This window comes from Amblyomma maculatum, chromosome 5 (genome assembly GCF_055883805.1).
Source record: "Amblyomma maculatum isolate TAMU_Amacu chromosome 5, ASM5588380v1, whole genome shotgun sequence".
NCBI lineage: Eukaryota > Metazoa > Arthropoda > Arachnida > Ixodida > Ixodidae > Amblyomma > Amblyomma maculatum.
In genome coordinates this window covers 49,184,312-49,256,400 of record NC_139348.1, presented here as the reverse complement: position 1 = coordinate 49,256,400, position 72,089 = coordinate 49,184,312, and positions in this window count along the sequence as shown.

Genomic DNA, 72,089 nt, shown 5'->3' with positions numbered 1-72,089 from the left:
ATTTTGGTCACATTCTGATGAAGTCAAATTATCGGTGTCCACGAGGCCAAACTTTGGGAGTGAGCAATTCCGATTTGGCGATCCCCACTGAATTGGCCATACTCGAAATAGTTTAGACATCAATTTTGATCACATTCTGATGAGGTCAAATTTTTGGTGTCCATGGGGCCAAATTTTGGGAGTGAGCAATCCCAATTTAGAGATCCCCACTGAATTCGCCATACTCCAATTAGTTCAGACATCAATTTTGGTCACATTCTGATGAGGTCAAATTTTCGGTGTCTACAGTGCCAAATTTTGGGAGTGAGCAATCCCGATTTAGAGATCCCCACTGAATTCGCCATACTCGAAGTAGTTTAGACCTCAATTTTGGCCACATTCTGATAAGGTCAAATTTTCGGTGTCCACGGTGCCAAATTTTGGGAGTGAGCAATCCCAATTTAGAGATTCCCACTCAATTGGCCATACTCGAATTAGTTTAGACCTCAAATAGTGGTCACATTCTGATGAGGTCAAATTTTTGGTGTCCATGGGGCCAAATTTTGGGAGTGAGCAATCCCAATTTAGAGATCCCCACTGAATTCGCCATACTCCAATTAGTTTAGACATCAATTTTGGTCCCATTCTGATGAGGTCAAATTTTCGGTGTCTACAGTGCCAAATTTTGGGAGTGAGCAATCCCGATTTAGAGATCCCCACTGAATTCGCCATACTCGAAGTAGTTTAGACCTCAATTTTGGCCACATTCTGATGACGTCAAATTTTTGGTGTCCACGGTGCCAAATTTTGGGAGTGAGCAATCCCAATTTAGAGATTCCCACTCAATTGGCCATACTCGAATTAGTTTAGACCTCAAATAGTGGTCACAATCTGATGAGGTCAAATTTTCGGTGTCCACGAGGCCAATTTTTGGGAGTGAGCAATTCCGATTTAGAGATCCCCACTGAATTGGCCATACTCGAATTAGTTTAGACATCAATTTTGGTCACAGTCTGATAAGGTCAAATTTTCGGTGTCCATGGGGCCAAATTTTGGAAGTGAGCAATCCCAATTTAGAGATCCCCACTGAATTGGCCATACTCGAATTAGTTTAGACATCAATTTTGGTCACAGTCTGATAAGGTCAAATTTTCGGTGTCCATGGGGCCAAATTTTGGAAGTGAGCAATCCCAATTTAGAGATCCCCACTGAATTCGCCATACTCGAATTAGTTTAGACCTCAATTTTGGCCACATTCTGATGAGGTCATATTTTCGGTGTCCACGGGGCCAAATTTTCGGAATGAGCAAACCCGATTTAGAGGTCCCCACTGAATTGGCCATACTCGAAATAGTTTAGACACCAATTTTGGTCACATTCTGATGAGGTAAAATTTTCGGTGTCCAATGGGCCAAATTATGGGAGAGAGCAATCCAAATTTAGAGATCCCCACAGAATTAGCCATACACGAATTAGTTTAGACCTCAAATAGTGTTCACATTCTGATGAGGTCAAATTTTCGGTGTCCACGAGGCCAAAATTTGGTAGTGAGCAATTCCGATTTAGAGATCCCCACTGAATTGGTCATACTCGAATTAGTTTAGACATCAATTTTGGTCACAATCTGTTAAGGTCAAATTTTCTGTGTCCAAGGGGCCAAATTTTCGGAGTGAGCAATCCCGACTTAGAGATCCCCACTCAGTTGGCCATACTCGAATGAGTTTACACATGAATTTTGGTCGCATTCTGATGAGGTCAAATTTTCGGCGTCCACGGGGCCAAATTTTGGGAGCGAGCAATCCCAATTTAGAGATCCCCACTGAATGGGCCATACTCGAATTAGTTTAAACCTCAATTTTGGTCACATTCTGATGAGGTCAAATTTTCGGTGTCCACGAGGCCAAATTTTGGGGTGAACAATTCAGATTTAGAGATCCCCACTGAATTGGCCATACTCGAATTAGTTTAGACAACAATTTTCGTCACATTCTGATGACGTCAAATTTTCGGTGTACAAGGGGCCACATTTTGGGAACGAGCAATCCCGATTTAGAGATCCCCACTGGATTGGCCATACTCGAAATAGTATAGACATCAATTTTGGTCACATTCTGATGAGGTCAAATTTTCGGTGTCCAAGGGGCCAAATTATGGAGAGAGCGATCCCAATTTAGAGATCCCCACTGAATTGGCCTTACTCGAATTAGATTAGACATCAATTTTGGTCGCATTCTGATAAGGTCAAATTTTCGGTGTCCACGGTGCCAAATTTTGGGAGTGAGCAATCCCAATTTAAAGATTCCCACTCAATTGGCCATACTCGAATTAGTTTAGACCTCAAATAGTGGTCTATTCTGATGAGGTCAAATTATCGGTGTCCACGAGGCCGAACTTTGGGAGTGAGCAATTCCGATTTAGCGATCCCCACTGAATTGGCCATACTCGAAATAGTTTAGACATCAATTTTGATCACATTCTGATGAGGTCAAATTTTTGGTGTCCATGGGGCCAAATTTTGGGAGTGAGCAATCCCAATTTAGAGATCCCCACTGAATTCGCCATATTCCAATTAGTTTAGACATCAATTTTGGTCACATTCTGATGAGGTCAAATTTTCGGTGTCTACAGTGCCAAATTTTGGGAGTGAGCAATCCCGATCTAGAGATCCCCACTGAATTGGCCATTCTCGAAATAGTTTAGACATCAATTTTGGTCACATTCTGATGAGGTCAAATTTTCGGTGTCCAAGGGGCCAAATTATGAGAGAGAGCAATCCCAATTTAGAGATCCCCACTGAATTGGCCATACTCGAATTAGTTTAGACCTCAAATAGTGGTCACATTCTGATGAGGTCAAATTTTCGGTGTCCACGAGGCCAAAATTTGGGAGCAATTCCGATTTAGAGACCCCCACTGAATTGGCCATACTCGAACTAGTTTAGACATCAATTTTGGCCACACTGTGATGAGGTCAAATTTTCGGTGTCCACGGGGCCAAATTTTCGGAGTGAGCAATCCCGATTTAGAGATCCCCACTGAATTGGCCATACTCGAAATAGTATAGACATCAATTTTGGTCACATTCTGATGAGGTCAAATTTTCGGTGTCCAAGGGGCCAAATTATGGAGAGAGCGATCCCAATTTAGAGATCCCCACTGAATTGGCCTTACTCGAATTAGATTAGACATCAATTTTGGTCGCATTCTGATAAGGTCAAATTTTCGGTGTCCACGGTGCCAAATTTTGGGAGTGAGCAATCCCAATTTAGAGATTCCCACTCAATTGGCCATACTCGAATTAGTTTAGACATCAATTTTGGTCACAGTCTGATAAGGTCAAATTTACGGTGTCCATGGGGCCAAATTTTGGAAGTGAGCAATCCCAATTTAGAGATCCCCACTGAATTCACCATACTCGAATTAGTTTAGACATCAATTTTGGTCACATTCTGATGAGGTCAAATTTTCGGTGTCCAAGGGGCCAAATTATGGAGAGAGCGATCCCAATTTAGAGATCCCCACTGAATTGGCCTTACTCGAATTAGATTAGACATCAATTTTGGTCACATTCTGATGAGGTCAAATTTTCGGTGTCCAAGGGGCCAAATTATGGAGAGAGCGATCCCAATTTAGAGATCCCCACTGAATTGGCCTTACTCGAATTAGATTAGACATCAATTTTGGTCGCATTCTGATAAGGTCAAATTTTCGGTGTCCACGGTGCCAAATTTTGGGAGTGAGCAATCCCAATTTAGAGATTCCCACTCAATTGGCCATACTCGAATTAGTTTAGACCTCAAATAGTGGTCACATTCTGATGAGGTCAAATTTTTGCTCTCCATGGGGCCAAATTTTGGGAGTGAGCAATCCCAATTTAGAGATCCCCACTGAATTCGCCATACTCCAATTAGTTTAGACATCAATTTTGGTCACATTCTGATGAGGTCAAATTTTCGGTGTCTACAGTGCCAAATTTTGGGAGTGAGCAATCCCGATTTAGAGATCCCCACTGAATTCGCCATACTCGAAGTAGTTTAGACCTCAATTTTGGCCACAATGTGATGAGGTCAAATTATCGGTGTCCACGAGGCCAAACTTTGGGAGTGAGCAATTCCGATTTAGCGATCCCCACTGAATTTGCCATACTCGAACTAATTTAGACATCAATTTTGTTCACAGTCTGATAAGGTCAAATTTTCGGTGTCCATGGGGCCAAATTTTGGGAGTGAGCAATCCCAATTTAGAGATCCCCACTGAATTTACCATACTCGAATTAGTTTAGACCTCAATTTTGGCCACACTGTGATGAGGTCAAATTTTCGGTGTCCACGGGGCCAAATTTTCGGAGTGAGCAATCCCGATTTAGAGATCCCCACTGAATTGGCCATACTCGAAATAGTATAGACATCAATTTTGGTCACATTCTGATGAGGTCAAATTTTCGGTGTCCAAGGGGCCAAATTATGGAGAGAGCGATCCCAATTTAGAGATCCCCACTGAATTGGCCTTACTCGAATTAGATTAGACATCAATTTTGGTCGCATTCTGATAAGGTCAAATTTTCGGTGTCCATGGTGCCAAATTTTGGGAGTGAGCAATCCCAATTTAGAGATTCCTACTCAATTGGCCATACTCGAATTAGTTTAGACCTCAAATAGTGGTCACATTCTGATGAGGTCAAATTTTCGGTGTCCACGAGGCCAAGTTTTGGGAGTGAGCAATTCCGATTTAGAGATCCCCACTGAATTGGCCATACTCGAATTAGTTTAGACATCAATTTTGGTCACAGTCTGATAAGGTCAAATTTTCGGTGTCCATGGGGCCAAATTTTGGAAGTGAGCAATCCCAATTTAGAGATCCCCACTGAATTCGCCACACTCGAATTAGTTTAGACATCAATTTTGGTCACATTCTGATGAGGTCAAATTTTCAGTGTCCACGGTGCCAAATTTTGGGAGTGAGCAATCCCGATTTAGAGATCCCCACTGAATTCGCCATACTCGAATTAGTTTAGACCTCAATTTTGGCCACATTCTGATGAGGTCATATTTTCGGTGTCCACGGGGCCAAATTTTCGAAGTGAGCAAACCCGATTTAGAGGTCCCCACTGAATTGGCCATACTCGAAAAACTTTAGACACCAATTTTGGTCACATTCTGATGAGGTAAAAATATCGGTGTCCAAGGGGCCAAATTATTGGAGAGAGCAATCCAAATTTCGAGATCCCCACTGAATTGGCCATACACGAATTAGTTTAGACCTCAAATAGTGGTTACATTCTGACGAGGTCAAATTTTCGGTGTCCACGAGGCCAAAATTTGGTAGTGAGCAATTCCGATTTAAAGATCCCCACTGAATTGGTCATACTCGAATTAGTTTAGACATCAATTTTGGTCACAGTCTGATAAAGTCAAATTTTCTGTGTCCAAGGGGCCAAATTTTCGGAGTGAGCAATCCCGACTTAGAGATCCCCACTCAATTGGCCATACTCGAATTAGTTTACACATGAATTTTGGTCGCATTCTGATGAGGTCAAATTTTCGGCGTCCACGGGCCAAATTTTGGGAGCGAGCAATCCCAATTTAGAGATATCCACTGAATGGGCCATACTCGAATTAGTTTAAACCTCAATTTTGGTCACATTCTGCGAGGTCAAATTTTCGGTGTCCACGAGGCCAAATTTTGGGGTGAGCAATTCAGATTTAGAGATCCCCACTGAATTGGCCATACTCGAATTAGTTTAGACAACAATTTTCGTCACATTCTGATGACGTCAAATTTTCGGTGTCCAAGGGGCCACATTTTGGGAATGAGCAATCCCGATTTAGAGATCCCCACTGGATTAGCCATACTCGAATTTTTTTTGACATCACTTTTACTTTCATTCTGACGAGCTCAAATTTTGGGTGGCCGAGGGGCCAAATTTTGGAAGTCAGCAATCCCGATTTTGAGGTCCCCACTGAATTGGCCATATTTGAATTAGTTTAGACATCAATTTTGGTCACATTCTGATGTCATCAAATTTTCGGTGTCCAAGGGGCCAAATTTTGGGAGTGAGCAATCCCGACTTAGAGATCCCCACTGAATTGGCCATACTCGAAATAGTTTAGACATCAATTTTAGTCATATTTCAATGACGTCAAACTTTTGGTTTCCACGGGGCCAAATTTTCGGAGTTAGCAATCCCGACTTAGAGATCCCCACTGAATTGGCCATACTCAAAATAGTTTAGACATCAATTTTGGTCACATTCTGATGAGGTCAAATTATCGGTGTCCACGAGGCCAAACTTTGGGAGTGAGCAATTCCGATTTAGCAATCCCCACTGAATTGGCCATACTCGAAATAGTTTAGACATCAATTTTGATCACATTCTGATGAGGTCAAATTTTTGGTGTCCATGGGGCCAAATTTTGGGAGTGAGCAATCCCAATTTAGAGATCCCCACTGAATTGGCCACTCTCGAAATAGTTTAGACATCAATTTTGGTCACATTCTGATGAGGTTAAATTTTCGGTGTCCAAGCGGCCAAATTATGGGAGAGAGCAATCCCGATTTAGAGATCCCCACTGAATTCGCCATACTCGAAGTAGTTTAGACCTCAATTTTGGCCACATTCTGATGACGTCAAATTTTTGGTGTCCACGGGGCCAAATTTTCGGAGTGAGCAATCCCGATTTAGAGATCCCCACTGAATTGGCCACTCTCGAAATAGTTTAGACATCAATTTTGGTCACATTCTGATGAGGTTAAATCGTCAAATTTTTGGTGTCCACGGGGCCAAATTTTCGGAGTGAGCAATCCCGATTTAGAGATCCCCACTGAATTGGCCACTCTCGAAATAGCTTAGACATCAATTTTGGTCACATTCTGATGAGGTCAAATTTTCGGTGTCCAAGGGGCCAAACTATGGGAGAGAGCAATCCCAATTTAGAGATCCCCACTGTATTGGCCATACTCGAATTAGTTTAGACCTCAAATAGTGGTCACATTCTGATGAGGTCAAATTTTCGGTGTCCACGAGGCCAAAATTTGGGAACAATTCCGATTTAGAGATCCCCACTGAATTGGCCATACTCGAACTAGTTTAGACATCAATTTTGTTCACAGTCTAATAAGGTCAAATTTTCGGTGTCCATGGGGCCAAATTTTGGGAGTGAGCAATCGCAATTTACAGATCCCCACTGATTTTACCATACTCGAATTAGTTTAGACCTCAATTTTGGCCACAATGTGATGAGGTCAAATTATCGGTGTCCACGAGGCCAAACTTTGGGAGTGAGCAATTCCGATTTAGCGATCCCCACTGAATTGGCCATACTCGAAATAGTTTAGACATCAATTTTGGTCACAATCTGATGAGGTCAAATTTTCGGTGTCCAAGGGGCCAAATTATGGAGAGAGCGATCCCAATTTAGAGATCCCCACTGAATTGGCCTTACTCGAATTAGATTAGACATCAATTTTGGTCGCATTCTGATAAGGTCAAATTATCGGTGTCCACGGTGCCAAATTTTGGGAGTGAGCAATCCCAATTTAGAGATTCCCACTCAATTGGCCATACTCGAATTAGTTTAGACCTCAAATAGTGGTCACACTCTGATGAGGTCAAATTTTTGGTGTCCATGGGGCCAAATTTTGGGAGTGAGCAATCCCAATTTAGAGATCCCCACTGAATTCGCCATACTCCAATTAGTTTAGACATCAATTTTGGTCACATTCTGATGAGGTCAAATTTTCGGTGTCTACAGTGCCAAATTTTGGGAGTGAGCAATCCCGATTTAGAGATCCCCACTGAATTCGCCATACTCGAAGTAGTTTAGACCTCAATTTTGGCCACATTCTGATGACGTCAAATTTTTGGTGTCCACGGGGCCAAATTTTCGGAGTGAGCAATCCCGATTTAGAGATCCCCACTGAATTGGCCACTCTCGAAATAGCTTAGACATCAATTTTGGTCACATTCTGATGAGGTCAAATTTTCGGTGTCCAAGGGGCCAAATTATGGGAGAGAGCAATCCCAATTTAGACATCCCCACTGAATTGGCCATACTCGAATTAGTTTAGACCTCAAATAGTGGTCACATTCTGATGAGGTCAAATTTTCGGTGTCCAAGGGGCCAAATTATGGAGAGAGCGATCCCAATTTAGAGATCCCCACTGAATTGGCCTTACTCGAATTAGATTAGACATCAATTTTGGTCGCATTCTGATAAGGTCAAATTTTCGGTGTCCACGGTGCCAAATTTTGGAAGTGAGCAATCCCAATTTAGAGATTCCCACTCAATTGGCCATACTCGAATTAGTTTAGACCTCAAATAGTGGTCACAATCTGATGAGGTCAAATTTTCGGTGTCCACGAGGCCAATTTTTGGGAGTGAGCAATTCCGATTTAGAGATCCCCACTGAATTGGCCATACTCGAATTAGTTTAGACATCAATTTTGGTCACAGTCTGATAAGGTCAAATTTTCGGTGTCCATGGGGCCAAATTTTGGAAGTGAGCAATCCCAATTTAGAGATCCCCACTGAATTCGCCATACTCGAATTAGTTTAGACATCAATTTTGGTCACATTCTGATGAGGTCAATGTTTCAGTGTCCACGGTGCCAAATTTTGGGAGTGAGCAATCCCGATTTAGAGATCCCCACTGAATTCGCCATACTCGAATTAGTTTAGACCTCAATTTTGGCCACATTCTGATGAGGTCATATTTTCGGTGTCCACGGGGCCAAATTTTCGAAGTGAGCAAACCCGATTTAGAGGTCCCCACTGAATTGGCCATACTCGAAATAGTTTAGACACCAATTTTGGTCACATTCTGATGAGGTAAAAATTTCGGTGTCCAAGGGGCCAAATTATTGGAGAGAGCAATCCAAATTTAGAGATCCCCACTGAATTGGCCATACACGAATTAGTTTAGACCTCAAATAGTGGTTACATTCTGATGAGGTCAAATTTTCGGTGTCCACGAGGCCAAAATTTGGTAGTGAGCAATTCCGATTTAAATATCCCCACTGAATTGGTCATACTCGAATTAGTTTAGACATCAATTTTGGTCACATTCTGATGAGGTCAAATTTTCGGTGTCCAAGGGGCCAAACTATGGGAGAGAGCAATCCCAATTTAGAGATCCCCACTGAATTGGCCATACTCGAATTAGTTTATTCCTCAAATAGTGGTCACATTCTGATGAGGTCAAATTTTCGGTGTCCACGAGGCCAAAATTTGGGAGCAATTCCGATTTAGAGATCCCCACTGAATTGGCCATACTCGAACTAGTTTAGACATCAATTTTGTTCACAGTCTAATAAGGTCAAATTTTCGGTGTCCATGGGGCCAAATTTTGGGAGTGAGCAATCCCAATTTACAGATCCCCACTGATTTTACCATACTCGAATTAGTTTAGACCTCAATTTTGGCCACAATGTGATGAGGTCAAATTATCGGTGTCCACGAGGCCAAACTTTGGGAGTGAGCAATTCCGATTTAGCGATCCCCACTGAATTGGCCATACTCGAAATAGTTTAGACATCAATTTTGGTCACATTCTGATGAGGTCAAATTTTCGGTGTCCAAGGGGCCAAATTATGGAGAGAGCGATCCCAATTTAGAGATCCCCACTGAATTGGCCTTACTCGAATTAGATTAGACATCAATTTTGGTCGCATTCTGATAAGGTCAAATTTTCGTTGTCCACGGTGCCAAATTTTGGGAGTGAGCAATCTCAATTTAGAGATTCCCACTCAATTGGCCATACTCGAATTAGTTTAGACCTCAAATAGTGGTCACATTCTGATGAGGTCAAATTTTTGGTGTCCATGGGGCCAAATTTTGGGAGTGAGCAATCCCAATTTAGAGATCCCCACTGAATTCGCCATACTCCAATTAGTTTAGACATCAATTTTGGTCACATTCTGATGAGGTCAAATTTTCGGTGTCTACAGTGCCAAATTTTGGGAGTGAGCAATCCCGATTTAGAGATCCCCACTGAATTCGTCATACTCGAAGTAGTTTAGACCTCAATTTTGGCCACATTCTGATGACGTCAAATTTTTGGTGTCCACGGGGCCAAATTTTGGGAGTGAGCAATCCCAATTTAGAGATTCCCACTCAATTGGCCATACTCGAATTAGTTTAGACATCAATTTTGGTCACATTCTGATGAAGTCAAATTATCGGTGTCCACGAGGCCAAACTTTGGGAGTGAGCAATTCCGATTTGGCGATCCCCACTGAATTGGCCATACTCGAAATAGTTTAGACATCAATTTTGATCACATTCTGATGAGGTCAAATTTTTGGTGTCCATGGGGCCAAATTTTGGGAGTGAGCAATCCCAATTTAGAGATCCCCACTGAATTCGCCATACTCCAATTAGTTTAGACATCAATTTTGGTCACATTCTGATGAGGTCAAATTTTCGGTGTCTACAGTGCCAAATTTTGGGAGTGAGCAATCCCGATTTAGAGATCCCCACTGAATTCGCCATACTCGAAGTAGTTTAGACCTCAATTTTGGCCACATTCTGATGACATCAAATTTTTGGTGTCCACGGGGCCAAATTTTCGGAGTGAGCAATCCCGATTTAGAGATCCCCACTGAATTGGCCACTCTCGAAATAGTTTAGACATCAATTTTGGTCACATTCTGATGAGGTCAAATTTTCGGTGTCCAAGGGGCCAAATTATGTGAGAGAGCAATCCCAATTTAGAGATCCCCACTGAATTGGCCATACTCGAATTAGTTTAGACCTCAAATAGTGGTCACATTCTGATGAGGTCAAATTTTTGGTGTCCACGAGGCCAAAATTTGGGAGCAATTCCGATTTAGAGATCCCCACTGAATTGGCCATACTCGAATTAGTTTACACATGAATTTTGGTCGCATTCTGATAAGGTCAAATTTTTGTTGTCCACGGTGCCAAATTTTGGGAGTGAGCAATCCCAATTTAGAGATTCCCACTCAATTGGCCATACTCGAATTAGTTTAGACCTCAAATAGTGGTCACATTCTGATGAGGTCAAATTTTTGGTGTCCATGGGGCCAAATTTTGGGAGTGAGCAATCCCAATTTAGAGATCCCCACTGAATTCGCCATACTCCAATTAGTTTAGACATCAATTTTGGTCACATTCTGATGAGGTCAAATTTTCGGTGTCTACAGTGCCAAATTTTGGGAGTGAGCAATCCCGATTTAGAGATCCCCACTGAATTCGCCATACTCGAAGTAGTTTAGACCTCAATTTTGGCCACATTCTGATGACGTCAAATTTTTGGTGTCCACGGGGCCAAATTTTCGGAGTGAGCAATCCCGATTTAGAGATCCCCACTGAATTGGCCACTCTCGAAATAGCTTAGACATCAATTTTGGTCACATTCTGATGAGGTCAAATTTTCGGTGTCCAAGGGGCCAAATTATGGGAGAGAGCAATCCCAATTTAGACATCCCCACTGAATTGGCCATACTCGAATTAGTTTAGACCTCAAATAGTGGTCACATTCTGATGAGGTCAAATTTTCGGTGTCCAAGGGGCCAAATTATGGAGAGAGCGATCCCAATTTAGAGATCCCCACTGAATTGGCCTTACTCGAATTAGATTAGACATCAATTTTGGTCGCATTCTGATAAAGTCAAATTTTCGGTGTCCACGGTGCCAAATTTTGGGAGTGAGCAATCCCAATTTAGAGATTCCCACTCAATTGGCCATACTCGAATTAGTTTAGACCTCAAATAGTGGTCACAATCTGATGAGGTCAAATTTTCGGTGTCCACGAGGCCAATTTTTGGGAGTGAGCAATTCCGATTTAGAGATCCCCACTGAATTGGCCATACTCGAATTAGTTTAGACATCAATTTTGGTCACAGTCTGATAAGGTCAAATTTTCGGTGTCCATGGGGCCAAATTTTGGAAGTGAGCAATCCCAATTTAGAGATCCCCACTGAATTCGCCATACTCGAATTAGTTTAGACATCAATTTTGGTCACATTCTGATGAGGTCAAATTTTCAGTGTCCACGGTGCCAAATTTTGGGAGTGAGCAATCCCGATTTAGAGATCCCCACTGAATTCGCCATACTCGAATTAGTTTAGACCTCAATTTTGGCCACATTCTGATGAGGTCATATTTTCGGTGTCCACGGGGCCAAATTTTCGAAGTGAGCAAACCCGATTTAGAGGTCCCCACTGAATTGGCCATACTCGAAATAGTTTAGACACCAATTTTGGTCACATTCTGATGAGGTAAAAATTTCGGTGTCCAAGGGGCCAAATTATTGGAGAGAGCAATCCAAATTTAGAGATCCCCACTGAATTGGCCATACACGAATTAGTTTAGACCTCAAATAGTGGTTACATTCTGATGATGTCAAATTTTCGGTGTCCACGAGGCCAAAATTTGGTAGTGAGCAATTCCGATTTAAATATCCCCACTGAATTGGTCATACTCGAATTAGTTTATTCCTCAAATAGTGGTCACATTCTGATGAGGTCAAATTTTCGGTGTCCACGAGGCCAAAATTTGGGAGCAATTCCGATTTAGAGATCCCCACTGAATTGGCCATACTCGAACTAGTTTAGACATCAATTTTGTTCACAGTCTAATAAGGTCAAATTTTCGGTGTCCATGGGGCCAAATTTTGGGAGTGAGCAATCCCAATTTACAGATCCCCACTGATTTTACCATACTCGAATTAGTTTAGACCTCAATTTTGGCCACAATGTGATGAGGTCAAATTATCGGTGTCCACGAGGCCAAACTTTGGGAGTGAGCAATTCCGATTTAGCGATCCCCACTGAATTGGCCATACTCGAAATAGTTTAGACATCAATTTTGGTCACATTCTGATGAGGTCAAATTTTCGGTGTCCAAGGGGCCAAATTATGGAGAGAGCGATCCCAATTTAGAGATCCCCACTGAATTGGCCTTACTCGAATTAGATTAGACATCAATTTTGGTCGCATTCTGATAAGGTCAAATTTTCGTTGTCCACGGTGCCAAATTTTGGGAGTGAGCAATCTCAATTTAGAGATTCCCACTCAATTGGCCATACTCGAATTAGTTTAGACCTCAAATAGTGGTCACATTCTGATGAGGTCAAATTTTTGGTGTCCATGGGGCCAAATTTTGGGAGTGAGCAATCCCAATTTAGAGATCCCCACTGAATTCGCCATACTCCAATTAGTTTAGACATCAATTTTGGTCACATTCTGATGAGGTCAAATTTTCGGTGTCTACAGTGCCAAATTTTGGGAGTGAGCAATCCCGATTTAGAGATCCCCACTGAATTCGTCATACTCGAAGTAGTTTAGACCTCAATTTTGGCCACATTCTGATGACGTCAAATTTTTGGTGTCCACGGGGCCAAATTTTGGGAGTGAGCAATCCCAATTTAGAGATTCCCACTCAATTGGCCATACTCGAATTAGTTTAGACATCAATTTTGGTCACATTCTGATGAAGTCAAATTATCGGTGTCCACGAGGCCAAACTTTGGGAGTGAGCAATTCCGATTTGGCGATCCCCACTGAATTGGCCATACTCGAAATAGTTTAGACATCAATTTTGATCACATTCTGATGAGGTCAAATTTTTGGTGTCCATGGGGCCAAATTTTGGGAGTGAGCAATCCCAATTTAGAGATCCCCACTGAATTCGCCATACTCCAATTAGTTTAGACATCAATTTTGGTCACATTCTGATGAGGTCAAATTTTCGGTGTCTACAGTGCCAAATTTTGGGAGTGAGCAATCCCGATTTAGAGATCCCCACTGAATTCGCCATACTCGAAGTAGTTTAGACCTCAATTTTGGCCACATTCTGATGACATCAAATTTTTGGTGTCCACGGGGCCAAATTTTCGGAGTGAGCAATCCCGATTTAGAGATCCCCACTGAATTGGCCACTCTCGAAATAGTTTAGACATCAATTTTGGTCACATTCTGATGAGGTCAAATTTTCGGTGTCCAAGGGGCCAAATTATGTGAGAGAGCAATCCCAATTTAGAGATCCCCACTGAATTGGCCATACTCGAATTAGTTTAGACCTCAAATAGTGGTCACATTCTGATGAGGTCAAATTTTTGGTGTCCACGAGGCCAAAATTTGGGAGCAATTCCGATTTAGAGATCCCCACTGAATTGGCCATACTCGAATTAGTTTACACATGAATTTTGGTCGCATTCTGATAAGGTCAAATTTTTGTTGTCCACGGTGCCAAATTTTGGGAGTGAGCAATCCCAATTTAGAGATTCCCACTCAATTGGCCATACTCGAATTAGTTTAGACCTCAAATAGTGGTCACATTCTGATGAGGTCAAATTTTTGGTGTCCATGGGGCCAAATTTTGGGAGTGAGCAATCCCAATTTAGAGATCCCCACTGAATTCGCCATACTCCAATTAGTTTAGACATCAATTTTGGTCACATTCTGATGAGGTCAAATTTTCGGTGTCTACAGTGCCAAATTTTGGGAGTGAGCAATCCCGATTTAGAGATCCCCACTGAATTCGCCATACTCGAAGTAGTTTAGACCTCAATTTTGGCCACATTCTGATGACGTCAAATTTTTGGTGTCCACGGGGCCAAATTTTCGGAGTGAGCAATCCCGATTTAGAGATCCCCACTGAATTGGCCACTCTCGAAATAGCTTAGACATCAATTTTGGTCACATTCTGATGAGGTCAAATTTTCGGTGTCCAAGGGGCCAAATTATGGGAGAGAGCAATCCCAATTTAGACATCCCCACTGAATTGGCCATACTCGAATTAGTTTAGACCTCAAATAGTGGTCACATTCTGATGAGGTCAAATTTTCGGTGTCCAAGGGGCCAAATTATGGAGAGAGCGATCCCAATTTAGAGATCCCCACTGAATTGGCCTTACTCGAATTAGATTAGACATCAATTTTGGTCGCATTCTGATAAAGTCAAATTTTCGGTGTCCACGGTGCCAAATTTTGGGAGTGAGCAATCCCAATTTAGAGATTCCCACTCAATTGGCCATACTCGAATTAGTTTAGACCTCAAATAGTGGTCACAATCTGATGAGGTCAAATTTTCGGTGTCCACGAGGCCAATTTTTGGGAGTGAGCAATTCCGATTTAGAGATCCCCACTGAATTGGCCATACTCGAATTAGTTTAGACATCAATTTTGGTCACAGTCTGATAAGGTCAAATTTTCGGTGTCCATGGGGCCAAATTTTGGAAGTGAGCAATCCCAATTTAGAGATCCCCACTGAATTCGCCATACTCGAATTAGTTTAGACATCAATTTTGGTCACATTCTGATGAGGTCAAATTTTCAGTGTCCACGGTGCCAAATTTTGGGAGTGAGCAATCCCGATTTAGAGATCCCCACTGAATTCGCCATACTCGAATTAGTTTAGACCTCAATTTTGGCCACATTCTGATGAGGTCATATTTTCGGTGTCCACGGGGCCAAATTTTCGAAGTGAGCAAACCCGATTTAGAGGTCCCCACTGAATTGGCCATACTCGAAATAGTTTAGACACCAATTTTGGTCACATTCTGATGAGGTAAAAATTTCGGTGTCCAAGGGGCCAAATTATTGGAGAGAGCAATCCAAATTTAGAGATCCCCACTGAATTGGCCATACACGAATTAGTTTAGACCTCAAATAGTGGTTACATTCTGATGATGTCAAATTTTCGGTGTCCACGAGGCCAAAATTTGGTAGTGAGCAATTCCGATTTAAATATCCCCACTGAATTGGTCATACTCGAATTAGTTTAGACATCAATTTTGGTCACAGTCTGATAAAGTCAAATTTTCTGTGTCCAAGGGGCCAAATTTTCGGAGTGAGCAATCCCGACTTAGAGATCCCCACTCAATTGGCCATACTCGAATTAGTTTACACATGAATTTTGGTCGCATTCTGATGAGGTCAAATTTTTGGCGTCCACGGGCCAAATTTTGGGAGCGAGCAATCCCAATTTAGAGATCCCCACTGAATGGGCCATACTCGAATTAGTTTAAACCTCAATTTTGGTCACATTCTGCGAGGTCAAATTTTCGGTGTCCACGAGGCCAAATTTTGGGGTGAGCAATTCAGATTTAGAGATCCCCACTGAATTGGCCATACTCGAATTAGTTTAGACAACAATTTTCGTCACATTCTGATGACGTCAAATTTTCGGTGTCCAAGGGGCCACATTTTGGGAATGAGCAATCCCGATTTAGAGATCCCCACTGGATTAGCCATACTCGAATTTTTTTGACATCACTTTTACTTTCATTCTGACGAGCTCAAATTTTGGGTGGCCGAGGGGCCAAATTTTGGAAGTCAGCAATCCCGATTTTGAGGTCCCCACTGAATTGGCCATATTTGAATTAGTTTAGACATCAATTTTGGTCACATTCTGATGTCATCAAATTTTCGGTGTCCAAGGGGCCAAATGTTGGCAGTCAGCAATCCCGACTTAGAGATCCCCACTGAATTGGCCATACTCGAAATAGTTTAGACATCAATTTTAGTCATATTTCAATGACGTCAAACTTTTGGTTTCCACGGGGCCAAATTTTCGGAGTGAGCAATCCCGACTTAGAGATCCCCACTGAATTGGCCATACTCAAAATAGTTTAGACATCAATTTTGGTCACATTCTGATGAGGTCAAATTATCGGTGTCCACGAGGCCAAACTTTGGGAGTGAGCAATTCCGATTTAGCAATCCCCACTGAATTGGCCATACTCGAAATAGTTTAGACATCAATTTTGATCACATTCTGATGAGGTAAAATTTTTGGTGTCCATGGGGCCAAATTTTGGGAGTGAGCAATCCCAATTTAGAGATCCCCACTGAATTGGCCACTCTCGAAATAGTTTAGACATCAATTTTGGTCACATTCTGATGAGGTTAAATTTTCGGTGTCCAAGCGGCCAAATTATGGGAGAGAGCAATCCCGATTTAGAGATCCCCACTGAATTCGCCATACTCGAAGTAGTTTAGACCTCAATTTTGGCCACATTCTGATGACGTCAAATTTTTGGTGTCCACGGGGCCAAATTTTCGGAGTGAGCAATCCCGATTTAGAGATCCCCACTGAATTGGCCACTCTCGAAATAGTTTAGACATCAATTTTGGTCACATTCTGATGAGGTTAAATTTTCGGTGTCCAAGCGGCCAAATTATGGGAGAGAGCAATCCCAATTTAGAGATCCCCACTGAATTGGCCATACTCGAACTAGTTTAGACATCAATTTTGTTCACAGTCTGATAAGGTCAAATTTTCGGTGTCCATGGGGCCAAATTTTGGGAGTGAGCAATCCCAATTTTGAGATCCCCACTGAATTTACCATACTCGAATTAGTTTAGACCTCAATTTTGGCCACAATGTGATGAGGTCAAATTTTTGGGGTCCAAGGGGCCAAATTATGGAGAGAGCGATCCCAATTTAGAGATCCCCACTGAATTGGCCTTACTCGAATTAGATTAGACATCAATTTTGGTCGCATTCTGATAAGGGCAAAATTTTCGATGTCCACGGTGCCAAATTTTGGGAGTGAGCAATCCTAATTTAGAGATTCCCACTCAATTGGACATACTCGAATTAGTTTAGACATCAATTTTGGTCACATTCTGATGAGGTCAAATTTTCGGTGTCTACAGTGCCAAATTTTGGGAGTGAGCAATCCCGACTTAGAGATCCCCACTGAATTGGCCATACTCGAAATAGTTTAGACATCAATTTTAGTCATATTTCAATGACGTCAAACTTTTGGTTTCCACGGGGCCAAATTTTCGGAGTGAGCAATCCCGACTTAGAGATCCCCACTGAATTGGCCATACTCAAAATAGTTTAGACATCAATTTTGGTCACATTCTGATGAGGTCAAATTATCGGTGTCCACGAGGCCAAACTTTGGGAGTGAGCAATTCCGATTTAGCAATCCCCACTGAATTGGCCATACTCGAAATAGTTTAGACATCAATTTTGATCACATTCTGATAAAGTCAAATTTTTGGTGTCCATGGGGCCAAATTTTGGGAGTGAGCAATCCCAATTTAGAGATCCCCACTGAATTGGCCACTCTCGAAATAGTTTAGACATCAATTTTGGTCACATTCTGATGAGGTTAAATTTTCGGTGTCCAAGCGGCCAAATTATGGGAGAGAGCAATCCCGATTTAGAGATCCCCACTGAATTCGCCATACTCGAAGTAGTTTAGACCTCAATTTTGGCCACATTCTGATGACGTGAAATTTTTGGTGTCCACGGGGCAATTTTCGGAGTGAGCAATCTCGATTTAGAGATCCCCACTGAATTGGCCACTCTCGAAATAGTTTAGACATCAATTTTGGTCACATTCTGATGGTGTTAAATTTTCGGTGTCCAAGCGGCCAAATTATGGGAGAGAGCAATCCCAATTTAGAGATCCCCACTGAATTGGTCATACTCGAACTAGTTTAGACATCAATTTTGTTCACAGTCTGATAAGGTCAAATTTTCGGTGTCCATGGGGCCAAATTTTGGGAGTGAGCAATCCCAATTTTGAGATCCCCACTGAATTTACCATACTCGAATTAGTTTAGACCTCAATTTTGGCCACAATGTGATGAGGTCAAATTTTTGGGGTCCAAGGGGCCAAATTATGGAGAGAGCGATCCCAATTTAGAGATCCCCACTGAATTGGCCTTACTCGAATTAGATTAGACATCAATTTTGGTCGCATTCTGATAAGGGCAAAATTTTCTATGTCCACGGTGCCAAATTTTGGGAGTGAGCAATCCTAATTTAGAGATTCCCACTCAATTGGACATACTCGAATTAGTTTAGACATCAATTTTGGTCACATTCTGATGAGGTCAAATTTTCGGTGTCTACAGTGCCAAATTTTGGGAGTGAGCAATCCCGATTTAGAGATCCCCACTGAATTCGCCATACTCGAAGTTGTTTAGACCTCAATTTTGGCCACATTCTGATGACGTCAAATTTTTGGTGTCCACGGGGCCAAATTTTCGGAGTGAGCAATCCCGATTTAGAGATCCCCACTGAATTGGCCACTCTCGAAATAGCTTAGACATCAATTTTGGTCACATTCTGATGAGGTCAAATTTTCGGTGTCCAAGGGGCCAAACTATGGGAGAGAGCAATCCCAATTTAGAGATCCCCACTGAATTGGCCATACTCGAATTAGTTTAGACCTCAAATAGTGGTCACATTCTGATGAGGTCAAATTTTCGGTGTCCACGAGGCCAAAATTTGGGAGCAATTCCGATTTAGAGATCCCCACTGAATTGGCCATACTCGAACTAGTTTAGACATCAATTTTGTTCACAGTCTAATAAGGTCAAATTTTCGGTGTCCATGGGGCCAAATTTTGGGAGTGAGCAATCCCAATTTACAGATCCCCACTGATTTTACCATACTCGAATTAGTTTAGACCTCAATTTTGGCCACAATGTGATGAGGTCAAATTATCGGTGTCCACGAGGCCAAACTTTGGGAGTGAGCAATTCCGATTTAGCGATCCCCACTGAATTGGCCATACTCGAAATAGTTTAGACATCAACTTTGGTCACATTCTGATGAGGTCAAATTTTCGGTGTCCAAGGGGCCAAATTATGGAGAGAGCGATCCCAATTTAGAGATCCCCACTGAATTGGCCTTACTCGAATTAGATTAGACATCAATTTTGGTCGCATTCTGATAAGGTCAAATTTTCGTTGTCCACGGTGCCAAATTTTGGGAGTGAGCAATCTCAATTTAGAGATTCCCACTCAATTGGCCATACTCGAATTAGCTTAGACCTCAAATAGTGGTCACATTCTGATGAGGTCAAATTTTTGGTGTCCATGGGGCCAAATTTTGGGAGTGAGCAATCCCAATTTAGAGATCCCCACTGAATTCGCCATACTCCAATTAGTTTAGACATCAATTTTGGTCACATTCTGATGAGGTCAAATTTTCGGTGTCTACAGTGCCAAATTTTGGGAGTGAGCAATCCCGATTTAGAGATCCCCACTGAATTCGCCATACTCGAAGTAGTTTAGACCTCAATTTTGGCCACATTCTGATGACGTCAAAATTTTGGTGTCCACGGGGCCAAATTTTCGGTGTGAGCAATCCCGATTTAGAGATCCCCACTGAATTGGCCACTCTCGAAATAGCTTAGACATCAATTTTGGTCACATTCTGATGAGGTCAAATTTTCGGTGTCCAAGGGGCCAAATTATGGGAGAGAGCAATCCCAATTTCGAGATCCCCACTGAATTGCCCATACTCGAAATAGTTTAGACATCAATTTTGGTCACATTCTGATGAAGTCAAATTATCGGTGTCCACGAGGCCAAACTTTGGGAGTGAGCAATTCCGATTTGGCGATCCCCACTGAATTGGCCATACTCGAAATAGTTTAGACATCAATTTTGATCACATTCTGATGAGGTCAAATTTTTGGTGTCCATGGGGCAATATTTTGGGAGTGAGCAATCCCAATTTAGAGATCCCCACTGAATTCGCCATACTCCAATTAGTTTAGACATCAATTTTGGTCACATTCTGATGAGGTCAAATTTTCGGTGTCTACAGTGCCAAATTTTGGGAGTGAGCAATCCCGATTTAGAGATCCCCACTGAATTCGCCATACTCGAAGTAGTTTAGACCTCAATTTTGGCCACATTCTGATGACGTCAAATTTTTGGTGTCCACGGGGCCAAATTTTCGGAGTGAGCAATCCCGATTTAGAGATCCCCACTGAATTGGCCACTCTCGAAATAGTTAGGCATCAATTTTGGTCACATTCTGATGAGGTCAAATTTTCGGTGTCCAAGGGGCCAAATTATGGGAGAGAGCAATCCCAATTTAGAGATCCCCACTGAATTGGCCATACTCGAATTAGTTTAGACCTCAAATAGTGGTCACATTCTGATGAGGTCAAATTTTCGGTGTCCACGAGGCCAAAATTTGGGAGCAATTCCGATTTAGAGATCCCCACTGAATTGGCCATACTCGAACTAGTTTAGACATCAATTTTGTTCACAGTCTGATAAGATCAAATTTTCGGTGTCCACGGTGCCAAATTTTGGGAGTGAGCAATCCCAATTTAGAGATTCCCACTCAATTGGCCATACTCGAATTAGTTTAGACCTCAAATAGTGGTCACATTCTGATGAGGTCAAATTTTTGGTGTCCATGGGGCCAAATTTTGGGAGTGAGCAATCCCAATTTAGAGATCCCCACTGAATTCGCCATACTCCAATTAGTTTAGACATCAATTTTGGTCACAATCTGATGAGGTCAAATTTTCGGTGTCTACAGTGCCAAATTTTGGGAGTGAGCAATCCCGATTTAGAGATCCCCACTGAATTCGCCATACTCGAAGTAGTTTAGACCTCAATTTTGGCCACATTCTGATGACGTCAAATTTTTGGTGTCCACGAAGCCAAAATTTGGGAGCAATTCCGATTTAGAGATCCCCACTGAATTGGCCATACTCGAATTAGTTTACACATGAATTTTGGTCGCATTCTGATAAGGTCAAATTTTTGTTGTCCACGGTGCCAAATTTTGGGAGTGAGCAATCCCAATTTAGAGATTCCCACTCAATTGGCCATACTCGAATTAGTTTAGACCTCAAATAGTGGTCACATTCTGATGAGGTCAAATTTTTGGTGTCCATGGGGCCAAATTTTGGGAGTGAGCAATCCCAATTTAGAGATCCCCACTGAATTCGCCATACTCGAAGTAGTTTAGACCTCAATTTTGGTCACATTCTGATGAGGTCAAATTTTCGGTGTCTACAGTGCCAAATTTTGGGAGTGAGCAATCCCGATTTAGAGATCCCCACTGAATTCGCCATACTCGAAGTAGTTTAGACCTCAATTTTGGCCACATTCTGATGACGTCAAATTTTTGGTGTCCACGGGTCCAAATTTTCGGAGTGAGCAATCCCGATTTAGAGATCCCCACTGAATTGGCCACTCTCGAAATAGCTTAGACATCAATTTTGGTCACATTCTGATGAGGTCAAATTTTCGGTGTCCAAGGGGCGAAATTATGGGAGAGAGCAATCCAAATTTAGAGATCCCCACTGAATTGGCCATACACGAATTAGTTTAGACCTCAATTTTGGCCACATTCTGATGACGTCAAATTTTTGGTGTCCACGGGGCCAAATTTTCGGAGTGAGCAATCCCGATTTAGAGATCCCCACTGAATTGGCCACTCTCGAAATAGCTTAGACATCAATTTTGGTCACATTCTGATGAGGTCAAATTTTCGGTGTCCAAGGGGCCAAATTATGGGAGAGAGCAATCCCAATTTAGAGATCCCCACTGAATTGGCCATACTCGAATTAGTTTAGACCTCAAATAGTGGTCACATTCTGATGAGGTCAAATTTTCGGTGTCCAAGGGGCCAAATTATGGAGAGAGCGATCCCAATTTAGAGATCCCCACTGAATTGGCCTTACTCGAATTAGATTAGACATCAATTTTGGTCGCATTCTGATAAGGTCAAATTTTCGGTGTCCACGGTGCCAAATTTTGGGAGTGAGCAATCCCAATTTAGAGATTCCCACTCAATTGGCCATACTCGAATTAGTTTAGACCTCAAATAGTGGTCACATTCTGATGAGGTCAAATTTTTGGTGTCCATGGGGCCAAATTTTGGGAGTGAGCAATCCCAATTTAGAGATCCCCACTGAATTCGCCATACTCCAAATAGTTTAGAGATCAATTTTGGTCCCATTCTGATGAGGTCAAATTTTCGGTGTCTACAGTGCCAAATTTTGGGAGTGAGCAATCCCGATTTAGAGATTCCCACTGAATTCGCCATACTCGAAGTAGTTTAGACCTCAATTTTGGCCACATTCTGATGACGTCAAAATTTTGGTGTCCACGGGGCCAAATTTTCGGTGTGAGCAATCCCGATTTAGAGATCCCCACTGAATTGGCCACTCTCGAAATAGCTTAGACATCAATTTTGGTCACATTCTGATGAGGTCAAATTTTCGGTGTCCAAGGGGCCAAATTATGGGAGAGAGCAATCCCAATTTCGAGATCCCCACTGAATTGCCCATACTCGAAATAGTTTAGACATCAATTTTGGTCACATTCTGATGAAGTCAAATTATCGGTGTCCACGAGGCCAAACTTTGGGAGTGAGCAATTCCGATTTGGCGATCCCCACTGAATTGGCCATACTCGAAATAGTTTAGACATCAATTTTGATCACATTCTGATGAGGTCAAATTTTTGGTGTCCATGGGGCAATATTTTGGGAGTGAGCAATCCCAATTTAGAGATCCCCACTGAATTCGCCATACTCCAATTAGTTTAGACATCAATTTTGGTCACATTCTGATGAGGTCAAATTTTCGGTGTCTACAGTGCCAAATTTTGGGAGTGAGCAATCCCGATTTAGAGATCCCCACTGAATTCGCCATACTCGAAGTAGTTTAGACCTCAATTTTGGCCACATTCTGATGACGTCAAATTTTTGGTGTCCACGGGGCCAAATTTTCGGAGTGAGCAATCCCGATTTAGAGATCCCCACTGAATTGGCCACTCTCGAAATAGTTAGGCATCAATTTTGGTCACATTCTGATGAGGTCAAATTTTCGGTGTCCAAGGGGCCAAATTATGGGAGAGAGCAATCCCAATTTAGAGATCCCCACTGAATTGGCCATACTCGAATTAGTTTAGACCTCAAATAGTGGTCACATTCTGATGAGGTCAAATTTTCGGTGTCCACGAGGCCAAAATTTGGGAGCAATTCCGATTTAGAGATCCCCACTGAATTGGCCATACTCGAACTAGTTTAGACATCAATTTTGTTCACAGTCTGATAAGATCAAATTTTCGGTGTCCACGGTGCCAAATTTTGGGAGTGAGCAATCCCAATTTAGAGATTCCCACTCAATTGGCCATACTCGAATTAGTTTAGACCTCAAATAGTGGTCACATTCTGATGAGGTCAAATTTTTGGTGTCCATGGGGCCAAATTTTGGGAGTGAGCAATCCCAATTTAGAGATCCCCACTGAATTCGCCATACTCCAATTAGTTTAGACATCAATTTTGGTCACAATCTGATGAGGTCAAATTTTCGGTGTCTACAGTGCCAAATTTTGGGAGTGAGCAATCCCGATTTAGAGATCCCCACTGAATTCGCCATACTCGAAGTAGTTTAGACCTCAATTTTGGCCACATTCTGATGACGTCAAATTTTTGGTGTCCACGAAGCCAAAATTTGGGAGCAATTCCGATTTAGAGATCCCCACTGAATTGGCCATACTCGAATTAGTTTACACATGAATTTTGGTCGCATTCTGATAAGGTCAAATTTTTGTTGTCCACGGTGCCAAATTTTGGGAGTGAGCAATCCCAATTTAGAGATTCCCACTCAATTGGCCATACTCGAATTAGTTTAGACCTCAAATAGTGGTCACATTCTGATGAGGTCAAATTTTTGGTGTCCATGGGGCCAAATTTTGGGAGTGAGCAATCCCAATTTAGAGATCCCCACTGAATTCGCCATACTCGAAGTAGTTTAGACCTCAATTTTGGTCACATTCTGATGAGGTCAAATTTTCGGTGTCTACAGTGCCAAATTTTGGGAGTGAGCAATCCCGATTTAGAGATCCCCACTGAATTCGCCATACTCGAAGTAGTTTAGACCTCAATTTTGGCCACATTCTGATGACGTCAAATTTTTGGTGTCCACGGGTCCAAATTTTCGGAGTGAGCAATCCCGATTTAGAGATCCCCACTGAATTGGCCACTCTCGAAATAGCTTAGACATCAATTTTGGTCACATTCTGATGAGGTCAAATTTTCGGTGTCCAAGGGGCGAAATTATGGGAGAGAGCAATCCAAATTTAGAGATCCCCACTGAATTGGCCATACACGAATTAGTTTAGACCTCAATTTTGGCCACATTCTGATGACGTCAAATTTTTGGTGTCCACGGGGCCAAATTTTCGGAGTGAGCAATCCCGATTTAGAGATCCCCACTGAATTGGCCACTCTCGAAATAGCTTAGACATCAATTTTGGTCACATTCTGATGAGGTCAAATTTTCGGTGTCCAAGGGGCCAAATTATGGGAGAGAGCAATCCCAATTTAGAGATCCCCACTGAATTGGCCATACTCGAATTAGTTTAGACCTCAAATAGTGGTCACATTCTGATGAGGTCAAATTTTCGGTGTCCAAGGGGCCAAATTATGGAGAGAGCGATCCCAATTTAGAGATCCCCACTGAATTGGCCTTACTCGAATTAGATTAGACATCAATTTTGGTCGCATTCTGATAAGGTCAAATTTTCGGTGTCCACGGTGCCAAATTTTGGGAGTGAGCAATCCCAATTTAGAGATTCCCACTCAATTGGCCATACTCGAATTAGTTTAGACCTCAAATAGTGGTCACATTCTGATGAGGTCAAATTTTTGGTGTCCATGGGGCCAAATTTTGGGAGTGAGCAATCCCAATTTAGAGATCCCCACTGAATTCGCCATACTCCAAATAGTTTAGAGATCAATTTTGGTCCCATTCTGATGAGGTCAAATTTTCGGTGTCTACAGTGCCAAATTTTGGGAGTGAGCAATCCCGATTTAGAGATTCCCACTGAATTCGCCATACTCGAAGTAGTTTAGACCTCAATTTTGGCCACATTCTGATGACGTCAAATTTTTGGTGTCCACGGGGCCAAATTTTCGGAGTGAGCAATCCCGATTTAGAGATCCCCACTGAATTGGCCACTCTCGAAATAGCTTAGACATCAATTTTGGTCACATTCTGATGAGGTCAAATTTTCGGTGTCCACGGTGCCAAATTTTGGGAGTGAGCAATCCCAATTTAGAGATTCCCACTCAATTGGCCATACTCGAATTAGTTTAGACCTCAAATAGTGGTCACAATCTGATGAGGTCAAATTTTCGGTGTCCACGAGGCCAATTTTTGGGAGTGAGCAATTCCGATTTAGAGATCCCCACTGAATTGGCCATACTCGAATTAGTTTAGACCTCAATTTTGGCCACATTCTGATGAGGTGATATTTTCGGTGTCCACGGGGCCAAATTTTCGGAATGAGCAAACCCGATTTAGAGGTCCCCACTGAATTGGCCATACTCGAAATAGTTTAGACACCAATTTTGGTCACATTCTGATGAGGTAAAATTTTCGGTGTCCAATGGGCCAAATTATGGGAGAGAGCAATCCAAATTTAGAGATCCCCACTGAATTAGCCATACACGAATTAGTTTAGACCTCAAATAGTGTTCACATTCTGATGAGGTCAAATTTTCGGTGTCCACGAGGCCAAAATTTGGTAGTGAGCAATTCCGATTTAGAGATCCCCACTGAATTGGTCATACTCGAATTAGTTTAGACATCAATTTTGGTCACAATCTGTTAAGGTCAAATTTTCTGTGTCCAAGGGGCCAAATTTTCGGAGTGAGCAATCCCGACTTAGAGATCCCCACTCAGTTGGCCATACGCGAATTAGTTTACACATGAATTTTGGTCGCATTCTGATGAGGTCAAATTTTCGGCGTCCACGGGGCCAAATTTTGGGAGCGAGCAATCCCAATTTAGAGATCCCCACTGAATGGGCCATACTCGAATTAGTTTAAACCTCAATTTTGGTCACATTCTGATGAGGTCAAATTTTCGGTGTCCACGAGGCCAAATTTTGGGGTGAACAATTCAGATTTAGAGATCCCCACTGAATTGGCCATACTCGAATTAGTTTAGACAACAATTTTCGTCACATTCTGATGACGTCAAATTTTCGGTGTACAAGGGGCCACATTTTGGGAACGAGCAATCCCGATTTAGAGATCCCCACTGGATTGGCCATACTCGAAATAGTATAGACATCAATTTTGGTCACATTCTGATGAGGTCAAATTTTCGGTGTCCAAGGGGCCAAATTATGGAGAGAGCGATCCCAATTTAGAGATCCCCACTGAATTGGCCTTACTCGAATTAGATTAGACGTCAATTTTGGTCGCATTCTGATAAGGTCAAATTTTCGGTGTCCACGGTGCCAAATTTTGGGAGTGAGCAATCCCAATTTAAAGATTCCCACTCAATTGGCCATACTCGAATTAGTTTAGACCTCAAATAGTGGTCTATTCTGATGAGGTCAAATTATCGGTGTCCACGAGGCCAAACTTTGGGAGTGAGCAATTCCGATTTAGCGATCCCCACTGAATTGGCCATACTCGAAATAGTTTAGACATCAATTTTGATCACATTCTGATGAGGTCAAATTTTTGGTGTCCATGGGGCCAAATTTTGGGAGTGAGCAATCCCAATTTAGAGATCCCCACTGAATTCGCCATATTCCAATTAGTTTAGACATCAATTTTGGTCACATTCTGATGAGGTCAAATTTTCGGTGTCTACAGTGCCAAATTTTGGGAGTGAGCAATCCCGATCTAGAGATCCCCACTGAATTGGCCACTCTCGAAATAGTTTAGACATCAATTTTGGTCACATTCTGATGAGGTCAAATTTTCGGTGTTCAAGGGGCCAAATTATGAGAGAGAGCAATCCCAATTTAGAGATCCCCACTGAATTGGCCATACTCGAATTAGTTTAGACCTCAAATAGTGGTCACATTCTGATGAGGTCAAATTTTCGGTGTCCACGAGGCCAAAATTTGGGAGCAATTCCGATTTAGAGACCCCCACTGAATTGACCATACTCGAACTAGTTTAGACATCAATTTTGGCCGCACTGTGATGAGGTCAAATTTTCGGTGTCCACGGGGCCAAATTTTCGGAGTGAGCAATCCCGATTTAGAGATCCCCACTGAATTGGCCATACTCGAAATAGTATAGACATCAATTTTGGTCACATTCTGATGAGGTCAAATTTTCGGTGTCCAAGGGGCCAAATTATGGAGAGAGCGATCCCAATTTAGAGATCCCCACTGAATTGGCCTTACTCGAATTAGATTAGACATCAATTTTGGTCGCATTCTGATAAGGTCAAATTTTCGGTGTCCACGGTGCCAAATTTTGGGAGTGAGCAATCCCAATTTAGAGATTCCCACTCAATTGGCCATACTCGAATTAGTTTAGACATCAATTTTGGTCACAGTCTGATAAGGTCAAATTTACGGTGTCCATGGGGCCAAATTTTGGAAGTGAGCAATCCCAATTTAGAGATCCCCACTGAATTCGCCATACTCGAATTAGTTTAGACATCAATTTTGGTCACATTCTGATGAGGTCAAATTTTTGGTGTCCATGGGGCCAAATTTTGGGAGTGAGCAATCCCAATTTAGAGATCCCCACTGAATTCGCCATATTCCAATTAGTTTAGACATCAATTTTGGTCACATTCTGATGAGGGCAAATTTTCGGTGTCCAAGGGGCCAAATTATGAGAGAGAGCAATCCCAATTTAGAGATCCCCACTGAATTGGCCATACTCGAATTAGTTTAGACCTCAAATAGTGGTCACATTCTGATGAGGTCAAATTTTCGGTGTCCACGAGGCCAAAATTTGGGAGCAATTCCGATTTAGAGACCCCCACTGAATTGGCCATACTCGAACTAGTTTAGACATCAATTTTGGCCACACTGTGATGAGGTCAAATTTTCGGTGTCCACGGGGCCAAATTTTCGGAGTGAGCAATCCCGATTTAGAGATCCCCACTGAATTGGCCATACTCGAAATAGTATAGACATCAATTTTGGTCACATTCTGATGAGGTCAAATTTTCGGTGTCCAAGGGGCCAAATTATGGAGAGAGCGATCCCAATTTAGAGATCCCCACTGAATTGGCCTTACTCGAATTAGATTAGACATCAATTTTGGTCGCATTCTGATAAGGTCAAATTTTCGGTGTCCACGGTGCCAAATTTTGGGAGTGAGCAATCCCAATTTAGAGATTCCCACTCAATTGGCCATACTCGAATTAGTTTAGACATCAATTTTGGTCACAGTCTGATAAGGTCAAATTTACGGTGTCCATGGGGCCAAATTTTGGAAGTGAGCAATCCCAATTTAGAGATCCCCACTGAATTCGCCATACTCGAATTAGTTTAGACATCAATTTTGGTCACATTCTGATGAGGTCAAATTTTCAGTGTCCACGGTGCCAAATTTTGGGAGTGAGCAATCCCGATTTAGAGATCCCCACTGAATTCGCCATACTCGAATTAGTTTAGACCTCAATTTTGGCCACATTCTTATGAGGTCATATTTTCGGTGTCCACGGGGCCAAATTTTCGGAGTGAGCAAACCCGATTTAGAGGTCCCCACTGAATTGGCCATACTCGAAATAGTTTAGACATCAATTTTGATCACATTCTGACGAGGTCAAATTTTTGGTGTCCATGGGGCCAAATTTTGGGAGTGAGCAATCCCAATTTAGAGATCCCCACTGAATTCGCCATACTCCAATTAGTTTAGACATCAATTTTGGTCACATTCTGATGAGGTCAAATTTTCGGTGTCTACAGTGCCAAATTTTGGGAGTGAGCAATCCCGATTTAGAGATCCCCACTGAATTCGCCTTACTCGAAGTAGTTTTGACCTCAATTTTGGCCACATTCTGATGACGTCAAATTTTTGGTGTCCACGGGGCCAAATTTTCGGAGTGAGCAATCCCGATTTAGAGATCCCCACTGAATTGGCCACTCTCGAAATAGTTTAGACAGCAATTTTGGTCACATTCTGATGAGGCCAAATTTTCGGTGTCCAAGGGGTCAAATTATGGGAGAGAGCAATCCCAATTTAGAGATCCCCACTGAATTGGCCATACTCGAATTAGTTTAGACCTCAAATAGTGGTCACATTCTGATGAGGTCAAATTTTCGGTGTCCACGAGGTCAAAATTTGGGAGCAATTCCGATTTAGAGATCCCCACTGAATTGGCCATACTCGAACTAGTTTAGACATCAATTTTGTTCACAGTCTGATAAGGTCAAATTTTCGGTGTCCACGGTGCCAAATTTTGGGAGTGAGCAATCCCAATTTAGAGATTCCCACTCAATTGGCCATACTCGAATTAGTTTAGACCTCAAATAGTGGTCACATTCTGATGAGGTCAAATTTGCGGTGTCTACAGTGCCAAATTTTGGGAGTGAGCAATCCCGATTTAGAGATCCCCACTGAATTGGCCACTCTCGAAATAGTTTAGACATCAATTTTGGTCACATTCTGATGAGGTCAAATTTTCGGTGTCCAAGGGGCCAAATTATGAGAGAGAGCAATCCCAATTTAGAGATCCCCACTGAATTGGCCATACTCGAATTAGTTTAGACCTCAAATAGTGGTCACATTCTGATGAGGTCAAATTTTCGGTGTCCACGAGGCCAAAATTTGGGAGCAATTCCGATTTAGAGACCCCCACTGAATTGGCCATACTCGAACTAGTTTAGACATCAATTTTGGCCACACTGTGATGAGGTCAAATTTTCGGTGTCCACGGGGCCAAATTTTCGGAGTGAGCAATCCCGATTTAGAGATCCCCACTGAATTGGCCATACTCGAAATAGTATAGACATCAATTTTGGTCACATTCTGATGAGGTCAAATTTTCGGTGTCCAAGGGGCCAAATTATGGAGAGAGCGATCCCAATTTAGAGATCCCCACTGAATTGGCCTTACTCGAATTAGATTAGACATCAATTTTGGTCGCATTCTGATAAGGTCAAATTTTCGGTGTCCACGGTGCCAAATTTTGGGAGTGAGCAATCCCAATTTAGAGATTCCCACTCAATTGGCCATACTCGAATTAGTTTAGACATCAATTTTGGTCACAGTCTGATAAGGTCAAATTTACGGTGTCCATGGGGCCAAATTTTGGAAGTGAGCAATCCCAATTTAGAGATCCCCACTGAATTCGCCATACTCGAATTAGTTTAGACATCAATTTTGGTCACATTCTGATGAGGTCAAATTTTCAGTGTCCACGGTGCCAAATTTTGGGAGTGAGCAATCCCGATTTAGAGATCCCCACTGAATTCGCCATACTCGAATTAGTTTAGACCTCAATTTTGGCCACATTCTGATGAGGTCATATTTTCGGTGTCCACGGGGCCAAATTTTCGGAGTGAGCAAACCCGATTTAGAGGTCCCCACTGAATTGGCCATACTCGAAATAGTTTAGACATCAATTTTGATCACATTCTGACGAGGTCAAATTTTTGGTGTCCATGGGGCCAAATTTTGGGAGTGAGCAATCCCAATTTAGAGATCCCCACTGAATTCGCCATACTCCAATTAGTTTAGACATCAATTTTGGTCACATTCTGATGAGGTCAAATTTTCGGTGTCTACAGTGCCAAATTTTGGGAGTGAGCAATCCCGATTTAGAGATCCCCACTGAATTCGCCTTACTCGAAGTAGTTTTGACCTCAATTTTGGCCACATTCTGATGACGTCAAATTTTTGGTGTCCACGGGGCCAAATTTTCGGAGTGAGCAATCCCGATTTAGAGATCCCCACTGAATTGGCCACTCTCGAAATAGTTTAGACAGCAATTTTGGTCACATTCTGATGAGGCCAAATTTTCGGTGTCCAAGGGGTCAAATTATGGGAGAGAGCAATCCCAATTTAGAGATCCCCACTGAATTGGCCATACTCGAATTAGTTTAGACCTCAAATAGTGGTCACATTCTGATGAGGTCAAATTTTCGGTGTCCACGAGGTCAAAATTTGGGAGCAATTCCGATTTAGAGATCCCCACTGAATTGGCCATACTCGAACTAGTTTAGACATCAATTTTGTTCACAGTCTGATAAGGTCAAATTTTCGGTGTCCACGGTGCCAAATTTTGGGAGTGAGCAATCCCAATTTAGAGATTCCCACTCAATTGGCCATACTCGAATTAGTTTAGACCTCAAATAGTGGTCACATTCTGATGAGGTCAAATTTGCGGTGTCTACAGTGCCAAATTTTGGGAGTGAGCAATCCCGATTTAGAGATCCCCACTGAATTCGCCATACTCGAAGTAGTTTAGACCTCAATTTTGGCCACATTCTGATGACGTCAAATTTTTGGTGTCCACGGGGCCAAATTTTCGGAGTGAGCAATCCCGATTTAGAGATCCCCACTGAATTGGCCACTCTCAAAATAGTTTAGACATCAATTTTGGTCCCATTCTGATGAGGTCAAATTTTCGGTGTCCAAGGGGCCAAATTATGGGAGAGAGCATTCCCAATTTAGAGATCTCCACTGAATTGGCCATACTCGAATTACTTTAAACCTCAAATAGTGGTCACATTCTGATGAGGTCAAATTTTTGGTGTCCACGAGGCCAAAATTTGGGAGCAATTCCGATTTAGAGATCCCCACTGAATTGGCCATACTCGAACTAGTTTAGACATCAATTTTGTTCACAGTCTGATAAGGTCAAATTTACGGTGTCCATGGGGCCAAATTTTGGGAGTGAGCAATCCCAATTTAGAGATCCCCACTGAATTTACCATACTCGAATTAGTTTAGACCTCAATTTTGGCCACACTGTGATGAGGTCAAATTTTCGGTGTCCACGGGGCCAAATTTTCGGAGTGAACAATCCCGATTTAGAGATCCCCACTGAATTGGCCATACTGGAAATAGTATAGACATCAATTTTGGTCACATTCTGATGAGGTCAAATTTTCGGTGTCCACGAGGCCAAGTTTTGGGAGTGAACAATTCCGAGTTAGAGATCCCCACTGAATTGGCCATACTCGAATTAGTTTAGACATCAATTTTGGTCACAGTCTGATAAGGTCAAATTTTCGGTGTCCATGGGGCCAAATTTTGGAAGTGAGCAATTACAATTTAGAGATCCCCACTGAATTCGCCATACTCGAATTAGTTTAGACATCAATTTTGGTCACATTCTGATGAGGTCAAATTTTCAGTGTCCACGGTGCCAAATTTTGGGAGTGAGCAATCCCAATTTAGAGATCCCCACTGAATTCGCCATACTCGAATTAGTTTAGACCTCAATTTTGGCCACATTCTGATGAGGTCATATTTTCGGTGTCCATGGGGCCAAATTTTCGAAGTGAGCAAACCCGATTTAGAGGTCCCCACTGAATTGGCCATACTCGAAATAGTTTAGACACCAATTTTGGTCACATTCTGATAAAGTCAAATTTTCTGTGTCCAAGGGGCCAAATTTTCGGAGTGAGCAATCCCGACTTAGAGATCCCCAATCAATTGGCCATACTCGAATTAGTTTACACATGAATTTTGGTCGCATTCTGATAAGGTCAAATTTTCAGTGTCCACGGGGCCAAATTTTGGAAGTGAGCAATCCCAATTTAGAGATCCCCACTCAATTGGCCTTACTCGAAATAGTTTAGACATCAATTTTGGTCACATTCTGATGAGGTCAAATTATCGGTGTCCACGAGGCCAAACTTTGGCAGTGAGCAATCCCGATTTAGAGATCCCCACTGAATTCGCCATACTCGAAGTAGTTTAGACCTCAATTTTGGCCACATTCTGATGACGTCAAATTTTTGGTGTCCACGGGGCCAAATTTTCGGAGTGAGCAATCCCGATTTAGAGATCCCCACTGAATTGGCCACTCTCGAAATAGTTTAGACATCAATTTTGGTCACAGTCTGATAAGGTCAAATTTACGGTGTCCATGGGGCCAAATTTTGGAAGTGAGCATTCCCAATTTAGAGATCCCCACTGAATTCGCCATACTCGAATTAGTTTAGACATCAATTTTGGTCACATTCTGATGAGGTCAAATTTTCAGTGTCCGCGGTGCCAAATTTTGGGAGTGAGCAATCCCGATTTAGAGATCCCCACTGAATTCGCCATACTCGAATTAGTTTAGACCTCAATTTTGGCCACATTCTGATGAGGTCATATTTTCGGTGTCCACGGGGCCAAATTTTCGGAGTGAGCAAACCCGATTTAGAGGTCCCCACTGAATTGGCCATACTCGAAATAGTTTAGACATCAATTTTGATCACATTCTGACGAGGTCAAATTTTTGGTGTCCAAGGGGCCAAATTATGGAGAGAGCGATCCCAATTTAGAGATCCCCACTGAATTGGCCTTACTCGAATTAGATTAGACATCAATTTTGGTCGCATTCTGATAAGGTCAAATTTTCGGTGTCCACGGTGCCAAATTTTGGGAGTGAGCAATCCCAATTTAGAGATTCCTACTCAATTGGCCATACTCGAATTAGTTTTGACCTCAAATAGTGGTCACATTCTGATGAGGTCAAATTTTCGGTGTCCACGAGGCCAAGTTTTGGGAGTGAGCAATTCCGATTTAGAGATCCCCACTGAATTGGCCATACTCGAATTAGTTTAGACATCAATTTTGGTCACAGTCTGATAAGGTCAAATTTTCGGTGTCCATGGGGCCAAATTTTGGAAGTGAGCAATCCCAATTTAGAGATCCCCACTGAATTGGCCATACTCGAAATAGTTTAGACATCAATTTTGATCACATTCTGACGAGGTCAAATTTTTGGTGTCCAAGGGGCCAAATTATGGAGAGAGCGATCCCAATTTAGAGATCCCCACTGAATTGGCCTTACTCGAATTAGATTAGACATCAATTTTGGTCGCATTCTGATAAGGTCAAATTTTCGGTGTCCACGAGGCCAAAATTTGGTAGTGAGCAATTCCGATTTAAAGATCCCCACTGAATTGGTCATACTCGAATTAGTTTAGACATCAATTTTGGTCACAGTCTGATAAAGTCAAATTTTCTGTGTCCAAGGGGCCAAATTTTGGGAGTGACCAATTCCGATTTAGAGATCCCCACTCAATTGGCCATACTCGAATTAGTTTACACATGAATTTTGGTCGCATTCTGATAAGGTCAAATTTTCAGTGTCCACGGGGCCAAATTTTGGGAGTGAGCAATCCCAATTTAGAGATCCCCACTCAATTGGCCATACTCGAATTAGTTTAGACATCAATTTTGGTCACATTCTGATGAGGTCAAATTTTTGGTGTCCACGAGGCCAAATTTTGGGAGTGACCAATTCCGATTTAGAGATCCCCACTGAATTGGCCATACTCGAAATAGTTTAGACATCAATTTTGGTCACATTCTGATGAGGTCAAATTTTCGGTGTCTACAGTGCCAAATTTTGGGAGTGAGCAATCCCGATTTAGAGATCCCCACTGAATTCGCCATACTCGAAGTAGTTTAGACCTCAATTTTGGCCACATTCTGATGACGTCAAATTTTTGGTGTCCACGGGGCCAAATTTTCGGAGTGAGCAATCCCGATTTAGAGATCCCCACTGAATTGGCCACTCTCGAAATAGCTTAGACACCAATTTTGGTCACATTCTGATGAGGTAAAATTTTCGGTGTCCAAGGGGCCAAATTATGGGAGAGAGCAATCCCAATTTAGAGATCCCCACTGAATTGGCCATACTCGAATTAGTTTAGACCTCAAATAGTGGTCACATTCTGATGAGGTCAAATTTTCGGTGTCCACGAGGCCAAAATTTGGGAGCAATTCCGATTTAGAGATCCCCACTGAATTGGCCATACTCGAACTAGTTTAGACATCAATTTTGTTCACAGTCTGATAAGGTCAAATTTTCGGTGTCCATGGGGTCAAATTTTGGGAGTGAGCAATCCCAATTTAGAGATCCCCACTGAATTTACCATACTCGAATTAGTTTAGACCTCAATTTTGGCCACAATGTGATGAGGTCAAATTATCGGTGTCCACGAGGCCAAACTTTGGGAGTGAGCAATTCCGATTTAGCGATCCCCACTGAATTGGCCATACTCGAAATAGTTTAGACATCAATTTTGGTCACATTCTGATGAGGTCAAATTTTCGGTGTCCAAGGGGCCAAATTATGGAGAGAGCGATCCCAATTTAGAGATCCCCACTGAATTGGCCTTACTCGAATTAGATTAGACATCAATTTTGGTCGCATTCTGATAAGGTCAAATTTTCGGTGTCCACGGTGCCAAATTTTGGGAGTGAGCAATCCCAATTTAGAGATTCCCACTCAATTGGCCATACTCGAAATAGTTTAGACCTCAAATAGTGGTCACATTCTGATGAGGTCAAATTTTTGGTGTCCACGGGGCCAAATTTTCGGAGTGAGCAATCCCGATTTAGAGATCCCCACTGAATTGGCCACTCTCGAAATAGCTTAGACATCAATTTTGGTCACATTCTGATGATATCAAATTTTCGGTGTCCAAGGGGCCAAATTATGGGAGAGAGCAATCCCAATTTAGAGATCCCCACTGAATTGGCCATACTCGAATTAGTTTAGACCTCAAATAGTGGTCACATTCTGATGAGGTCAAATTTTCGGTGTCTAAGGGGCCAAATTATGGAGAGATCGATCCCAATTTAGAGATCCCCACTGAATTGGCCTTACTCGAAATAGTTTAGACATCAGTTTTGGTCACATTCTGATGAGGTCAAATTATCGGTGTCCACGAGGCCAAACTTTGGGAGTGAGCAATTCCGATTTAGCGATCCCCACTGAATTGGCCACACTCGAAATAGTTTAGACATCAATTTTGATCACATTCTGATGAGGTCAAATTTTTGGTGTCCATGGGGCCAAATTTTGGGAGTGAGCAATCCCAATTTAGAGATCCCCACTGAATTCGCCATACTCCAATTAGTTTAGACATCAATTTTGGTCACATTCTGATGAGGTCAAATTTTCGGTGTCTACAGTGCCAAATTTTGGGAGTGAGCAATCCCGATTTAGAGATCCCCACTGAATTCGCCTTACTCGAAGTAGTTTTGACCTCAATTTTGGCCACATTCTGATGACGTCAAATTTTTGGTGTCCACGGGGCCAAATTTTCGGAGTGAGCAATCCCGATTTAGAGATCCCCACTGAATTGGCCACTCTCGAAATAGTTTAGACATCAATTTTGGTCACATTCTGATGAGGTCAAATTTTCGGTGTCCAAGGGGTCAAATTATGGGAGAGAGCAATCCCAATTTAGAGATCCCCACTGAATTGGCCATACTCGAATTAGTTTAGACCTCAAATAGTGGTCACATTCTGATGAGGTCAAATTTTCGGTGTCCACGAGGCCAAAATTTGGGAGCAATTCCGAATTAGAGATCCCCACTGAATTGGCCATACTCGAACTAGTTTAGACATCAATTTTGTTCACAGTCTGATAAGGTCAAATTTTCGGTGTCCACGGTGCCAAATTTTGGGAGTGAGCAATCCCAATTTAGAGATTCCCACTCAATTGGCCATACTCGAATTAGTTTAGACCTCAAATAGTGGTCACATTCTGATGAGGTCAAATTTTCGGTGTCTACAGTGCCAAATTTTGGGAGTGAGCAATCCCGATTTAGAGATCCCCACTGAATTCGCCATACTCGAAGTAGTTTAGACCTCAATTTTGGCCACATTCTGATGACGTCAAATTTTTGGTGTCCACGGGGCCAAATTTTCGGAGTGAGCAATCCCGATTTAGAGATCCCCACTGAATTGGCCACTCTCAAAATAGTTTAGACATCAATTTTGGTCACATTCTGATGAGGTCAAATTTTCGGTGTCCAAGGGGCCAAATTATGAAAGAGAGCATTCCCAATTTAGAGATCTCCACTGAATTGGCCATACTCGAATTAGTTTAAACCTCAAATAGTGGTCACATTCTGATGAGGTCAAATTTTTGGTGTCCACGAGGCCAAAATTTGGGAGCAATTCCGATTTAGAGATCCCCACTGAATTGGCCATACTCGAACTAGTTTAGACATCAATTTTGTTCACAGTCTGATAAGGTCAAATTTACGGTGTCCATGGGGCCAAATTTTGGGAGTGAGCAATCCCAATTTAGAGATCCCCACTTAATTTACCATACTCGAATTAGTTTAGACCTCAATTTTGGCCACACTGTGATGAGGTCAAATTTTCGGTGTCCACGGGGCCAAATTTTCGGAGTGAGCAATCCCGATTTAGAGATCCCCACTGAATTGGCCATACTCGAAATAGTATAGACATCAATTTTGGTCACATTCTGATGAGGTCAAATTTTCGGTGTCCAAGGGGCCAAATTATGGAGAGAGCGATCCCAATTTAGAGATCCCCACTGAATTGGCCTTACTCGAATTAGATTAGACATCAATTTTGGTCGCATTCTGATAAGGTCAAATTTTCGGTGTCCACGGTGCCAAATTTTGGGAGTGAGCAATCCCAATTTAGAGATTCCCACTCAATTGGCCATACTCGAATTAGTTTAGACCTCAAATAGTGGTCACATTCTGATGAGGTCAAATTTTTGTTGTCCACGGGGCCAAATTTTCGGAGTGAGCAATCCCGATTTAGAGATCCCCACTGAATTGGCCACTCTCGAAATAGCTTAGACATCAATTTTGGTCACATTCTGATGATATCAAATTTTTGGTGTCCAAGGGGCCAAATTATGGGAGAGAGCAATCCCAATTTAGAGATCCCCACTGAATTGGCCATACTCGAATTAGTTTAGACCTCAAATAGTGGTCACATTCTGATGAGGTCAAATTTTCGGTGTCCAAGGGGCCAAATTATGGAGAGAGCGATCCCAATTTAGAGATCCCCACTGAATTGGCCTTACTCGAAATAGTTTAGACATCAGTTTTGGTCACATTCTGATGAGGTCAAATTTTTGGTGTCCATAGGGCCAAATTTTGGGAGTGAGCAATCCCAATTTAGAGATCCCCACTGAATTCGCCATACTCCAATTAGTTTAGACATCAATTTTGGTCACATTCTGATGAGGTCAAATTTTCGGTGTCTACAGTGCCAAATTTTGGGAGTGAGCAATCCCGATTTAGAGATCCCCACTGAATTCGCCTTACTCGAAGTAGTTTTGACCTCAATTTTGGCCACATTCTGATGACGTCAAATTTTTTGGTGTCCACGGGGCCAAATTTTCGGAGTGAGCAATCCCGATTTAGAGATCCCCACTGAATTGGCCACTCTCGAAATAGTTTAGACATCAATTTTGGTCACATTCTGATGAGGTCAAATTTTCGGTGTCCAAGGGGTCAAATTATGGGAGAGAGCAATCCCAATTTAGAGATCCCCACTGAATTGGCCATACTCGAATTAGTTTAGACCTCAAATAGTGGTCACATTCTTATGAGGTCAAATTTTCGGTGTCCACGAGGCCAAAATTTGGGAGCAATTCCGATTTAGAGATCCCCACTGAATTGGCCATACTCGAACTAGTTTAGACATCAATTTTGTTCACAGTCTGATAAGGTCAAATTTTCGGTGTCTACGGTGCCAAATTTTGGGAGTGAGCAATCCCAATTTAGAGATTCCCACTCAATTGGCCATACTCGAATTAGTTTAGACCTCAAATAGTGGTCACATTCTGATGAGGTCAAATTTTCGGTGTCTACAGTGCCAAATTTTGGGAGTGAGCAATCCCGATTTAGAGATCCCCACTGAATTCGCCATACTCGAAGTAGTTTAGACCTCAATTTTGGCCACATTCTGATGACGTCAAATTTTTGGTGTCCACGGGGCCAAATTTTCGGAGTGAGCAATCCCGATTTAGAGATCCCCACTGAATTGGCCACTCTCAAAATAGTTTAGACATCAATTTTGGTCACATTCTGATGAGGTCAAATTTTCGGTGTCCAAGGGGCCAAATTATGGGAGAGAGCATTCCCAATTTAGAGATCTCCACTGAATTGGCCATACTCGAATTAGTTTAAACCTCAAATAGTGGTCACATTCTGATGAGGTCAAATTTTTGGTGTCCACGAGGCCAAAATTTGGGAGCAATTCCGATTTAGAGATCCCCACTGATTTGGCCATACTCGAACTAGTTTAGACATCAATTTTGTTCACAGTCTGATAAGGTCAAATTTACGGTGTCCATGGGGCCAAATTTTGGGAGTGAGCAATCCCAATTTAGAGATCCCCACTGAATTTACCATACTCGAATTAGTTTAGACCTCAATTTTGGCCACACTGTGATGAGGTCAAATTTTCGGTGTCCACGGGGCCAAATTTTCGGAGTGAGCAATCCCGATTTAGAGATCCCCACTGAATTGGCCATACTCGAAATAGTATAGACATCAATTTTGGTCACATTCTGATGAGGTCAAATTTTCGGTGTCCAAGGGGCCAAATTATGGAGAGAGCGATCCCAATTTAGAGATCCCCACTGAATTGGCCTTACTCGAATTAGATTAGACATCAATTTTGGTCGCATTCTGATAAGGTCAAATTTTCGGTGTCCACGGTGCCAAATTTTGGGAGTGAGCAATCCCAATTTAGAGATTCCCACTCAATTGGCCATACTCGAATTAGTTTAGACCTCAAATAGTGGTCTATTCTGATGAGGTCAAATTTTCGGTGTCCACGAGGCCAAGTTTGAGTGAGCAATTCCGATTTAGAGATCCCCACTGAATTCGCCATACTCGAATTAGTTTAGACATCAATTTTGGTGACATTCTGATGAGGTCAAATTTTCAGTGTCCACGGTGCCAAATTTTGGGAGTGAGCAATCCCGATTTAGAGATCCCCACTGAATTCGCCATACTCGAATTAGTTTAGACATCAATTTTGGTCACAGTCTGATAAAGTCAAATTTTCTGTGTCCAAGGGGTCAAATTTTCGGAGTGAGCAATCCCGACTTAGAGATCCCCACTCAATTGGCCATACTTGAATTAGTTTACACATGAATTTTGGTCGCATTCTGATAAGGTCAAATTTTCAGTGTCCACGGGGCCAAATTTTGGGAGTGAGCAATCCCAATTTAGAGATCCCCACTCAATTGGCCATACTCGAATTAGTTTAGACATCAATTTTGGTAACATTCTGATGAGGTCAAATTTTCGGTGTCCACGAGGCCAAATTTTGGGAGTGAGCAATTCCGATTTAGAGATCCCCACTGAATTGGCCATACTCGAAATAGTTTAGACATCAATTTTGGTCATATTCTGATGAGGTCAAATTTTCAGTGTCCACGGTGCCAAATTTTGGGAGTGAGCAATCCCGATTTAGAGATCCCCACTGAATTCGCCATACTCGAATTAGTTTAGACCTCAATTTTGGCCACATTCTGATGAGGTCATATTTTTGGTGTCCACGGGGCCAAATTTTCGGAGTGAGCAAACCCGATTTAGAGGTGCCCACTGAATTGGCCATACTCGAAATAGTTTAGACATCAATTTTGATCACATTCTGACGAGGTCAAATTTTTGATGTCCAAGGGGCCAAATTATGGAGAGAGCGATCCCAATTTAGAGATCCCCACTGAATTGGCCTTACTCGAATTAGATTAGACATCAATTTTGGTCGCATTCTGATGAGGTCAAATTTTTGGTGTCCACGAGGCCAAAATTTGGGAGCAATTCCGATTTAGAGATCCCCACTGAATTGGCCATACTCGAACTAGTTTAGACATCAATTTTGTTCACAGTCTGATAAGGTCAAATTTACGGTGTCCATGGGGCCAAATTTTGGGAGTGAGCAATCCCAATTTAGAGATCCCCACTAAATTTACCATACTCGAATTAGTTTAGACCTCAATTTTGGCCACACTGTGATGAGGTCAAATTTTCGGTGTCCACGGGGCCAAATTTTCGGAGTGAGCAATCCCGATTTAGAGATCCCCACTGAATTGGCCATACTCGAAATAGTATAGACATCAATTTTGGTCACATTCTGATGAGGTCAAATTTTCGGTGTCCAAGGGGCCAAATTATGGAGAGAGCGATCCCAATTTAGAGATCCCCACTGAATTGGCCTTACTCGAATTAGATTAGACATCAATTTTGGTCGCATTCTGATAAGGTCAAATTTTCAGTGTCCACGGTGCCAAATTTTGGGAGTGAGCAATCCCAATTTACAGATTCCCACTCAATTGGCCATACTCGAATTAGTTTAGACCTCAAATAGTGGTCTATTCTGATAAATCAAATTTTCGGTGTCCACGAGGCCAAGTTTTGGGAGTGAGCAATTCCGATTTAGAGATCCCCACTGAATTCGCCATACTCGAATTAGTTTAGACATCAATTTTGGTGATATTCTGATGAGGTCAAATTTTCAGTGTCCACGGTGCCAAATTTTGGGAGTGAGCAATCCCGATTTAGAGATCCCCACTGAATTCGCCATACTCGAATTAGTTTAGACATCAATTTTGGTCACAGTCTGATAAAGTCAAATTTTCTGTGTCCAAGGGGCCAAATTTTCGGAGTGAGCAATCCCGACTTAGAGATCCCCACTCAATTGGCCATACTTGAATTAGTTTACACATGAATTTTGGTCGCATTCTGATAAGGTCAAATTTTCAGTGTCCACGGGGCCAAATTTTGGGAGTGAGCAATCCCAATTTAGAGATCCCTACTCAATTGGCCATACTCGAATTAGTTTAGACATCAATTTTGGTAACATTCTGATGAGGTCAAATTTTCGGTGTCCACGAGGCCAAATTTTGGGAGTGAGCAATTCCGATTTAGAGATCCCCACTGAATTGGCCATACTCGAAATAGTTTAGACATCAATTTTGGTCATATTCTGATGACGTCAAACTTTTGGTGTCTACGGGGCCAAATTTTCGGAGTGAGCAATCCCGACTTAGAGATCCCCACTGAATTGGCCATACTCGAAATAGTTTAGACATCAATTTTGGTCACTTTCTGATGAGGTCAAATTTTCGGTGTCTACAGTGCCAAATTTTGGGAGTGAGCAATCCCGATTTAGAGATCCCCACTGAATTCGCCATACTCGAAGTAGTTTAGACCTCAATTTTGGCCACATTCTGATGACATCAAATTTTTGGTGTCCACGGGGCCAAATTTTCGGAGTGAGCAATCCCGATTTAGAGATCCCCACTGAATTGGCCACTCTCGAAATAGCTTAGACATCAATTTTGGTCACATTCTGATGAGGTCAAATTTTCGGTGTCCAAGGGGCCAAATTATGGGAGAGAGCAATCCAAATTTAGAGATCCCCACTGAATTTGCCATACACGAATTAGTTTAGACCTCAATTTTGGCCACATTCTGATGACGTCAAATTTTTGGTGCCCACGGGGCCAAATTTTCGGAGTGAGCAATCCCGATTTAGAGATCCCCACTGAATTGGCCACTCTCGAAATAGCTTAGACATCAATTTTGGTCACATTCTGATGAGGTCAAATTTTCGGTGTCCAAGGGGCAACATTATGGGAGAGAGCAATCCCAATTTAGAGATCCCCACTGAATTGGCCATACTCGAATTAGTTTAGACCTCAAATAGTGGTCACATTCTGATGAGGTCAAATTTTCGGTGTCCACGAGGCCAAAATTTGGGAGCAATTCCGATTTAGAGATCCCCACTGAATTGGCCATACTCGAACTAGTTTAGACATCAATTTTGTTCACAGTCTGATAAGGTCAAATTTTCGGTGTCCACGGTGCCAAATTTTGGGAGTGAGCAATCCCAATTTAGAGATTCCCACTCAATTGGCCATACTCGAATTAGTTAGACCTCAAATAGTGGTCACATTCTGATGAGGTCAAATTTTCGGTGTCTACAGTGCCAAATTTTGGGAGTGAGCAATCCCGATTTAGAGATCCCCACTGAATTCGCCATACTCGAAGTAGTTTAGACCTCAATTTTGGCCACATTCTGATGACGTCAAATTTTTGGTGTCCACGGGGCCAAATTTTCGGAGTGAGCAATCCCGATTTAGAGATCCCCACTGAATTGGCCACTCTCAAAATAGTTTAGACATCAATTTTGGTCACATTCTGATGAGGTCAAATTTTCGGTGTCCAAGGGGCCAAATTATGGGAGAGAGCATTCCCAATTTAGAGATCTCCACTGAATTGGCCATACTCGAATTAGTTTAAACCTCAAATAGTGGTCACATTCTGATGAGGTCAAATTTTTGGTGTCCACGAGGCCAAAATTTGGGAGCAATTCCGATTTAGAGATCCCCACTGAATTGGCCATACTCGAACTAGTTTAGACATCAATTTTGTTCACAGTCTGATAAGGTCAAATTTACGGTGTCCATGGGGCCAAATTTTGGGAGTGAGCAATCCCAATTTAGAGATCCCCACTAAATTTACCATACTCGAATTAGTTTAGACCTCAATTTTGGCCACACTGTGATGAGGTCAAATTTTCGGTGTCCACGGGGCCAAATTTTCGGAGTGAGCAATCCCGATTTAGAGATCCCCACTGAATTGGCCATACTCGAAATAGTATAGACATCAATTTTGGTCACATTCTGATGAGGTCAAATTTTCGGTGTCCAAGGGGCCAAATTATGGAGAGAGCGATCCCAATTTAGAGATCCCCACTGAATTGGCCTTACTCGAATTAGATTAGACATCAATTTTGGTCGCATTCTGATAAGGTCAAATTTTCGGTGTCCACGGTGCCAAATTTTGGGAGTGAGCAATCCCAATTTACAGATTCCCACTCAATTGGCCATACTCGAATTAGTTTAGACCTCAAATAGTGGTCTATTCTGATGAGGTCAAATTTTCGGTGTCCACGAGGCCAAGTTTTGGGAGTGAGCAATTCCGATTTAGAGATCCCCACTGAATTCGCCATACTCGAATTAGTTTAGACATCAATTTTGGTGACATTCTGATGAGGTCAAATTTTCAGTGTCCACGGTGCCAAATTTTGGGAGTGAGCAATCCCGATTTAGAGATCCCCACTGAATTCGCCATACTCGAATTAGTTTAGACATCAATTTTGGTCACAGTCTGATAAAGTCAAATTTTCTGTGTCCAAGGGGCCAAATTTTCGGAGTGAGCAATCCCGACTTAGAGATCCCCACTCAATTGGCCATACTTGAATTAGTTTACACATGAATTTTGGTCGCATTCTGATAAGGTCAAATTTTCAGTGTCCACGGGGCCAAATTTTGGGAGTGAGCAATCCCAATTTAGAGATCCCTACTCAATTGGCCATACTCGAATTAGTTTAGACATCAATTTTGGTAACATTCTGATGAGGTCAAATTTTCGGTGTCCACGAGGCCAAATTTTGGGAGTGAGCAATTCCGATTTAGAGATCCCCACTGAATTGGCCATACTCGAAATAGTTTAGACATCAATTTTGGTCCTATTCTGATGACGTCAAACTTTTGGTGTCTACGGGGCCAAATTTTCGGAGTGAGCAATCCCGACTTAGAGATCCCCACTGAATTGGCCATACTCGAAATAGTTTAGACATCAATTTTGGTCACTTTCTGATGAGGTCAAATTTTCGGTGTCTACAGTGCCAAATTTTGGGAGTGAGCAATCCCGATTTAGAGATCCCCACTGAATTCGCCATACTCGAAGTAGTTTAGACCTCAATTTTGGCCACATTCTGATGACATCAAATTTTTGGTGTCCACGGGGCCAAATTTTCGGAGTGAGCAATCCCGATTTAGAGATCCCCACTGAATTGGCCACTCTCGAAATAGCTTAGACATCAATTTTGGTCACATTCTGATGAGGTCAAATTTTCGGTGTCCAAGGGGCCAAATTATGGGAGAGAGCAATCCAAATTTAGAGATCCCCACTGAATTTGCCATACACGAATTAGTTTAGACCTCAATTTTGGCCACATTCTGATGACGTCAAATTTTTGGTGCCCACGGGGCCAAATTTTCGGAGTGAGCAATCCCGATTTAGAGATCCCCACTGAATTGGCCACTCTCGAAATAGCTTAGACATCAATTTTGGTCACATTCTGATGAGGTCAAATTTTCGGTGTCCAAGGGGCAACATTATGGGAGAGAGCAATCCCAATTTAGAGATCCCCACTGAATTGGCCATACTCGAATTAGTTTAGACCTCAAATAGTGGTCACATTCTGATGAGGTCAAATTTTCGGTGTCCACAAGGCCAAAATTTGGGAGCAATTCCGATTTAGAGATCCCCACTGAATTGGCCATACTCGAACTAGTTTAGACATCAATTTTGTTCACAGTCTGATAAGGTCAAATTTTCGGTGTCCACGGTGCCAAATTTTGGGAGTGAGCAATCCCAATTTAGAGATTCCCACTCAATTGGCCATACTCGAATTAGTTTAGACCTCAAATAGTGGTCACATTCTGATGAGGTCAAATTTTCGGTGTCTACAGTGCCAAATTTTGGGAGTGAGCAATCCCGATTTAGAGATCCCCACTGAATTCGCCATACTCGAAGTAGTTTAGACCTCAATTTTGGCCACATTCTGATGACGTCAAATTTTTGGTGTCCACGGGGCCAAATTTTCGGAGTGAGCAATCCCGATTTAGAGATCCCCACTGAATTGGCCACTCTCAAAATAGTTTAGACATCAATTTTGGTCACATTCTGATGAGGTCAAATTTTCGGTGTCCAAGGGGCCAAATTATGGGAGAGAGCATTCCCAATTTAGAGATCTCCACTGAATTGGCCATACTCGAATTAGTTTAAACCTCAAATAGTGGTCACATTCTGATGAGGTCAAATTTTTGGTGTCCACGAGGCCAAAATTTGGGAGCAATTCCGATTTAGAGATCCCCACTGAATTGGCCATACTCGAACTAGTTTAGACATCAATTTTGTTCACAGTCTGATAAGGTCAAATTTACGGTGTCCATGGGGCCAAATTTTGGGAGTGAGCAATCCCAATTTAGAGATCCCCACTGAATTTACCATACTCGAATTAGTTTAGACCTCAATTTTGGCCACACTGTGATGAGGTCAAATTTTCGGTGTCCACGGGGCCAAATTTTCGGAGTGAGCAATCCCGATTTAGAGATCCCCACTGAATTGGCCATACTCGAAATAGTATAGACATCAATTTTGGTCACATTCTGATGAGGTCAAATTTTCGGTGTCCAAGGGGCCAAATTATGGAGAGCGATCCCAATTTAGAGATCCCCACTGAATTGGCCTTACTCGAATTAGATTAGACATCAATTTTGGTCGCATTCTGATAAGGTCAAATTTTCGGTGTCCACGGTGCCAAATTTTGGGAGTGAGCAATCCCAATTTAGAGATTCCCACTCAATTGGCCATACTCGAATTAGTTTAGACCTCAAATAGTGGTCTATTCTGATGAGGTCAAATTTTCGGTGTCCACGAGGCCAAGTTTTGGGAGTGAGCAATTCCGATTTAGAGATCCCCACTGAATTCGCCATACTCGAATTAGTTTAGACATCAATTTTGGTGACATTCTGATGAGGTCAAATTTTCAGTGTCCACGGTGCCAAATTTTGGGAGTGAGCAATCCCGATTTAGAGATCCCCACTAAATTCGCCATACTCGAATTAGTTTAGACATCAATTTTGGTCACAGTCTGATAAAGTCAAATTTTCTGTGTCCAAGGGGTCAAATTTTCGGAGTGAGCAATCCCGACTTAGAGATCCCCACTCAATTGGCCATACTTGAATTAGTTTACACATGAATTTGGTCGCATTCTGATAAGGTCAAATTTTCAGTGTCCACGGGGCCAAATTTTGGGAGTGAGCAATCCCAATTTAGAGATCCCCACTCAATTGGCCATACTCGAATTAGTTTAGACATCAATTTTGGTAACATTCTGATGAGGTCAAATTTTCGGTGTCCACGAGGCCAAATTTTGGGAGTGAGCAATTCCGATTTAGAGATCCCCACTGAATTGGCCATACTCGAAATAGTTTAGACATCAATTTTGGTCATATTCTGATGAGGTCAAATTTTCAGTGTCCACGGTGCCAAATTTTGGGAGTGAGCAATCCCGATTTAGAGATCCCCACTGAATTCGCCATACTCGAATTAGTTTAGACCTCAATTTTGGCCACATTCTGATGAGGTCATATTTTCGGTGTCCACGGGGCCAAATTTTCGGAGTGAGCAAACCCGATTTAGAGGTCCCCACTGAATTGGCCATACTCGAAATAGTTTAGACATCAATTTTGATCACATTCTGACGAGGTCAAATTTTTGGTGTCCAAGGGGCCAAATTATGGAGAGAGCGATCCCAATTTAGAGATCCCCACTGAATTGGCCTTACTCGAATTAGATTAGACATCAATTTTGGTCGCATTCTGATGAGGTCAAATTTTTGGTGTCCACGAGGCCAAAATTTGGGAGCAATTCCGATTTAGAGATCCCCACTGAATTGGCCATACTCGAACTAGTTTAGACATCAATTTTGTTCACAGTCTGATAAGGTCAAATTTACGGTGTCCATGGGGCCAAATTTTGGGAGTGAGCAATCCCAATTTAGAGATCCCCACTAAATTTACCATACTCGAATTAGTTTAGACCTCAATTTTGGCCACACTGTGATGAGGTCAAATTTTCGGTGTCCACGGGGCCAAATTTTCGGAGTGAGCAATCCCGATTTAGAGATCCCCACTGAATTGGCCATACTCGAAATAGTATAGACATCAATTTTGGTCACATTCTGATGAGGTCAAATTTTCGGTGTCCAAGGGGCCAAATTATGGAGAGAGCGATCCCAATTTAGAGATCCCCACTGAATTGGCCTTACTCGAATTAGATTAGACATCAATTTTGGTCGCATTCTGATAAGGTCAAATTTTCGGTGTCCACGGTGCCAAATTTTGGGAGTGAGCAATCCCAATTTAGAGATTCCCACTCAATTGGCCATACTCGAATTAGTTTAGACCTCAAATAGTGGTCTATTCTGATGAGGTCAAATTTTCGGTGTCCACGAGGCCAAGTTTTTTGAGTGAGCAATTCCGATTTAGAGATCCCCACTGAATTCGCCATACTCGAATTAGTTTAGACATCAATTTTGGTGACATTCTGATGAGGTCAAATTTTCAGTGTCCAAGGGGCCAAATTTTCGGAGTGAGCAATCCCGACTTAGAGATCCCCACTCAATTGGCCATACTTGAATTAGTTTACACATGAATTTTGGTCGCATTCTGATAAGGTCAAATTTTCAGTGTCCACGGGGCCAAATTTTGGGAGTGAGCAATCCCAATTTAGAGATCCCCACTCAATTGGCCATACTCGAATTAGTTTAGACATCAATTTTGGTAACATTCTGATGAGGTCAAATTTTCGGTGTCCACGAGGCCAAATTTTGGGAGTGAGCAATTCCGATTTAGAGATCCCCACTGAATTGGCCATACTCGAAATAGTTTAGACATCAATTTTGGTCATATTCTGATGACGTCAAACTTTTGGTGTCTACGGGGCCAAATTTTCGGAGTGAGCAATCCCGACTTAGAGATCCCCACTGAATTGGCCATACTCGAAATAGTTTAGACATCAATTTTGGTCACTTTCTGATGAGGTCAAATTTTCGGTGTCTACAGTGCCAAATTTTGGGAGTGAGCAATCCCGATTTAGAGATCCCCACTGAATTCGCCATACTCGAAGTAGTTTAGACCTCAATTTTGGCCACATTCTGATGACATCAAATTTTTGGTGTCCACGGGGCCAAATTTTCGGAGTGAGCAATCCCGATTTAGAGATCCCCACTGAATTGGCCACTCTCGAAATAGCTTAGACATCAATTTTGGTCACATTCTGATGAGGTCAAATTTTCGGTGTCCAAGGGGCCAAATTATGGGAGAGAGCAATCCAAATTTAGAGATCCCCACTGAATTTGCCATACACGAATTAGTTTAGACCTCAATTTTGGCCACATTCTGATGACGTCAAATTTTTGGTGTCCACGGGGCCAAATTTTCGGAGTGAGCAATCCCGATTTAGAGATCCCCACTGAATTGGCCACTCTCGAAATAGCTTAGACATCAATTTTGGTCACATTCTGATGAGGTCAAATTTTCGGTGTCCAAGGGGCAACATTATGGGAGAGAGCAATCCCAATTTAGAGATCCCCACTGAATTGGCCATACTCGAATTAGTTTAGACCTCAAATAGTGGTCACATTCTGATGAGGTCAAATTTTCGGTGTCCAAGGGGCCAAATTATGGAGAGAGCGATCCCAATTTAGAGATCCCCACTGAATTGGCCTTACTCGAATTAGATTAGACATCAATTTTGGTCGCATTCTGATAAGGTCAAATTTTCGGTGTCCACGGTGCCAAATTTTGGGAGTGAGCAATCCCAATTTAGAGATCCCCACTGAATTGGCCATACTCGAATTAGTTTAGACCTCAAATAGTGGTCACATTCTGATGAGGTCAAATTTTCGGTGTCCAAGGGGCCAAATTATGGAGTGAGCAATCCCAATTTAGAGATCCCCACTGAATTCACCATACTCCAATTAGTTTAGACATCAATTTTGGTCACATTCTGATGAGGTCAAATTTTCGGTGTCTACAGTGCCAAATTTTGGGAGTGAGCAATCCCGATTTAGAGATCCCCACTGAATTCGCCATACTCGAAGTAGTTTAGACCTCAATTTTGGCCACATTCTGATGACGTCAAATTTTTGGTGTCCACGTGGCCAATTTTTCGGAGTGAGCTATCCCGATTTAGAGATCCCCACTGAATTGGCCACTCTCGAAATAGCTTAGACATCAATTTTGGTCACATTCTGATGAGGTCAAATTTTTGGTGTCCATGGGGCCAAATTTTGGGAGTGAGCAATTCCAATTTAGAGATCCCCACTGAATTCGCCATACTCCAATTAGTTTAGACATCATTTTGGTCACATTCTGATGAGGTCAAATTTTCGGTGTCCAAGGGGCCAAATTATGGAGAGAGCGATCCCAATTTAGAGATCCCCACTGAATTGGCCTTACTCGAAATAGTTTAGACATCAATTTTGGTCACATTTTGATGAGGTCAAATTATCGGTGTCCACGAGGCCAAACTTTGGGAGTGAGCAATTCCGATTTAGCGATCCCCACTGAATTGGCCATACTCGAAATAGTTTAGACATCAATTTTGATCACATTCTGATGAGGTCAAATTTTCGGTGTCTACAGTGCCAAATTTTGGGAGTGAGCAATCCCGATTTAGAGATCCCCACTGAATTCGCCATACTCGAAGTAGTTTAGACCTCAATTTTGGCCACATTCTGATGACGTCAAATTTTTGGTGTCCACGGGGCCAAATTTTCGGAGTGAGCAATCCCGATTTAGAGATCCCCACTGAATTGGCCACTCTCAAAATAGTTTAGACATCAATTTTGGTCACATTCTGATGAGGTCAAATTTTCGGTGTCCAAGGGGCCAAATTATGGGAGAGAGCATTCCCAATTTAGAGATCTCCACTGAATTGGCCATACTCGAATTAGTTTAAACCTCAAATAGTGGTCACATTCTGATGAGGTCAATTTTTTGGTGTCCACGAGGCCAAAATTTGGGAGCAATTCCGATTTAGAGATCCCCACTGAATTGGCCATACTCGAACTAGTTTAGACATCAATTTTGTTCACAGTCTGATAAGGTCAAATTTACGGTGTCCATGGGGCCAAATTTTGGGAGTGAGCAATCCCAATTTAGAGATCCCCACTGAATTTACCATACTCGAATTAGTTTAGACCTCAATTTTGGCCACACTGTGATGAGGTCAAATTTTCGGTGTCCACGGGGCCAAATTTTCGGAGTGAGCAATCCCGATTTAGAGATCCCCACTGAATTGGCCATACTCGAAATAGTATAGACATCAATTTTGGTCACATTCTGATGAGGTCAAATTTTCGGTGTCCAAGGGGCCAAATTATGGAGAGCGATCCCAATTTAGAGATCCCCACTGAATTGGCCTTACTCGAATTAGATTAGACATCAATTTTGGTCGCATTCTGATAAGGTCAAATTTTCGGTGTCCACGGTGCCAAATTTTGGGAGTGAGCAATCCCAATTTAGAGATTCCCACTCAATTGGCCATACTCGAATTAGTTTAGACCTCAAATAGTGGTCTATTCTGATGAGGTCAAATTTTCGGTGTCCACGAGGCCAAGTTTTGGGAGTGAGCAATTCCGATTTAGAGATCCCCACTGAATTCGCCATACTCGAATTAGTTTAGACATCAATTTTGGTGACATTCTGATGAGGTCAAATTTTCAGTGTCCACGGTGCCAAATTTTGGGAGTGAGCAATCCCGATTTAGAGATCCCCACTAAATTCGCCATACTCGAATTAGTTTAGACATCAATTTTGGTCACAGTCTGATAAAGTCAAATTTTCTGTGTCCAAGGGGTCAAATTTTCGGAGTGAGCAATCCCGACTTAGAGATCCCCACTCAATTGGCCATACTTGAATTAGTTTACACATGAATTTGGTCGCATTCTGATAAGGTCAAATTTTCAGTGTCCACGGGGCCAAATTTTGGGAGTGAGCAATCCCAATTTAGAGATCCCCACTCAATTGGCCATACTCGAATTAGTTTAGACATCAATTTTGGTAACATTCTGATGAGGTCAAATTTTCGGTGTCCACGAGGCCAAATTTTGGGAGTGAGCAATTCCGATTTAGAGATCCCCACTGAATTGGCCATACTCGAAATAGTTTAGACATCAATTTTGGTCATATTCTGATGAGGTCAAATTTTCAGTGTCCACGGTGCCAAATTTTGGGAGTGAGCAATCCCGATTTAGAGATCCCCACTGAATTCGCCATACTCGAATTAGTTTAGACCTCAATTTTGGCCACATTCTGATGAGGTCATATTTTCGGTGTCCACGGGGCCAAATTTTCGGAGTGAGCAAACCCGATTTAGAGGTCCCCACTGAATTGGCCATACTCGAAATAGTTTAGACATCAATTTTGATCACATTCTGACGAGGTCAAATTTTTGGTGTCCAAGGGGCCAAATTATGGAGAGAGCGATCCCAATTTAGAGATCCCCACTGAATTGGCCTTACTCGAATTAGATTAGACATCAATTTTGGTCGCATTCTGATGAGGTCAAATTTTTGGTGTCCACGAGGCCAAAATTTGGGAGCAATTCCGATTTAGAGATCCCCACTGAATTGGCCATACTCGAACTAGTTTAGACATCAATTTTGTTCACAGTCTGATAAGGTCAAATTTACGGTGTCCATGGGGCCAAATTTTGGGAGTGAGCAATCCCAATTTAGAGATCCCCACTAAATTTACCATACTCGAATTAGTTTAGACCTCAATTTTGGCCACACTGTGATGAGGTCAAATTTTCGGTGTCCACGGGGCCAAATTTTCGGAGTGAGCAATCCCGATTTAGAGATCCCCACTGAATTGGCCTACTCGAAATAGTATAGACATCAATTTTGGTCACATTCTGATGAGGTCAAATTTTCGGTGTCCAAGGGGCCAAATTATGGAGAGAGCGATCCCAATTTAGAGATCCCCACTGAATTGGCCTTACTCGAATTAGATTAGACATCAATTTTGGTCGCATTCTGATAAGGTCAAATTTTCGGTGTCCACGGTGCCAAATTTTGGGAGTGAGCAATCCCAATTTAGAGATTCCCACTCAATTGGCCATACTCGAATTAGTTTAGACCTCAAATAGTGGTCTATTCTGATGAGGTCAAATTTTCGGTGTCCACGAGGCCAAGTTTTTTGAGTGAGCAATTCCGATTTAGAGATCCCCACTGAATTCGCCATACTCGAATTAGTTTAGACATCAATTTTGGTGACATTCTGATGAGGTCAAATTTTCAGTGTCCAAGGGGCCAAATTTTCGGAGTGAGCAATCCCGACTTAGAGATCCCCACTCAATTGGCCATACTTGAATTAGTTTACACATGAATTTTGGTCGCATTCTGATAAGGTCAAATTTTCAGTGTCCACGGGGCCAAATTTTGGGAGTGAGCAATCCCAATTTAGAGATCCCCACTCAATTGGCCATACTCGAATTAGTTTAGACATCAATTTTGGTAACATTCTGATGAGGTCAAATTTTCGGTGTCCACGAGGCCAAATTTTGGGAGTGAGCAATTCCGATTTAGAGATCCCCACTGAATTGGCCATACTCGAAATAGTTTAGACATCAATTTTGGTCATATTCTGATGACGTCAAACTTTTGGTGTCTACGGGGCCAAATTTTCGGAGTGAGCAATCCCGACTTAGAGATCCCCACTGAATTGGCCATACTCGAAATAGTTTAGACATCAATTTTGGTCACTTTCTGATGAGGTCAAATTTTCGGTGTCTACAGTGCCAAATTTTGGGAGTGAGCAATCCCGATTTAGAGATCCCCACTGAATTCGCCATACTCGAAGTAGTTTAGACCTCAATTTTGGCCACATTCTGATGACATCAAATTTTTGGTGTCCACGGGGCCAAATTTTCGGAGTGAGCAATCCCGATTTAGAGATCCCCACTGAATTGGCCACTCTCGAAATAGCTTAGACATCAATTTTGGTCACATTCTGATGAGGTCAAATTTTCGGTGTCCAAGGGGCCAAATTATGGGAGAGAGCAATCCAAATTTAGAGATCCCCACTGAATTTGCCATACACGAATTAGTTTAGACCTCAATTTTGGCCACATTCTGATGACGTCAAATTTTTGGTGTCCACGGGGCCAAATTTTCGGAGTGAGCAATCCCGATTTAGAGATCCCCACTGAATTGGCCACTCTCGAAATAGCTTAGACATCAATTTTGGTCACATTCTGATGAGGTCAAATTTTCGGTGTCCAAGGGGCAACATTATGGGAGAGAGCAATCCCAATTTAGAGATCCCCACTGAATTGGCCATACTCGAATTAGTTTAGACCTCAAATAGTGGTCACATTCTGATGAGGTCAAATTTTCGGTGTCCAAGGGGCCAAATTATGGAGAGAGCGATCCCAATTTAGAGATCCCCACTGAATTGGCCTTACTCGAATTAGATTAGACATCAATTTTGGTCGCATTCTGATAAGGTCAAATTTTCGGTGTCCACGGTGCCAAATTTTGGGAGTGAGCAATCCCAATTTAGAGATCCCCACTGAATTGGCCATACTCGAATTAGTTTAGACCTCAAATAGTGGTCACATTCTGATGAGGTCAAATTTTCGGTGTCCAAGGGGCCAAATTATGGAGTGAGCAATCCCAATTTAGAGATCCCCACTGAATTCACCATACTCCAATTAGTTTAGACATCAATTTTGGTCACATTCTGATGAGGTCAAATTTTCGGTGTCTACAGTGCCAAATTTTGGGAGTGAGCAATCCCGATTTAGAGATCCCCACTGAATTCGCCATACTCGAAGTAGTTTAGACCTCAATTTTGGCCACATTCTGATGACGTCAAATTTTTGGTGTCCACGTGGCCAATTTTTCGGAGTGAGCTATCCCGATTTAGAGATCCCCACTGAATTGGCCACTCTCGAAATAGCTTAGACATCAATTTTGGTCACATTCTGATGAGGTCAAATTTTTGGTGTCCATGGGGCCAAATTTTGGGAGTGAGCAATTCCAATTTAGAGATCCCCACTGAATTCGCCATACTCCAATTAGTTTAGACATCATTTTGGTCACATTCTGATGAGGTCAAATTTTCGGTGTCCAAGGGGCCAAATTATGGAGAGAGCGATCCCAATTTAGAGATCCCCACTGAATTGGCCTTACTCGAAATAGTTTAGACATCAATTTTGGTCACATTTTGATGAGGTCAAATTATCGGTGTCCACGAGGCCAAACTTTGGGAGTGAGCAATTCCGATTTAGCGATCCCCACTGAATTGGCCATACTCGAAATAGTTTAGACATCAATTTTGATCACATTCTGATGAGGTCAAATTTTCGGTGTCTACAGTGCCAAATTTTGGGAGTGAGCAATCCCGATTTAGAGATCCCCACTGAATTCGCCATACTCGAAGTAGTTTAGACCTCAATTTTGGCCACATTCTGATTACGTCAAATTTTTGGTGTCCACGGGGCCAAATTTTCGGAGTGAGCAATCCCGATTTAGAGATCCCCACTGAATTGGCCACTCTCGAAATAGCTTAGACATCAATTTTGGTCACATTTTGATGAGGTCAAATTATCGGTGTCCACGAGGCCAAACTTTGGGAGTGAGCAATTCCGATTTAGCGATCCCCACTGAATTGGCCATACTCGAAATAGTTTAGACATCAATTTTGGTCACATTCTGATGAGGTCAAATTTTCGGTGTCCAAGGGGCCAAATTATGGGAGAGAGCAATCCCAATTTAGAGATCCCCACTGAATTGGCCATACTCGAATTAGTTTAGACCTCAAATAGTGGTCACATTCTGATGAGGTCAAATTTTCGGTGTCCACGAGGCCAAAATTTGGGAGCAATTCCGATTTAGAGATCCCCACTGAATTGGCCATACTCGAACTAGTTTAGACATCAATTTTGTTCACAGTCTGATAAGGTCAAATTTTCGGTGTCCATGGGGCCAAATTTTGGGAGTGAGCAATCCCAATTTAGAGATCCCCACTGAATTTACCATAATCGAATTAGTTTAGACCTCAATTTTGGCCACACTGTGATGAGGTCAAATTTTCGGTGTCCATGGGGCCAAATTTTCAGAGTGAGCAATCCCGATTTAGAGATCCCCACTGAATTGGCCATACTCGAAATAGTATAGACATCAATTTTGGTCACATTCTGATGAGGTCAAATTTTCGGTGTCCAAGGGGCCAAATTATGGAGAGAGCGATCCCAATTTAGAGATCCCCACTGAATTGGCCTTACTCGAATTAGATTAGACATCAATTTTGGTCGCATTCTGATAAGGTCAAATTTTCGGTGTCCACGGTGCCAAATTTTGGGAGTGAGCAATCCCAATTTAGAGATTCCCACTCAATTGGCCATACTCGAATTAGTTTAGACATCAATTTTGGTAACATTCTGATGAGGTCAAATTTTCGGTGTCCACGAGGCCAAATTTTGGGAGTGAGCAATTCCGATTTAGAGATCCCCACTGAATTGGCCATACTCGAAATAGTTTAGACATCAATTTTGGTCATATTCTGATGAGGTCAAATTTTCAGTGTCCACGGTGCCAAATTTTGGGAGTGAGCAATCCCGATTTAGAGATCCCCACTGAATTCGCCATACTCGAATTAGTTTAGACCTCAATTTTGGCCACATTCTGATGAGGTCATATTTTCGGTGTCCACGGGGCCAAATTTTCGGAGTGAGCAAACCCGATTTAGAGGTCCCCACTGAATTGGCCATACTCGAAATAGTTTAGACATCAATTTTGATCACATTTTGACGAGGTCAAATTTTTGGTGTCCAAGGGGCCAAATTATGGAGAGAGCGATCCCAATTTAGAGATCCCCACTGAATTGGCCTTACTCGAATTAGATTAGACATCAATTTTGGTCGCATTCTGATGAGGTCAAATTTTTGGTGTCCACGAGGCCAAAATTTGGGAGCAATTCCGATTTAGAGATCCCCACTGAATTGGCCATACTCGAACTAGTTTAGACATCAATTTTGTTCACAGTCTGATAAGGTCAAATTTACGGTGTCCATGGGGCCAAATTTTGGGAGTGAGCAATCCCAATTTAGAGATCCCCACTAAATTTACCATACTCGAATTAGTTTAGACCTCAATTTTGGCCACACTGTGATGAGGTCAAATTTTCGGTGTCCACGGGGCCAAATTTTCGGAGTGAGCAATCCCGATTTAGAGATCCCCACTGAATTGGCCATACTCGAAATAGTATAGACATCAATTTTGGTCACATTCTGATGAGGTCAAATTTTCGGTGTCCAAGGGGCCAAATTATGGAGAGAGCGATCCCAATTTAGAGATCCCCACTGAATTGGCCTTACTCGAATTAGATTAGACATCAATTTTGGTCGCATTCTGATAAGGTCAAATTTTCGGTGTCCACGGTGCCAAATTTTGGGAGTGAGCAATCCCAATTTAGAGATTCCCACTCAATTGGCCATACTCGAATTAGTTTAGACCTCAAATAGTGGTCTATTCTGATGAGGTCAAATTTTCGGTGTCCACGAGGCCAAGTTTTGGGAGTGAGCAATTCCGATTTAGAGATCCCCACTGAATTCGCCATACTCGAATTAGTTTAGACATCAATTTTGGTGACATTCTGATGAGGTCAAATTTTCAGTGTCCAAGGGGCCAAATTTTCGGAGTGAGCAATCCCGACTTAGAGATCCCCACTCAATTGGCCATACTTGAATTAGTTTACACATGAATTTTGGTCGCATTCTGATAAGGTCAAATTTTCGGTGTCCAAGGGGCCAAATTATGGAGTGAGCAATCCCAATTTAGAGATCCCCACTGAATTCGCCATACTCGAATTAGTTTAGACATCAATTTTGGTCACATTCTGATGAGGTCAAATTTTCGGTGTCTACAGTGCCAAATTTTGGGAGTGAGCAATCCCGATTTAGAGATCCCCACTGAATTCGCCATACTCGAAGTAGTTTAGACCTCAATTTTGGCCACATTCTGATGACGTCAAATTTTTGGTGTCCACGTGGCCAATTTTTCGGAGTGAGCTATCCCGATTTAGAGATCCCCACTGAATTGGCCACTCTCGAAATAGCTTAGACATCAATTTTGGTCACATTCTGATGAGGTCAAATTTTTGGTGTCCATGGGGCCAAATTTTGGGAGTGAGCAATCCCAATTTAGAGATCCCCACTGAATTCGCCATACTCCAATTAGTTTAGACATCATTTTGGTCACATTCTGATGAGGTCAAATTTTCGGTGTCCAAGGGGCCAAATTATGGAGAGAGCGATCCCAATTTAGAGATCCCCACTGAATTGGCCTTACTCGAAATAGTTTAGACATCAATTTTGGTCACATTCTGATGAGGTCAAATTATCGGTGTCCACGAGGCCAAACTTTGGGAGTGAGCAATTCCGATTTAGCGATCCCCACTGAATTGGCCATACTCGAAATAGTTTAGACATCAATTTTGATCACATTCTGATGAGGTCAAATTTTTGGTGTCCATGGGGCCAAATTTTGGGAGTGAGCAATCCCAATTTAGAGATCCCCACTGAATTCGCCATACTCCAATTAGTTTAGACATCAATTTTGGTCACATTCTGATGAGGTCAAATTTTCGGTATCTACAGTGCCAAATTTTGGGAGTGAGCAATCCCGATTTAGAGATCCCCACTGAATTCGCCATACTCGAAGTAGTTTAGACCTCAATTTTGGCCACATTCTGATTACGTCAAATTTTTGGTGTCCACGGGGCCAAATTTTCGGAGTGAGCAATCCCGATTTAGAGATCCCCACTGAATTGGCCACTCTCGAAATAGTTTAGACATCAATTTTGGTCACATTCTGATGAGGTCAAATTTTCGGTGTCCAAGGGGCCAAATTATGGGAGAGAGCAATCCCAATTTAGAGATCCCCACTGAATTGGCCATACTCGAATTAGTTTAGACCTCAAATAGTGGTCACATTCTGATGAGGTCAAATTTTCGGTGTCCACGAGGCCAAAATTTGGGAGCAATTCCGATTTAGAGATCCCCACTGAATTGGCCATACTCGAACTAGTTTAGACATCAATTTTGTTCACAGTCTGATAAGGTCAAATTTTCGGTGTCCATGGGGCCAAATTTTGGGAGTGAGCAATCCCAATTTAGAGATCCCCACTGAATTTACCATAATCGAATTAGTTTAGACCTCAATTTTGGCCACACTGTGATGAGGTCAAATTTTCGGTGTCCACGGGGCCAAATTTTCGGAGTGAGCAATCCCGATTTAGAGATCCCCACTGAATTGGCCATACTCGAAATAGTATAGACATCAATTTTGGTCACATTCTGATGAGGTCAAATTTTCGGTGTCCAAGGGGCCAAATTATGGAGAGAGCAATCCCAATTTAGAGATCCCCACTGAATTGGCCTTACTCGAATTAGATTAGACATCAATTTTGGTCGCATTCTGATAAGGTCAAATTTTCGGTGTCCACGGTGCCAAATTTTGGGAGTGAGCAATCCCAATTTAGAGATTCCCACTCAATTGGCCATACTCGAATTAGTTTAGACCTCAAATAGTGGTCTATTCTGATGAGGTCAAATTTTCGGTGTCCACGAGGCCAAGTTTTGGGAGTGAGCAATTCCGATTTAGAGATCCCCACTGAATTCGCCATACTCGAATTAGTTTAGACATCAATTTTGGTGACATTCTGATGAGGTCAAATTTTCAGTGTCCACGGTGCCAAATTTTGGGAGTGAGCAATCCCGATTTAGAGATCCCCACTAAATTCGCCATACTCGAATTAGTTTAGACATCAATTTTGGTCACAGTCTGATAAAGTCAAATTTTCTGTGTCCAAGGGGTCAAATTTTCGGAGTGAGCAATCCCGACTTAGAGATCCCCACTCAATTGGCCATACTTGAATTAGTTTACACATGAATTTTGGTCGCATTCTGATAAGGTCAAATTTTCAGTGTCCACGGGGCCAAATTTTGGGAGTGAGCAATCCCAATTTAGAGATCCCCACTCAATTGGCCATACTCGAATTAGTTTAGACATCAATTTTGGTAACATTCTGATGAGGTCAAATTTTCGGTGTCCACGAGGCCAAATTTTGGGAGTGAGCAATTCCGATTTAGAGATCCCCACTGAATTGGCCATACTCGAAATAGTTTAGACATCAATTTTGGTCATATTCTGATGAGGTCAAATTTTCAGTGTCCACGGTGCCAAATTTTGGGAGTGAGCAATCCCGATTTAGAGATCCCCACTGAATTCGCCATACTCGAATTAGTTTAGACCTCAATTTTGGCCACATTCTGATGAGGTCATATTTTCGGTGTCCACGGGGCCAAATTTTCGGAGTGAGCAAACCCGATTTAGAGGTCCCCACTGAATTGGCCATACTCGAAATAGTTTAGACATCAATTTTGATCACATTCTGACGAGGTCAAATTTTTGGTGTCCAAGGGGCCAAATTATGGAGAGAGCGATCCCAATTTAGAGATCCCCACTGAATTGGCCTTACTCGAATTAGATTAGACATCAATTTTGGTCGCATTCTGATGAGGTCAAATTTTTGGTGTCCACGAGGCCAAAATTTGGGAGCAATTCCGATTTAGAGATCCCCACTGAATTGGCCATACTCGAACTAGTTTAGACATCAATTTTGTTCACAGTCTGATAAGGTCAAATTTACGGTGTCCATGGGGCCAAATTTTGGGAGTGAGCAATCCCAATTTAGAGATCCCCACTAAATTTACCATACTCGAATTAGTTTAGACCTCAATTTTGGCCACACTGTGATGAGGTCAAATTTTCGGTGTCCACGGGGCCAAATTTTCGGAGTGAGCAATCCCGATTTAGAGATCCCCACTGAATTGGCCATACTCGAAATAGTATAGACATCAATTTTGGTCACATTCTGATGAGGTCAAATTTTCGGTGTCCAAGGGGCCAAATTATGGAGAGAGCGATCCCAATTTAGAGATCCCCACTGAATTGGCCTTACTCGAATTAGATTAGACATCAATTTTGGTCGCATTCTGATAAGGTCAAATTTTCGGTGTCCACGGTGCCAAATTTTGGGAGTGAGCAATCCCAATTTAGAGATTCCCACTCAATTGGCCATACTCGAATTAGTTTAGACCTCAAATAGTGGTCTATTCTGATGAGGTCAAATTTTCGGTGTCCACGAGGCCAAGTTTTGGGAGTGAGCAATTCCGATTTAGAGATCCCCACTGAATTCGCCATACTCGAATTAGTTTAGACATCAATTTTGGTGACATTCTGATGAGGTCAAATTTTCAGTGTCCAAGGGGCCAAATTTTCGGAGTGAGCAATCCCGACTTAGAGATCCCCACTCAATTGGCCATACTTGAATTAGTTTACACATGAATTTTGGTCGCATTCTGATAAGGTCAAATTTTCGGTGTCCAAGGGGCCAAATTATGGAGTGAGCAATCCCAATTTAGAGATCCCCACTGAATTCGCCATACTCGAATTAGTTTAGACATCAATTTTGGTCACATTCTGATGAGGTCAAATTTTCGGTGTCTACAGTGCCAAATTTTGGGAGTGAGCAATCCCGATTTAGAGATCCCCACTGAATTCGCCATACTCGAAGTAGTTTAGACCTCAATTTTGGCCACATTCTGATGACGTCAAATTTTTGGTGTCCACGTGGCCAATTTTTCGGAGTGAGCTATCCCGATTTAGAGATCCCCACTGAATTGGCCACTCTCGAAATAGCTTAGGCATCAATTTTGGTCACATTCTGATGAGGTCAAATTTTTGGTGTCCATGGGGCCAAATTTTGGGAGTGAGCAATCCCAATTTAGAGATCCCCACTGAATTCGCCATACTCCAATTAGTTTAGACATCATTTTGGTCACATTCTGATGAGGTCAAATTTTCGGTGTCCAAGGGGCCAAATTATGGAGAGAGCGATCCCAATTTAGAGATCCCCACTGAATTGGCCTTACTCGAAATAGTTTAGACATCAATTTTGGTCACATTCTGATGAGGTCAAATTATCGGTGTCCACGAGGCCAAACTTTGGGAGTGAGCAATTCCGATTTAGCGATCCCCACTGAATTGGCCATACTCGAAATAGTTTAGACATCAATTTTGATCACATTCTGATGAGGTCAAATTTTTGGTGTCCATGGGGCCAAATTTTGGGAGTGAGCAATCCCAATTTAGAGATCCCCACTGAATTCGCCATACTCCAATTAGTTTAGACATCAATTTTGGTCACATTCTGATGAGGTCAAATTTTCGGTATCTACAGTGCCAAATTTTGGGAGTGAGCAATCCCGATTTAGAGATCCCCACTGAATTCGCCATACTCGAAGTAGTTTAGACCTCAATTTTGGCCACATTCTGATTACGTCAAATTTTTGGTGTCCACGGGGCCAAATTTTCGGAGTGAGCAATCCCGATTTAGAGATCCCCACTGAATTGGCCACTCTCGAAATAGTTTAGACATCAATTTTGGTCACATTCTGATGAGGTCAAATTTTCGGTGTCCAAGGGGCCAAATTATGGGAGAGAGTAATCCCAATTTAGAGATCCCCACTGAATTGGCCATACTCGAATTAGTTTAGACCTCAAATAGTGGTCACATTCTGATGAGGTCAAATTTTCGGTGTCCACGAGGCCAAAATTTGGGAGCAATTCCGATTTAGAGATCCCCACTGAATTGGCCATACTCGAACTAGTTTAGACATCAATTTTGTTCACAGTCTGATAAGGTCAAATTTTCGGTGTCCATGGGGCCAAATTTTGGGAGTGAGCAATCCCAATTTAGAGATCCCCACTGAATTTACCATAATCGAATTAGTTTAGACCTCAATTTTGGCCACACTGTGATGAGGTCAAATTTTCGGTGTCCACGGGGCCAAATTTTCGGAGTGAGCAATCCCGATTTAGAGATCCCCACTGAATTGGCCATACTCGAAATAGTATAGACATCAATTTTGGTCACATTCTGATGAGGTCAAATTTTCGGTGTCCAAGGGGCCAAATTATGGAGAGAGCGATCCCAATTTAGAGATCCCCACTGAATTGGCCTTACTCGAATTAGATTAGACATCAATTTTGGTCGCATTCTGATAAGGTCAAATTTTCGGTGTCCACGGTGCCAAATTTTGGGAGTGAGCAATCCCAATTTAGAGATTCCCACTCAATTGGCCATACTCGAATTAGTTTAGACCTCAAATAATGGTCTATTCTGATGAGGTCAAATTTTCGGTGTCCACGAGGCCAAGTTTTGGGAGTGAGCAATTCCGATTTAGAGATCCCCACTGAATTCGCCATACTCGAATTAGTTTAGACATCAATTTTGGTGACATTCTGATGAGGTCAAATTTTCAGTGTCCACGGTGCCAAATTTTGGGAGTGAGCAATCCCGATTTAGAGATCCCCACTAAATTCGCCATACTCGAATTAGTTTAGACATCAATTTTGGTCACAGTCTGATAAAGTCAAATTTTCTGTGTCCAAGGGGTCAAATTTTCGGAGTGAGCAATCCCGACTTAGAGATCCCCACTCAATTGGCCATACTTGAATTAGTTTACACATGAATTTTGGTCGCATTCTGATAAGGTCAAATTTTCAGTGTCCACGGGGCCAAATTTTGGGAGTGAGCAATCCCAATTTAGAGATCCCCACTCAATTGGCCATACTCGAATTAGTTTAGACATCAATTTTGGTAACATTCTGATGAGGTCAAATTTTCGGTGTCCACGAGGCCAAATTTTGGGAGTGAGCAATTCCGATTTAGAGATCCCCACTGAATTGGCCATACTCGAAATAGTTTAGACATCAATTTTGGTCATATTCTGATGAGGTCAAATTTTCAGTGTCCACGGTGCCAAATTTTGGGAGTGAGCAATCCCGATTTAGAGATCCCCACTGAATTCGCCATACTCGAATTAGTTTAGACCTCAATTTTGGCCACATTCTGATGAGGTCATATTTTCGGTGTCCACGGGGCCAAATTTTCGGAGTGAGCAAACCCGATTTAGAGGTCCCCACTGAATTGGCCATACTCGAAATAGTTTAGACATCAATTTTGATCACATTCTGACGAGGTCAAATTTTTGGTGTCCAAGGGGCCAAATTATGGAGAGAGCGATCCCAATTTAGAGATCCCCACTGAATTGGCCTTACTCGAATTAGATTAGACATCAATTTTGGTCGCATTCTGATGAGGTCAAATTTTTGGTGTCCACGAGGCCAAAATTTGGGAGCAATTCCGATTTAGAGATCCCCACTGAATTGGCCATACTCGAACTAGTTTAGACATCAATTTTGTTCACAGTCTGATAAGGTCAAATTTACGGTGTCCATGGGGCCAAATTTTGGGAGTGAGCAATCCCAATTTAGAGATCCCCACTAAATTTACCATACTCGAATTAGTTTAGACCTCAATTTTGGCCACACTGTGATGAGGTCAAATTTTCGGTGTCCACGGGGCCAAATTTTCGGAGTGAGCAATCCCGATTTAGAGATCCCCACTGAATTGGCCATACTCGAAATAGTATAGACATCAATTTTGGTCACATTCTGATGAGGTCAAATTTTCGGTGTCCAAGGGGCCAAATTATGGAGAGAGCGATCCCAATTTAGAGATCCCCACTGAATTGGCCTTACTCGAATTAGATTAGACATCAATTTTGGTCGCATTCTGATAAGGTCAAATTTTCGGTGTCCACGGTGCCAAATTTTGGGAGTGAGCAATCCCAATTTAGAGATTCCCACTCAATTGGCCATACTCGAATTAGTTTAGACCTCAAATAGTGGTCTATTCTGATGAGGTCAAATTTTCGGTGTCCACGAGGCCAAGTTTTGGGAGTGAGCAATTCCGATTTAGAGATCCCCACTGAATTCGCCATACTCGAATTAGTTTAGACATCAATTTTGGTGACATTCTGATGAGGTCAAATTTTCAGTGTCCAAGGGGCCAAATTTTCGGAGTGAGCAATCCCGACTTAGAGATCCCACTCAATTGGCCATACTTGAATTAGTTTACACATGAATTTTTGGTCGCATTCTGATAAGGTCAAATTTTCAGTGTCCATGGGGCCAAATTTTGGGAGTGAGCAATCCCAATTTAGAGATCCCCACTCAATTGGCCATACTCGAATTAGTTTAGACATCAATTTTGGTAACATTCTGATGAGGTCAAATTTCGGTGTCCACGAGGCCAAATTTTGGGAGTGAGCAATTCCGATTTAGAGATCCCCACTGAATTGGCCATACTCGAAATAGTTTAGACATCAATTTTGGTCATATTCTGATGACGTCAAACTTTTGGTGTCTACGGGGCCAAATTTTCGGAGTGAGCAATCCCGACTTAGAGATCCCCACTGAATTGGCCATACTCGAAATAGTTTAGACATCAATTTTGGTCACTTTCTGATGAGGTCAAATTTTCGGTGTCTACAGTGCCAAATTTTGGGAGTGAGCAATCCCGATTTAGAGATCCCCACTGAATTCGCCATACTCGAAGTAGTTTAGACCTCAATTTTGGCCACATTCTGATGACATCAAATTTTTGGTGTCCACGGGGCCAAATTTTCGGAGTGAGCAATCCCGATTTAGAGATCCCCACTGAATTGGCCACTCTCGAAATAGCTTAGACATCAATTTTGGTCACATTCTGATGAGGTCAAATTTTCGGTGTCCAAGGGGCCAAATTATGGGAGAGAGCAATCCAAATTTAGAGATCCCCACTGAATTTGCCATACACGAATTAGTTTAGACCTCAATTTTGGCCACATTCTGATGACGTCAAATTTTTGGTGTCCACGGGGCCAAATTTTCGGAGTGAGCAATCCCGATTTAGAGATCCCCACTGAATTGGCCACTCTCGAAATAGCTTAGACATCAATTTTGGTCACATTCTGATGAGGTCAAATTTTCGGTGTCCAAGGGGCAACATTATGGGAGAGAGCAATCCCAATTTAGAGATCCCCACTGAATTGGCCATACTCGAATTAGTTTAGACCTCAAATAGTGGTCACATTCTGATGAGGTCAAATTTTCGGTGTCCAAGGGGCCAAATTATGGAGAGAGCGATCCCAATTTAGAGATCCCCACTGAATTGGCCTTACTCGAATTAGATTAGACATCAATTTTGGTCGCATTCTGATAAGGTCAAATTTTCGGTGTCCACGGTGCCAAATTTTGGGAGTGAGCAATCCCAATTTAGAGATCCCCACTGAATTGGCCATACTCGAATTAGTTTAGACCTCAAATAGTGGTCACATTCTGATGAGGTCAAATATTTGGTGTCCAAGGGGCCAAATTATGGAGTGAGCAATCCCAATTTAGAGATCCCCACTGAATTCACCATACTCCAATTAGTTTAGACATCAATTTTGGTCACATTCTGATGAGGTCAAATTTTCGGTGTCTACAGTGCCAAATTTTGGGAGTGAGCAATCCCGATTTAGAGATCCCCACTGAATTCGCCATACTCGAAGTAGTTTAGACCTCAATTTTGGCCACATTCTGATGACGTCAAATTTTTGGTGTCCACGTGGCCAATTTTTCGGAGTGAGCTATCCCGATTTAGAGATCCCCACTGAATTGGCCACTCTCGAAATAGCTTAGACATCAATTTTGGTCACATTCTGATGAGGTCAAATTTTTGGTGTCCATGGGGCCAAATTTTGGGAGTGAGCAATTCCAATTTAGAGATCCCCACTGAATTCGCCATACTCCAATTAGTTTAGACATCATTTTGGTCACATTCTGATGAGGTCAAATTTTCGGTGTCCAAGGGGCCAAATTATGGAGAGAGCGATCCCAATTTAGAGATCCCCACTGAATTGGCCTTACTCGAAATAGTTTAGACATCAATTTTGGTCACATTCTGATGAGGTCAAATTATCGGTGTCCACGAGGCCAAACTTTGGGAGTGAGCAATTCCGATTTAGCGATCCCCACTGAATTGGCCATACTCGAAATAGTTTAGACATCAATTTTGATCACATTCTGATGAGGTCAAATTTTTGGTGTCCATGGGGCCAAATTTTGGGAGTGAGCAATCCCAATTTAGAGATCCCCACTGAATTCGCCATACTCCAATTAGTTTAGACATCAATTTTGGTCACATTCTGATGAGGTCAAATTTTCGGTGTCTACAGTGCCAAATTTTGGGAGTGAGCAATCCCGATTTAGAGATCCCCACTGAATTCGCCATACTCGAAGTAGTTTAGACCTCAATTTTGGCCACATTCTGATTACGTCAAATTTTTGGTGTCCACGGGGCCAAATTTTCGGAGTGAGCAATCCCGATTTAGAGATCCCCACTGAATTGGCCACTCTCGAAATAGTTTAGACATCAATTTTGGTCACATTCTGATGAGGTCAAATTTTCGGTGTCCAAGGGGCCAAATTATGGGAGAGAGCAATCCCAATTTAGAGATCCCCACTGAATTGGCCATACTCGAATTAGTTTAGACCTCAAATAGTGGTCACATTCTGATGAGGTCAAATTTTCGGTGTCCACGATTCCAAAATTTGGGAGCAATTCCGATTTAGAGATCCCCACTGAATTGGCCATACTCGAACTAGTTTAGACATCAATTTTGTTCACAGTCTGATAAGGTCAAATTTTCGGTGTCCATGGGGCCAAATTTTGGGAGTGAGCAATCCCAATTAAGAGATCCCCACTGAATTTACCATACTCGAATTAGTTTAGACCTCAATTTTGGCCACACTGTGATGAGGTCAAATTTTCGGTGTCCATGGGGCCAAATTTTCGGAGTGAGCAATCCCGATTTAGAGATCCCCACTGAATTCGCCATACTCGAATTAGTTTAGACCTCAATTTTGGCCACATTCTGATGAGGTCATATTTTCGGTGTCCACGGGGCCAAATTTTCGGAGTGAGCAAACCCGATTTAGAGGTCCCCACTGAATTGGCCATACTCGAAATAGTTTAGACATCAATTTTGATCACATTCTGACGAGGTCAAATTTTTGGTGTCCAAGGGGCCAAATTATGGAGAGAGCGATCCCAATTTAGAGATCCCCACTGAATTGGCCTTACTCGAATTAGATTAGACATCAATTTTGTTCACAGTCTGATAAGGTCAAATTTACGGTGTCCATGGGGCCAAATTTTGGGAGTGAGCAATCCCAATTTAGAGATCCCCACTAAATTTACCATACTCGAATTAGTTTAGACCTCAATTTTGGCCACACTGTGATGAGGTCAAATTTTCGGTGTCCACGGGGCCAAATTTTCGGAGTGAGCAATCCCGATTTAGAGATCCCCACTGAATTGGCCATACTCGAAATAGTATAGACATCAATTTTGGTCACATTCTGATGAGGTCAAATTTTCGGTGTCCAAGGGGCCAAATTATGGAGAGAGCGATCCCAATTTAGAGATCCCCACTGAATTGGCCTTACTCGAATTAGATTAGACATCAATTTTGGTCGCATTCTGATAAGGTCAAATTTTCGGTGTCCACGGTGCCAAATTTTGGGAGTGAGCAATCCCAATTTAGAGATTCCCACTCAATTGGCCATACTCGAATTAGTTTAGACCTCAAATAGTGGTCTATTCTGATGAGGTCAAATTTTCGGTGTCCACGAGGCCAAGTTTTGGGAGTGAGCAATTCCGATTTAGAGATCCCCACTGAATTCGCCATACTCGAATTAGTTTAGACATCAATTTTGGTGACATTCTGATGAGGTCAAATTTTCAGTGTCCAAGGGGCCAAATTTTCGGAGTGAGCAATCCCGACTTAGAGATCCCCACTCAATTGGCCATACTTGAATTAGTTTACACATGAATTTTGGTCGCATTCTGATAAGGTCAAATTTTCAGTGTCCACGGGGCCAAATTTTGGGAGTGAGCAATCCCAATTTAGAGATCCCCACTCAATTGGCCATACTCGAATTAGTTTAGACATCAATTTTGGTAACATTCTGATGAGGTCAAATTTTCGGTGTCCACGAGGCCAAATTTTGGGAGTGAGCAATTCCGATTTAGAGATCCCCACTGAATTGGCCATACTCGAAATAGTTTAGACATCAATTTTGGTCATATTCTGATGACGTCAAACTTTTGGTGTCTACGGGGCCAAATTTTCGGAGTGAGCAATCCCGACTTAGAGATCCCCACTGAATTGGCCATACTCGAAATAGTTTAGACATCAATTTTGGTCACTTTCTGATGAGGTCAAATTTTCGGTGTCTACAGTGCCAAATTTTGGGAGTGAGCAATCCCGATTTAGAGATCCCCACTGAATTCGCCATACTCGAAGTAGTTTAGACCTCAATTTTGGCCACATTCTGATGACATCAAATTTTTGGTGTCCACGGGGCCAAATTTTCGGAGTGAGCAATCCCGATTTAGAGATCCCCACTGAATTGGCCACTCTCGAAATAGCTTAGACATCAATTTTGGTCACATTCTGATGAGGTCAAATTTTCGGTGTCCAAGGGGCCAAATTATGGGAGAGAGCAATCCAAATTTAGAGATCCCCACTGAATTTGCCATACACGAATTAGTTTAGACCTCAATTTTGGCCACATTCTGATGACGTCAAATTTTTGGTGTCCACGGGGCCAAATTTTCGGAGTGAGCAATCCCGATTTAGAGATCCCCACTGAATTGGCCACTCTCGAAATAGCTTAGACATCAATTTTGGTCACATTCTGATGAGGTCAAATTTTCGGTGTCCAAGGGGCAACATTATGGGAGAGAGCAATCCCAATTTAGAGATCCCCACTGAATTGGCCATACTCGAATTAGTTTAGACCTCAAATAGTGGTCACATTCTGATGAGGTCAAATTTTCGGTGTCCAAGGGGCCAAATTATGGAGAGAGCGATCCCAATTTAGAGATCCCCACTGAATTGGCCTTACTCGAATTAGATTAGACATCAATTTTGGTCGCATTCTGATAAGATCAAATTTTCGGTGTCCACGGTGCCAAATTTTGGGAGTGAGCAATCCCAATTTAGAGATCCCCACTGAATTGGCCATACTCGAATTAGTTTAGACCTCAAATAGTGGTCACATTCTGATGAGGTCAAATTTTCGGTGTCCAAGGGGCCAAATTATGGAGTGAGCAATCCCAATTTAGAGATCCCCACTGAATTCACCATACTCCAATTAGTTTAGACATCAATTTTGGTCACATTCTGATGAGGTCAAATTTTCGGTGTCTACAGTGCCAAATTTTGGGAGTGAGCAATCCCGATTTAGAGATCCCCACTGAATTCGCCATACTCGAAGTAGTTTAGACCTCAATTTTGGCCACATTCTGATGACGTCAAATTTTTGGTGTCCACGTGGCCAATTTTTCGGAGTGAGCTATCCCGATTTAGAGATCCCCACTGAATTGGCCACTCTCGAAATAGCTTAGACATCAATTTTGGTCACATTCTGATGAGGTCAAATTTTTGGTGTCCATGGGGCCAAATTTTGGGAGTGAGCAATCCCAATTTAGAGATCCCCACTGAATTCGCCATACTCCAATTAGTTTAGACATCATTTTGGTCACATTCTGATGAGGTCAGATTTTCGGTGTCCAAGGGGCCAAATTATGGAGAGAGCGATCCCAATTTAGAGATCCCCACTGAATTGGCCTTACTCGAAATAGTTTAGACATCAATTTTGGTCACATTCTGATGAGGTCAAATTATCGGTGTCCACGAGGCCAAACTTTGGGAGTGAGCAATTCCGATTTAGCGATCCCCACTGAATTGGCCATACTCGAAATAGTTTAGACATCAATTTTGATCACATTCTGATGAGGTCAAATTTTTGGTGTCCATGGGGCCAAATTTTGGGAGTGAGCAATCCCAATTTAGAGATCCCCACTGAATTCGCCATACTCCAATTAGTTTAGACATCAATTTTGGTCACATTCTGATGAGGTCAAATTTTCGGTGTCTACAGTGCCAAATTTTGGGAGTGAGCAATCCCGATTTAGAGATCCCCACTGAATTCGCCATACTCGAAGTAGTTTAGACCTCAATTTTGGCCACATTCTGATTACGTCAAATTTTTGGTGTCCACGGGGCCAAATTTTCGGAGTGAGCAATCCCGATTTAGAGATCCCCACTGAATTGGCCACTCTCGAAATAGTTTAGACATCAATTTTGGTCACATTCTGATGAGGTCAAATTTTCGGTGTCCAAGGGGCCAAATTATGGGAGAGAGCAATCCCAATTTAGAGATCCCCACTGAATTGGCCATACTCGAATTAGTTTAGACCTCAAATAGTGGTCACATTCTGATGAGGTCAAATTTTCGGTGTCCACGAGGCCAAAATTTGGGAGCAATTCCGATTTAGAGATCCCCACTGAATTGGCCATACTCGAACTAGTTTAGACATCAATTTTGTTCACAGTCTGATAAGGTCAAATTTTCGGTGTCCATGGGGCCAAATTTTGGGAGTGAGCAATCCCAATTTAGAGATCCCCACTGAATTTACCATACTCGAATTAGTTTAGACCTCAATTTTGGCCACACTGTGATGAGGTCAAATTTTCGGTGTCCATGGGGCCAAATTTTCGGAGTGAGCAATCCCGATTTAGAGATCCCCACTGAATTGGCCATACTTGAAATAGTATAGACATCAATTTTGGTCACATTCTGATGAGGTCAAATTTTCGGTGTCCAAGGGGCCAAATTATGGAGAGAGCGATCCCAATTTAGAGATCCGCACTGAACTGGCCTTACTCGAATTAGATTAGACATCAATTTTGGTCGCATTCTGATAAGGTCAAATTTTCGGTGTCCACGGTGCCAAATTTTGGGAGTGAGCAATCCCAATTTAGAGATTCCCACTCAATTGGCCATACTCGAATTAGTTTAGACCTCAAATAGTGGTCACAATCTGATGAGGTCAAATTTTCGGTGTCCACGAGGCCAATTTTTGGGAGTGAGCAATTCCGATTTAGAGATCCCCACTGAATTGGCCATACTCGAATTAGTTTAGACATCAATTTTGGTCACAGTCTGATAA